This window comes from Triturus cristatus, chromosome 7, assembly GCF_964204655.1.
Source record: "Triturus cristatus chromosome 7, aTriCri1.1, whole genome shotgun sequence".
In the NCBI taxonomy this organism is placed as follows: domain Eukaryota; kingdom Metazoa; phylum Chordata; class Amphibia; order Caudata; family Salamandridae; genus Triturus; species Triturus cristatus.
Genome location: NC_140590.1, coordinates 650837400 through 650909488, shown reverse-complemented (window position 1 = coordinate 650909488; position 72089 = coordinate 650837400).

Sequence of the window (72089 nt, the reverse complement as noted above, 5' to 3'; positions counted from 1 at the left end):
GAGGTGGCAGCAAGGGATCAGGGTCATTAATTATGACAAGCACTAGGTCATTAATTATGACAAGCAAAACTAGCATTGTATTTATAGCAATCTTCTTCCATACAATAGAAATTGATTTAAATCTTTGCTTTGCCTGATCCATTGCTTTTGATAGCAATGGAGAGACGGTCCCCACAAACAATGGTGATCCCCTTTGTGTTATGATCTCTCTCTGCCTTAAAAGGGTATGACCTGTCGGAAACACGACATTTAAAACACAATTATCAGAATCAATAACAAGCTCACCACGAATAATAGAACGTGTGGATGTGGTCTATCTGTACCATCACATAGATGTTGGGCATATGAGGCATGTAGCCTCGCATTAATCAGGCCCCATACCAATGAGCCTGCAGTTTATCCACATGTACAGGGGGGACATGTCTCCAGTTCAGTAATCCCATCAAGGGTAATGATTGTTATGAAGTATCTATTGAACAGGCCATCAAATTCATTGCCTTGTTCTAGAGAAATGCAACATGCTTCTTAGTTAATGATGTACCAAGTATATACTCAAAAAAGCCCATATGGCAACCCTACTACGACAAAAAGTAAAGTGTTTGATAAAACTGAAGGACACACAAAAGTCCATCTTTTTGGATGTCCCTTTCTTCTAAAACTGCCACAAACATCTCTGAAATATTTTTAATAAGGGCAGTTTGTCAGAATGGTCATCCCGAGGACCCGAACAGGTTCAATCAGGTTGTGAGCAGACATTGCATCACTTTGTGCCTGATCCATTGAGCCTGTATCACTGTGATATCCTTGGATGATGTTTGCAGGCATGTGACTGCGGAAGCAGGTGGGAAGAGTTATTACCATCACAGTTAAGGTTTCTAAACCTGAGAATGGAGATGAAGGAGACCACACAAGAAGGGCAAGGGTCCAATGCCCCTTTGTAGCAGGACACACTGGCATTCAAAGAGTTGAAAACAGCGCTATCATTGAGATAAGGTATACATCCATGCATGACTAATTGTGCGTTACACCATGGTCTGGAGATAGAATCCCTCAAGAAGAATGGTGCTGCCCACGGCATGCCCGATGGCAGGATAAAAGTGGTCATGCATTAATGAAAAAGACACTCAACTGACAGCATTAGTTACCACCCCTCCATCCCACTTACTAGTTTCTCCCACTATATCCTCTCATTCTGCGGAACTCTCTTTTTTGACTCATTTGACGCCTGCATTGTTGAAATATATGCTTGTGACTGTCAGTACACCTTGATCACAATTTGACCCTTTCTGTCCCCCAAATCGCAAAGCATCTATCTTTCACCTCCAGAGTTCTCTCTTCCTTGCCCATCCCCCCTTCACTTTCGTCTTCAGTCTGTAGCCTCTCCCTGTAAATGTATCTATGAATTGATGCCTTTTCATGCTACTGTCAGTTTGTTTCATTGTTTCACAGAGCACTGGTTGAGTTTGCTGCATAAAGGACAACACGTACATATATAAATGAATAAAGAAGCAAAGACGTACACGAATACGTAAACAAAATACAATGAAAGGGCGAGTAGAATTAATAATGAAATGGAGAGGTTTACACCAAATGAAAAGATTAAACTGCTTGCAACTGAAAGGACAAGATTTAGAAAACAAGTAGTCACTTACAATTTCCATGATATTGATCAACAACATAAACCAAAAGGTTTCCTTTGTTGAACACATTCATTTATTCTGAAAAGACCAATAAGTTACAAATAGACTTCCCTTGTGGATATACCAAGTGAGAGCCAATGGACCAGACGAGGCAGCAAAGAAAGCCTGAGCGAAACCCTGGAATTTCATTAAAAGCCAGAAATCAGGAAGGGGAAATTACTCAGGAGGGAAAGTGACCTTGAGTATCCAAAAATAGAGACAAACAAGGCAACCTTTAACAGCTGCCACAAAGAACACCCTGTAAGAGAAAGGACTAGAGGATTATTGGACAGGGCCAAGGAGCATCCTGGGATTCAAGGCATGGAAGCTTGCAAGGACTAGAGGATTCTTGGACAGGGCCAAGGAGCATCCTGGGATTCAAGGCATGGAAGCTTGCAAGGACTAGAGGATTCTTGGACAGGGCCAAGGAGCATCCTGGGATTCAAGGCATGGAAGCTTGCCGGACAAGAGAAGAAACATTAGGACTCAATTCATTACAGGCGCACTACCAATTTGCCAGAATCCACCACCAATAATAAACCATTGGCTTTGCTGAAAGAGAAAGTAGATCCAGACATAGTATGGGCGCAGGACTTGAAAATAGGAAGGGTGTGGCGATAAACAATAGAAGTCCACAAGCACTTCCTTCCACACTAAATAAAAGTGAACAAGCATTGACAAAGCCAATCGGCCCCAGCTCTGAAAGGCCAAGTTCTTGGTTTTGCCTATGCATGTTTCCATTTGCATGTGTGCACATGGCCGGCCCCCTTGCAATGGAATTTAGAATGAAAATCATTCCAAAATGGTTGTTGATCCGCCTGCATGCATCAAGATGCATGCAAAAATACTAATCAGGATGGCTGAGTATTGTGTTAAATGTTCTGCTCTTATTATTAATATTTCTTTGAAGGGGCATTTTCTGAGAATTTGGTTCAGGAATAAAGCAGAGAGCCAAACAAATAACTACTCCTGTTGAGAGGCAATTTATAGACGTTCCATGGAGGGATGTGCTTCTCTACTAGATTATTCAGTTCTATCAGACATTTGAGCACTTGGCTATAATATTTGATGCAAATAGACGTAGATTACGTCAGCATAGAGGATAACTGAACAGTGCATGGCGGACACTTGACATGACCCACCTCCATGGTGGGAAGTTCTCTTGTGATGCAGCGAGGTTTATGAGAATCTATTTTTAGAGTTGTGCTACTTATAGACCATGCACAAATGTACACGATTAGTATCTGCGCCATCTCGCGTTGGCACACTGATATATACGGAGTGCCTGTTTGATACAGTTAGTAATAGTATCTTTGAACTTTTGTGACTAGATTATTTCTCGTGAGATAAGATCATTTTTTTAGACACATGATTGCAAAATTGGAAGAAGAAGGGAAGGGGATTGTGAGGAGGAGTAAACATGGAGACAAAAGTGACAATGGTCCCTCTTGTGCAGTACAAAGCAAAGGCCGACTTCAGCAGTGGAAATTGACGTCATCCATTCAGAACACTATGAGGTCAAAATGCTCCTGTGCAGGTCAAACACAAGAATAGGGAGGAAAGCCATTGAATAAGTAGAAGGGAAAAGAGATGGACAACAAAGCCACACAGTCATGAGCAAGGGGCTGACCCAAAGCCCACTCTAAGTATATGTAATGTATTGGAACTAATGTTTATTTATTTATTTGTTTGTAAATTTTAAACTACGCAGACTAGACACAGGCAGGGTATCAGAGTGGTTTACAATTGGTTAGGCAAGAAGAAAACATGACAACCAAGAAACACAAATGCTGTCAATAACCGTTGCAAATCAGGAGGAGGTCAGTGAGTTAATCACCCAGACGTCGACAGCGAGTGAGAGCCCAGGTGACACACTGTGTCAGCAAATTGTCCACATGCTGAGCCAGAAGTTCTAGGGCAGAGTTTTGTTCATTAAAAATAGTTTGACTTCTTTTTGGAATGAAGTGGTGGATGGGCTCCTACCCACAGGTACCTGAAGGTATCTGTAGCTGAAACCTAAAAAGTGAATGTACTATGTATTGTTTGGTGCTCACAAAACCTGTTGGCATCCCACTAGGCAAATGCATTATCCATGAACACTTTGGTTAAAAATATATATATAAATGTACACCCTTAGGTTTCTCACCAAAGACTGCAAACGGGTCAGAATGCTGCAGCTAAACTCTCTCTAAATCTGAGCATCAGAATCCCCATCACACCTCACCTCAGGGAGCTAACCTGGCTTCCAATAAACAAGCGTGCACAGTTCATGTTTCTCATCCACAGATACAAAGCACATACAAAGCACTACACAAAATGGCCCCAGCATACCTGAACAGCTGCCTACACTTCCACCAACAATTCAGGCACCTCTGCACAACCACTTCTACTGGCACACACCCCACGCATTCACAGAAGCAGAACTGGAGATGGAGCCTTCTCTTACATCACCCAAAAGCATGGAATGACCTGGCACCTCACAATAGAAACTACTCCTCTTTTCTTGAATTCTGCAAGAAATTAAAGATGTGGCTCTGGGAATGATTCCTCTCCTCGCCTCGAGGATAGCCTCGCACACCTGCAACAGCACCAGGATACCACCATGGATGACAGTGCAATTTACAAATATACCTAGCATAACAACACCTACATTTGGGTATAGATTTATGAATTTTAAGAATTCTCAAAATGCTTACTAAAAGTGCATTTGCTAACATTTTTCTTCATGAGAAAAATGTTTTTCCCATAGAGAAACCTTCTTCCTATACTCTTAGCAATTTCGCATTGTTCCCTGACCATTGCCTTACTGCTGGCATATCTACTCCTTCTCCGGACAATCATAAGCAGTTACACATGTGCAGTTCTGCGTAATTTAGAATATGCATTTAAAAAGGCTTTCCAAAAGTCCATTTGCATTTAGTTTTTTCTCCACAGGAAAAATGTTTTTGCCCATGAAAAATCCCCTTCCCTATTCTCACCCTTGCCCTCAACCAAATGTTGCCACTGCTCCCTTCCAATTCCCACTTTGAGCCAAGAGATGTTTGTGAAATGTTTGTGCTGTGCCCCATGCCATAGCTGTCTTTTTTCTCACCACTAAGACCCAGCATTTGTCCAAGACGAGAGCATCCTGGCGACACATTATTTTGTTAACTGCTTCCCATATTACCTTAGTTCTTTTCACTGTCTGAAACCCTGCCCCTTAGCCGCCCCCTGCCCAGAATGTTGAACTGCATAGCTCGCTCTTCATAACCACCTGTAACAAGGAGTTACAGGTGGTTCTGCCACACACACACTGCATGAAGTTGTTGATAGCCAATGATTAACTCAACTACATTCCGTTCAAGCTATTGAATTGCTTGCTCTTACCTGAGGTTGTGTTCATGCTATTTGGAAGGCTGTTACCATATTTGATGACTCAAAGTACGTCTTCAAAGAAGTCTATGATTTTGGAGGCCAAAGCAGTGGCAGCTCCTCCACTATGGCAGAGGAGTGTTGCCTCAACACTTTTTGCAGTGTTGAAAAAGGAAAAATAAAATTATAACAACTCAATGTTATTATGATTTTATTTTTTCCTACTGCTGGCAGCTATGCGAGGCGGGCAGGGCTGCTCTGCTCACAGAGCAGCAGGAGGAGTAGTGGGCACACTCTGTAAGTGTGCATGAATATTTGGCCAGCCGTCTTTGGCCGGCCAAACAGTCATGCACACTTTCATGTTTTGTACCCAGGCTGCATTACAGCGTGGGTGGAGAACATGCCCAGGCTCCCATTCCCTGGCTGATGTCCAAACCATGGCGCTCAGACCAATCACATTGCAGCATTGTGATTGGCTTAGGGGAGCCTGGGTGCTTTCTGTTTCTGGCCCGACGCAAGAGACAACAGAGGAGAGACACGACAATATGGTAAGTTGATTTTTTGTTTTACACTCCCTCCCACCCCGCCAGCCCTGCCACCCCCGATCCGTGCCAGCTGCCACTGCTCCACTGAATGCTACAGAAGTTCCTCATATCAGCTGGACCCCATTTAAAATGTTACCTATGTTATTGGTTTGAAGCTCCTTTGCAAACTCTTGCAATTGTAAAAATAAGCTGCACATCAGTCCTCTCAAGATATCTAGTGGGCACACTTTTGCTGATCAATCTGCCAAAAAGGCTTTTTGTCTCCAACCTCTAAAGTCAGTCTTCATGTTTCTCAGACTCTTGATTCAATTGTGCCGATCCTGAAAGATGAATCTGATGTGGAGGATTGTCTGATATGCAGGATTGTGTCCTTAAGATAGAGAAACAGACTTAGATAAAACAGAACCATAAAAGGTCCATCGATGGAGTACAGAGGGATAGCACCATGGAAGTGGCTGCCCTGATATTAATTCTTCCCTAACTTGCCGACTGTACCACGTTATCATTCACATATATACCGCAAATTGTATTGTATTGTATTGTAAGTGCATTTATATAGCACTTACTACCCCCGACGAGGTGTTGCAGCGCTTTTTCGGCAAGTAGCACGCTTCTCCGGAACCGATAAAAGATGAGTGGTGAATACCCGCTAGTTTGTTCTATTTTTCTCTTCTGTTGTCACTGCTGTGGCATCCTTGAAGCCCACAATATTGGGATAGGAACCAAAACTACCATGGTACACCTTTGTGCACATCCAGATGGATTTCATACAAATACCTTAATGTTGTTATTATTTCTACGTCTTGGTTGTAGTCTGTATGTTTATGGACAGATTAAAGCCTATCCTTGCTCCCATGCTGATGCTGAAGAAGGGTGACATACCCTGAAACCGGTCCCAGGATGCTTGTTTCCGGTCCAGGGAGGACCTGGTCTGGACTATTCCCATGGGGCACAGGCTCAAGACTGATTTGCATATGGCTTGGTCCAAACTGGGGTGGCGTAGTGGGCAAAAGAACAATGGATTTAACCCAGATCTTTTGACTGGGGGAGAATGTTTGCATTGCCAGCATTCTGTTCATCATTTGTTAGCTGTAACACTTTTCATCCTAAGTGGGATGGGTATGCCCAGACGTGGGTCCCTTGCTCACTGTGCCACTAGATTCAAGCTAGCCTGGCTGAAGAAGGGTGACATACCCTGAAACCGGTCCCAGGATGCTTGTTTCTGGTCCAGAGAGGACCTGGCCTGGCAGTTCGGTCTGGACTGATCCCATGGGGCACAGGGTCAAGACTGATTTGCATATGGCTGGGTCCAAACTGGGGCGGCGTAGTGGGCAAAAGAACGATTGATTTAACTCAGATCTTTTGACTGGGGGAGAATGTTTGCATTGTCAGCATTCCGTCCATCATTTGTTTGCTGTAACACTTTTCGTCCTAAGTGGGATGGGTATGCCCAGACGTGGGTCCCTTGCGCACTGTGCCACTAAATTCAAGCTAGCCTGGCTGAAGAAGGGTGACATACCCTGAAACCGGTCCCAGGATGCTTGTTTCCGGTCCAGGGAGGACCTGGCCTGGCAATTTGGTCTAGACTGTTCCCATGGGGCACAGGGTCAAGACTGATTTGCATATGGCTGGGTCCAAACTGGGGTGGCGTAGTGGGCAAAGAACGATGGATTTAACCCAGATCTTTTGACTGGGGGAGAATGTTTGCATTGTCAGCATTCTGTTCATCATTTGTTAGCTGTAACACTTTTCATCCTAAGTGGGATGGGTATGCCCAGACGTGGGTCCCTTGCTCACTGTGCCAGTAAATTCAAGCTAGCCTGGCTGAAGAAGGGTGACATACCCTGAATCCGGTCCCAGGATGCTTGTTTCCGGTCCAGGGAGGACCTGGCCTGGCAATTCGGTCTAGACTGTTCCCATGGGGCACAGGGTCAAGACTGATTTGCATATGGCTGGGTCCAAACTGGGGTGGCGTAGTGGGCAAAAGAACGATGGATTTAACCCAGATCTTTTAACTAGGGGAGAATGTTCGCATTGTCAGCATTCCGTCCATCATTTGTTTGCTGTAACACTTATTGAAAAAGCAGTCACAGGCATGGTGGTCTAGTGACCTCAGCAGGCCACCATCCCTGAGAGTGCAAGCCATTCCCAATGGGGTTGAAAATTGCGACAGCCTTATGAATATTAATGAGGCATGCAATTTGCGACTTCATTGGGAATCTTCAAACAGTGTCTGAGACACTGTTGTACATTCATTTTTGCAAGTCGCAAATTGCAAGTCATAATTTGACGCAATTCGCGACTTGCAAAATTGAATGGTCGTACATCTGGCCCTATGTTTTATTTTATAAGAAAGGTTAGGGACTGACCACCAGGGCAAACATTCTGTTGATGATGTTCTCAGGAAGTCATTAATAATACAGCAATTTTTAAAATGATTGCTGGGTGGATGATAAAGGTGACAAATCTACCACCTTCATCTATTCCATTTTTACTCTTTTGCCCAGTATACCATATTCCATCTGTGAATCTGGGAAATTCTCTTGAAACAAGAATTATAAAGTGTGTTGGTGCTATTGATGTGTAAAATGTACCTTCTGTCTGACTGCCCTTTAATAACTTCGTGAAGTTACAGTGCTTATGGATTTTACAATGCTTCACCTGACAGCAAGATTCCTACAAAAGGAAAATATTTTGTGGGAGACTGTTCCTAAAAAACAATTCTTTGCTGCAGATATTTTGTCCGGCAAAAATCTGCTTTAATGCTTATTTTCACTTCTTTTAAAGTTACCAATTTAATGACCTTCCCAAATTTGGAACTTTACAAAATGTTTATAGGTCAAGAAACGACAACTATGTCCAACACAGCTGTAAGGAAAACTTTAAAATAAAAATCAGTTTGAAAACTTGAAAAATTAGATAACAGAATGGCTAGTTGTAAGACATTAACTCTGCAGATTTTTCTGCTTTAACAAAGTCTCGTGGATTTGTTCTTACCTGATAGGTTCAATGCTCTCTGCTATGTGTCCGAGAAGGCCAACATGTGATGATGTTCAAGGGCGTAGTGAACCATCTGTTATACTAGCCTAAATGGAGGTGCAGCCGAAGCAGATTAAATTGTTCTATGGCCCTTCTTAACATCTTAACGTTACACTTTGGCTCGCAGGTCAACAGCAAGTCAGAAATTAAAACTATTAAATTCTGCAAGAATAAACTATGATAACACAGTTGTGGAGTGGGGACCAAAAGAAAACCTAAAAGCAGTCTAAAACGGTGACAGAGAAAACAAGCATTTGCAATGCAATAGGTCTCACATTTACGCGAGTTTAAGCTATTGGCATTGTAAATGACAATGCCTTTTATTTATCTGTTTTAAAAACCAAAACATAAATAAAAGGCATTGTCATTTACAATGCCAATAGCTCAAACTCAAGTAAATGAGAGACCTATTGTATTGCACTCGACCCAAACTTATCAGCCCGCTTTACATAAGCACCAATTGCATTACAGAAGCATTTTTCAGCACCGGGACATGTGATTGATTTGTCTACAATCACAGAATGTTCAAACCCCAGCCACACTCAAACCTGGTTGTTAGCTTCAAAGACGGCCATCATTGCAAATGCAACCTCGGCTCTACATATAATAAAAAATACTTGCGGAATGCGGCGGCGCCCATGTTACAAATATGAAAGGGAGGAATAGAACCAAATGAAAAGACGCAAACTCGACCCGAACGTATCAGCCCGCTTTACATAAGCACCAATTGCATTACACAAGCATTTTTCAGCACCGGGACTTGTGATTGATTTGTCTACAATCACAGAATGTTCGAACCCCAGCCACACTCACACCTGGTTCCCAGCTTCAATATATATAATCTTTATTGCTTGATTAATTAAAATCATTGCAATCACAACATCTTACAACTCCAAGAAAAACACATTTACATTACAAACAAAACATCTTCTCATCACGTAATGATAAAAAACTGTCTCATAAATACAATTTAAAAACTTATCAATAAACCAAAATCTAACCACCTTACATCCTTAATTACAGGATATTATTGCACATTTTACTTTTTAAAGTGACGGCGTACATTGCATACTATTTCCATGCATATAAGTGAAAAATATTCTGACAAATAACCATTAGTTTCCACTATGAAACACTACACATGTTATATTTCAAAGTGCTAATGGTAAAGTGCAGAAGTGACTAAAGCGAAGAAGTTTCCATTATACATATCTTGCCCCCATTACCTTTCAAAGTGTTAATGTGCAATAATTGCAACAACCATCATATCAAAACAATAAAAGTGCATCAATTTACTATGATGGTAACCCAGCTATTGTTACATTTCAAATTAATACCCTCGCAACAAAAGTTATTAAGTAATCAAATTTATGAGCCGGTTAAAACTGTTAGTCACCAAAGCCATAAAAATAGAGGGGATCTGCCCTATTATATTAGCCATTTTTCAACTGCCATTAAAATTTTTACCAGTTGACATAGTAATGGAACCGATTCACCAGACAATGACATGATTAATGCCTGTCAAGCAGATCTCACGCCACTCATCAAAAAGTAAGGTCTCAAAACTAAACGTCTAAGATTAATCAGCTTGGGGCATACACATACTATATATACAAGAGTTTCCTGTGGCCATCCACAAAATCTACAGTTGTAATCCGGCCACTGCTTGATCCAAGATTGAGTGCCCTCCTTTGTTGGGTTTATTTCCATACGTACCCTTAAAAATGTTTTTTAAAACTTGGCAGAAAAGAAAACATTCAGATACGGCTGAACAAGCAGGGATTGGTATGAATTAATCACATACCATGCATAATTTTTCTCAGCTAATGCATTTTTATCCAATTTGAATGATTCAGCTTTGATATGCTTTTTTAAAATGAACTTATAATTGGGCATTTTCAAATCTCGCAGTGCACTTTGCAGGCTGATATCTCATAGGGAAGTTAAAATATAAAATCCCCATTTAGCCGCATTGACAGACTTGTCTATTTCTTGCCACAAATATTCCCTAAAGATGCAGGAGCTGATGTTGACAATGCGACCATACATTTTTAAAAAGCTCCTTTTGATACCAGGCACTGTCTTTGGAGACCGAATTCCACTCTTATTGCTGCTTGATACACTGACCTGGCAATCCCAAAAGTTGCTTTGAAGACCTTGACAATCAATAGGTCAAGCACCTTCACATCTTTCCCTCTAGTAATGTGGGAACCATAAATGAGGGTTGGTTGTAACTTGGCTTTGATTACTTTAAGAATAAACTCATATGATTGACAGTTCAGTGATTTTTTTAAACATTTAAAAGCATGGATCAAGGTCACAGCCTTGGCCCTTAAATCCTTAAGATGAAATTTAAAAGACACGTGATTGTCAAACATCACCCCTAAATTCCCAGCTTCAAAGACGGACGCCCAATGTAAATGCAACCTCGGCTCTACATATAATAAAAAATACTTGTGAATGCGGTGGCGCCCATGTTACAAATATGAAAGGGAGGAATAGAACAAAATTAAAAGAAGCAAACTCGACCCGAACGTATGAGCCCGCTTTACATAAGCACCAATTGCATTACAGAAGCATTTTTCAGCACCGGGACATGTGATTAATTTGTCTACAATAACAGAATGTTCGAACCCCAGCCACACTCAAACCTGGCGCCCAGCTTCAAAGACGGCCGCCATTGTAAATGCAACCTCGGCTCTACATATAATAAAAAATACTTGCAGAATGCGGCGTCGCCCATCTTACAAATATGAAAGGGAGGAATGGAACAAAATTAAAAGATGCACAAACTCGACTCGAATGTATCAGCCTGCTTTACATAAGCACCAATTGCATTACAGAAGCATTTTTCAGCACCGGGACATGTGATTTGTCTACAATCACAGAATGTTGGAACCCCAGCCACACTAAAACCTGGTTCCCAGCTTCAAAGACGGCCACCATTGTAAATGCAACCTCGGTTCTACATATAAAACATGCTTGCAGAATGCTGCGGCGCCCATGTTACAAATATGAAAGGGACGTCATTTTAAAAGTAAACATCTGAGCTGGAGTCAAGTGTTGTCAAGAGCCACAGAGCGCATGCGTATAATATAAGGTAGCGCGAGCATGTTAATGTGCACTATTTTATAAAATAACAATTACGCTGTGTAAGCGTAATGAGACTGTAGTCAGGCGTTGCTGCTTCTGGTAGAAACGGAAGTTACGTATGGGATGGAGATCCAATAAGAAGCCCACTAACAAAAAAAATACCAAAGTCCACAAATGGCAAGCGGCGAGAAATTACCCTGCGATAGGCGGAGCTTCACCACCCAGATTACTAGATGTCTCGGAGAGACAACGCATGCGCACTGCCTAGGCGAGACCTAAAAAGGCAAACTATAAAAATGATATAGAAAAAAAAGAGGTAAATGGAGTGAGACAGCACAAAGGAAAGCGAGTGAAAAGGCAAATAATGAGGGAAGGAAAAGGGTACCAATGAACACAGCAAATAAGTAAAATAATGTAAGAAAAGGAAGGAATAAAATAAAGAATGAAGGGTGACAAGAAGAAAAGGAAAGATCAAAGACATAAAAAAGAAAACAATGACAGGAGAGAGAGAAGACCAAGAAGAAAAGCAAACAAATTTAATGAAATAAAAATGAATTGTGAGATGAAAGAAAGGGTGGCTGAAGGAAAGAAGAGAAAGAAAGAATTAATGAATGTAAGAAATACAAAAAGAAAATATAAAAAGGTGTGAAAGATTGCCAGGAGCAACATAATAATAAACTGAAAGATGGATAGAAAGGTAGAAAAAGAGGACTGATGAATGAGGAAAGATTAGACAGAAGGAAAGAAAGAATGAAACATAAAAACAAAAGAAAGATGATAGAAAGAAGGAAAAAAAGAAGCATGACAAAAAAGAAAGGAAATGGAAATGAAGAATGAGAGACATAGGTCTAAACTGGTAAATGTGTAGCTTTTGGTCAACTCTCTTTAAAAACATACTATTATAGCCATCATTTTGCACCATTTTCTGCAAATTGTTCCCATGGGTACAATTCCCATGACACTTCATAGGAAGGGTTGAGATCGCTCACTTAGCTCGCACATTTATTGCTATGTGTTAGGTCAAAGTGGGGACCTTATATTTTTCCAGCTACTCCCTTGATGATGTTGAACCTCAAAGTTAAGGTATCCTTCTCTAGGATTGCCCAGTGTGGTCTTATTCCTTTCTGATGAAGAAGTCTTCCTCCTTGAAAAAGAAAATTATGTTATATTTTATTATGACAACTGTGTTGCACTTTCATGCCCTTGTTGAGACCCCAAAGCACTTCAAGTTTCAAACAAATGCTACGACGTGTGTGGTGCATGATAGGTAGAGTGTGAAAAGCTTTGAGTGCCATGCATGAGGATTAGAGGTGTGCTACAATCATTCTGGAAGTTCTTGGCGCTGTCCTGAAGCAGAGGGCAGCTGAGAGATGTAAGATACAGTGTACGATACAGTGATAGTCTAACCTTCCACTGTCCTGATTCTTTCTTCCTCATCACACTTTGCAGGCCCTTCATTTCCAGCAGTGGTTCCTCCTAGGGAGTGGAGGAGCATCGCCCCCTCTCTCCCCCCCCCCCGCACCCACACTGCTGCGCAGAAATTATGAAAAATGAAATGGTAATAAAATTATTTTATTACAATTTCATTTTTTGCTATCTGCCAGCAAATGGAGTTTGAGGGCGGACTCAGTCCATCACTGCTGCCAATGATTGGTTTGGCTGGCTACGCTTTTTTTGCCAAACCGACATGCGCAATTCAAACCTCTCCAATCGGTCTGTCTTGGGCACATTGGGTTGGAGAGAAGCCACAGACCTACAGTGCCTTTAGGAGTGTAGAGCATGCCTGCTCCAGCCAATCAAGATGCTTCTCTCATGCTGCTTAACAGCATGAAACAGCGTCTGGATTGGAGGAGATAGTTGGCTGTGGGCTTTGCGCTCCGATGATGTGCTGCAGAACACCGAGAACGTGCCGAGAAACATCAAGCTGCAGTATAAGCCAAGTGATTTTTTATGTGTATATTTATAATATTGTGTATATTATTATGTGTATTGTTATGCGTTTTGCGCCCCTCCGATGTGATTTGCCACCAACCCCTACTGTTCGTTTCCCGATTTTTAGATGCCCAGTATCAACGAAAGAGCTTTCCATTCCGCGCTGTGGCCCCTGCAGATAAGAGCGGTGGGGCAGGGTGGGGGGGATTTCGACAGACGGCGACAAGGGAAAATTTTTTCCCTCTTGGTCGTTTGTCGAATCCCCCCTCAACCCGGCCCCACCGCTCTTACCTGCACAGGCCGCGGCTGTCCATTCCTCAGATCTCTTTATTTATGAGAATAAAGTAAAATTACGTATTTATGTTTCCTTCATGTTGACAATTTCACTGTAAAGCACTTGGTAGAAGAGAGACAACATTTTTCACTTTTTTCCACATAGCAGGCCATAAAACACTATTTGAGATTATCAGTTCAAGGTGTGACCTGCAGCATGTAGGATGGGTGTAGCAGCAGCTAGCAGTGACGGGCTGCCTGCTGAAGATGGCTGGATCAGGTACTTGAGCAAGCAGCATATAAAGCTTAGGAAGGCAGGCCGGAAGCAAGGGAGACACTGCAGTGTGAGAATAGGCCACTCAAGGCCCAGGAAGGAGGAGTTACTCTGTGGCCTAAGGAGGCAGAGGCAACAATCTGCCCATACACTCTGTAGCATTTTTGTTGTGCAGAATCTGCACACGAAAGTAAATTATTTCCAACTATAAGGGCTTCCTGTTGTGTTATAAATCATTGACTTTAAATCCTATAAAAAGGAAAAAATTACAGTACACATGACATAAAATAATTATGCAAAACGTACTAATTACTCAAATATGCTGTGTTAAGGCTGAGTTCCTTCCTACCAATTTACTGTAGAACTCTTAGTTACCTGCTGAGAAGTGTAGTGGGGAGAAATAACTAATCAAAGCAGACTAAAACTTTTTAAGAACCATGACTCTAAAGAATCACAGACTCCGGATTCCAAGTTAGTGGGTTTTTTACAAAGCCAAAAACAACTGGATGTGCAAACACCTCATAACGAGGTTGTAGAAGTACATGGGAACTGATACAAATGCAAACCTGCGCGCTAGTTTTATGCATTGAATCATAAACAGAATAACAATTTCCAGAAGCAGAACGCAGGCAATGATTGCCCCCTCGTCAAGATCAGACTTCATCTGTGGCTCATGAATAGAAAGCATTAGTCTGTCCCTACACTACCACTACTGTGATATCCCTACTTAGCATTCCCCAGGTAAGATCAGGAAAAGGTGTCAGCACATGAAGACTTCCTAAGAAGTACACTCACGTTGTATTGGTCAAGTAGCCAAAGCTCTGGAGCTCGTTCTAAGAGCCTCCTTCTCTCTCAGTCGATCTCCTCACCTCCTCTCCTGACTCCACCCCAGGGCACTGTTCCTAATACAAAATACAAAAACGTAGAACACGCCCACAAATCACCTCATTGCGCTGGACACTTGTCATAGGTATTTTCCATTTGGGTCGACTTCCAGCTCCTGGCTCAATGGCCTTGATTCCCAGGCCTCCCTCAGTGAGAAAGAACACTGTCTCCCAATTATCAGCGTTCCTTACATATAGTATCATCTCCTTCCGGAGCCTTGCTCCTAAAACAAAAGGCGTTATTCTAACTACAACAGAAACATGAGAACAGAACAAATTCAACATGCACATGAATTTCACTATCAAGCTTTGCCTGAGAGCTTCCAGGGAAAATACATTTCAGGCCTACAGAAATCGGCCAACATAAGAGTGAAGCACATAGGCCCCCTCAAATACACCCACAAGTGAACATTTCATTTGGGTCTTTCTACACCACATTACATAAATACATCAAATTAATTTCAATTGCAAGCACTTATGAAATACTACACGTTAAACACAATTAGTCACTCTACGGGCAACTGTAATATGGTGCACATTTAAACCAAATGTGTTCTTACATATAAGCAACTTGGTTAAGCAAATGACATCAAATACTATGAGTTGCAATATTAAAACACGAAGGCCACGTTGTTTCTTCGCATGGCACGATACCGTTCTAGCATTACACTTCCACATGTTATTACTGAATATGATCTAATAATCAATTGTTATCACGACAAATGAATATATATGTGGATGCGGACTAGCCGTCATTATAATGCACCCCTACAAACGAAAGAGCACCATCGCGCTCCATCAGTCGCTAACAATAAAACTTGACAATATTATTTGCATGAAAATGATCACGTTTGCCATTGTCATATAGAGGAATTTAATTTGGATGGTGGGTTTATGGTTTAGTCGTGATTTCTCAAGAATGAAAAATTGTGCAATAAAAAGAAAGCATTACATAACTAAGCATTCAATGAAACCTCCACAGTTGCCATAAGACAAGGAGACAAACGTGCCATTGCTTTCCCTCCTAACCCAAGTCCTGTCTGTTACATGTTTCAGAATGAAATAAAACAAAGTGTTCCTGACAAAAGCAAGCAAGAGTGTAAATCAATTCGCTGCGCTTTTGCTTGGTTTCAGTGCGCACAATAGTCTGATGTGTGGAGGCGGCAGGCCTGAAATGACACATGGCCGGCTGCCACATGTCACCAGCGGATACAATACCATGATGATCCATGCCGCATAGACAACAGCAAGCACCTTTACCCAGGCGCTCTAATGCAATAACACTCGCTCCTACCAAATTCTTTGCATACATATCATTCTGCAGGGCAATGGCCATGCCTTTTCTCCTACACGATGCACAAGCGAGTGTGTACAGCACCCTGGTGTCACCCATAAAACACCAAGAACATTCACCCACAATTCAATCCGTTTAGAATTTCACAAACAATCCCAGAAATAATGAGAAACAATGCTTGTTCCCTTAAAAGAAGGTCGGTGCATGTTCAACATCCCTCTTTTGAACCTTCAGACAACATATATGGAATACAACAAAAAGCTTCGTGTTTCTTATTTCTCCCTGCCTTATCCCTGCTCTCCTCTCGCTCCCATGCATATCTGTATCCATCTCGCGCCACAAAGAAGAGGCGCCGTTTTCCAAGGATTTTCTCTTGTTCTATTTTTCACTAAGAGCCTTATCCGATGCTGACCCTTCTACGCAGACACGCTGTATGCTGCTACACAGCCACTACCAATGCCCGTGCGACTCCATGCACCTCATTCTCAAGCTCACGATGACTTTTACCAAAAGCGTCGCAGATACTTCCATTTGTAAAGCATGTCTGTTGTAGGAACACTTTTAATACCGCGCCCCTACAAAGCCGCCAGATCCGAGCTGCATGTTCCATTTGCTGTCTATAAGTAAGAACATTTATTGGTCAGCACTTCCGGGTTTGTCAAACTCAGCGCCTGGCTAAGGCTGTCTGGGGTCTATTAAATTAATTTTTGGTTGGGGAGGGAGGCAGGGGGTGCGTAAACAGTTTGTAGACAGAGACAGATTCCATTAAACGAGAGAGAAATATAGGCTGTCTCTATGGCTACTGGAGGGTTCAAAGCAGACAGGCCTGTTTTTGAGCCTGACGGGGTACATAAAGGAGAAACCAGCATGTCTTGGGTTACCACAGTCATTCCCAGAGTTCAGAGGTCAAGCTGTCAGGAGAACCCTTCCAAGCAATAAAGATCTGATGGACTGTGCGCCTCTTCCTGGGGTACCAATCACGTTGTCTCCATCTGCCATGATGCAGGGATCATTAGACTGCCTCCAAAATGGCCTTTTAGTGATGCTTTGATCTTAGCACCCATCTGTGAGCACTAAGACAAAATAACGCCGCCATCTTGGCAAACTCTATCGCTGCATCCAAACTGCGCCCAAGAACAAAACTGTGCGTTGTTACTTACTAATTCATCTATGTGTTTTATATGGCGCTGGCACGTGCGAGTGGTGCCCGAACACTATTTAACCAAAAAAGTCACAATTATACCAAGTAAAGATAAATGCTTTAGGAATGATTTATATAATAAGTCCGTTTGTTGGGAGGGAGGGCGTTTCTGGCGTATTGAATATTTTCATGGCAGGTGTGAGTAGTTCAGCAAGCAAGCTTCAGGTGGACAGGCGAAACGGATGCTAGACATGGAGGTCAGTACGCGGCAGGTTTACATCAGGTACGAATCGAAGTTAGATAGGAGTAAACAACCATCTGTTAACGTATGAGCAGCCAGAGGGCTTGTGTAAAGGTTGTTTTAAGTGAAACAGAGGGGAATATCGGGTGTCATTAAAGTTACAAGATCGGATAGATTACAGTTTGGGGGAGGATTGGGTTTATATTGTAAAATGCATACTGCAGGTTTAAGTCGCATGAATGATTTGCTTGAAGACACATGATTATAGGGTGGTTTCATTTAGTTTTAATACGTATTTTTGTCATGATGTTGGGGTAGAATTAGTATGAGCAGGGGATATGTGTGGTTTGTCACTCGAATTTGAAGTGGGCATACTCCTTAAAGAATTTGTGAATTACACTGAGTGTTAATTTAAAGTGACTGATATATGTATATTTTCACATCACAGATACCCCTGACGAAGGTTGTTACCGAAATGCATTGGGTGTGATGGAATTCTTGCATAATTTGGAGGACTCGAAATTCAAATAATGCTTATGTTTAGGCCTAGATGGGCAATCATGAAGTAATTACATGCACAAGTTTTAAATGATTTTTGGAGGTTTGGCGTGACAATGAGATTTGGATAAAACATGGAAATAAAATGAAAAAAACTTGGAATAACTTTGGTGAAAGTGATTATTTGGAATACTAAAGTTCATACAGCTGTGCAACTCGTGATGACCTGCAAGGTGCGGGCCATCACTCTTTATGAAGTTGTGAGTAGTTCATACGTCTGTGATATTTTGTTTACATACTGGGCCTCTGCATGCAGGAATACCAGACAAGAATGCACAAATAACACAGAACTGGACAAGCTACTCACATCTAACATAGCCTGGGCTGCGAAAATCTATGCCTTTGTTGTCCATTCACTGACTGTGAAACCCCTCTTATGTCAAAGAAAACAAGCATTGGTAAATGCAATAGATTTCGCCTGTTCTTATTAATAATTTTTGTTGTTGCAAGTTTTAGCTTGGTGAGCAGGTGTAAAACTGATATGATATGCTAATATTTGAAATGGGGTACCTGAATGCCAGAAGGTACAAGTGTGACAAGCAAAAGGTGTGTATGCTCACCGATAGGTGTAATGAAAATAATAATACTTACTCTCTATGGGACACTGTAGGAATAAGCAATTAGTGCCGGGACAATAAAGAGAATGCAGAGGCGAGGAGGGGGGAGGGGTGGAAAGTGAGTGTGTGTTAGGAGGAAGGACCGGGCAGAGGGAGAGAAAGGTAGGACAGAGATAAAAAAAATGGTAAAAATAGTAAAACTGTGTGTGTGGTACAAAAGAAGACACTATGTTACGAGGAGAGAGAAAGGGATAAATAATGATAAAATCAAAAATATTCTCTAAGGCCTCAAACAGGCGCTGTGCACCATTAAAAAAAGCATTAAAGATTTCCAGCAAATCTGCATTCCCCACTGTTGTACAATGAAAACCTGCAGCCGCACTTATGCACTTTGTAAAGACTTCAGTTGTTCTTGCTGTACAACGTTCTTGCATGACACAACAATACGGCCATACCCTACCCATGGATTCTTGAGTAGGTCTTACAAATACATATGCAGTAAAAAGAAAGCAATTCAGGTGTCTTTAACTGATGACGTTTACATGCGTGGTGCCGAAGATTTGATATTTTCCACTTTGAAGTAATTGCATCGCGCCCATTAAGGCGCATTCGTAAAAGCGAAAAATAAAGTACGATCACCATGGTTGGGCTAGGGGGAGCCTCTGTTCACAGTGTGCTCCAGAGCGTGCGATCCTGAGGGAGTAGCACACAGAAGGAACTGGTCAGAATATTTTGCTGACATTAGCAAAGGCATTTAATAATCGAGTAGAATCATATAAAAGAATGAAGCCACTGAAGGCAAGCACTGCCCCCATGGATAGCTCAGAGGCGCTGTTCTCATTTTTATCCAAAATGCCCAGTGTTACCTGTGGCTCCTGAGTCCCCGACTCTGCCACGGGTGCTGTCATGCCCCCCTGAAGTGATTTAGTTTGTGTATACTACTATAAAAATCAGAAGCAATAGAAAAGTCATAAAAGACAGCTCGTGCTCACTCACTAAGAAGCATTGTTATTCAACAGTTTGTAACCGAGATGGATCGTGTCTGATGGCGCCTTATTGTTATTACTCTGCTCAGCCTCCTGCGCAACCTTTATTTATTGACTGGTGAGTGCCTAAGTATGTAAGGCATGGGCGTGGGCATGCACGTGTGTACTCCTTAACAGCACGCTGATGTGCTCGTGACACGCACTGTGCACAGCATCGATATATATATATATAACGCTATTCAGCAAAACACAAAAATTACCAGTGCACACACAAGGATACCCAGCAGGTGCATTCTGGGGCCTGCAGTCAGAAGCACGGACTACGGGCACGTGACCACTTGGATTATATTAAGCACTCACCTGTGATCAAGGCAGTCATGCTGAAACGCGTAAGGATTTGGAGTGCAATGTATACTGCAGCGCAGACGGCAAATTAAAGTCAGCTCCTGCCATTAAACGAAGTTGAGCTCTTTATTTGTTTGGTGGTGAGTCTTCACATTCACAGGATTTCCATTCCTGTCGAGAGCTCGCCCTGCAGGGTCGGGGCCCCCGGTAAAATGGAACTGTTTGGTGATATATATATATATATATATATATATATATATATATATATATGAATGTAAATTCGTCTCTAATGCTGCTGCCTTGGTTAGGAAGACGAAAGAACGGACCCAAAACTTCGGTGCCAATCACTGAGATTTTATTTCATATTTCTCTGTACCAGTCCGCCATGACGCGTTTCAGCCCCCACTCGGGCCTTGATCACATGACACGTTGTAGTGGGGAATAGCAGTTTTTAAAGGGGAAACAACACCGGAAATGACCTTATCATGGACATTAAAGAGTTACTACATATCCATAGTTTCAATCTTATTGTATAAAATACAGGAATAATTGTGCGCAAATGTGGATGATTCACAATTCATACTCGTATTTACAAATAAATAGTTATATAAATATACTATGTACATATATACAACATAGAAAAATATTTATATACAATTTCATATCAAAAATAAATTCATGACATATATAATATATATATAAAAAAGTTTTCCTCTAATACATCCACTGCTACTGTTTAAATGTCCTAGTTGCATAAAATGAATCTTTACTTCCAACAAGATTTAATTAAACGATTCATTGCGCACTGCGATAGTTCGTAATCTCTTAACCCGATTGCGCCCCAGTGGGCCAACTAGTCTTAGATTTCATTTCTATCTTGGTGACATCCTCTCAGTTGGTCCCCTAATATCTCGCTAGCAAATCAAACGGATGTTAATGTATAAATACTTGCACTCCCATTTTATCAATAAAAGACAGGTAATTTCTACCCTATCCAATCATTGGCCCCCCACTTTACACATTTGCAGAGACTGTCAGTCAATTCCTTAACATTCAAGATTGGGATTTTTTTGTTGCATAGTTTTACAATTTTTTCTCCATGTTTATATTTTCACGCCTAGTTAAAAAGATATATCTCTAATTATTTTCTATATTCACTTAATACTGATTTCATTGATTTCTCCTTTTCCCCCTGTTGGGATTATACCTCTATCTACTGTTTTCTATCTCCACATGGGAATGGAAAAGCAAAGGGAAAGGCGAAAAAATAACAAAAAAACTCCTATTAAAAACATGTTGCTGCATGCTCCCTACGGGAACACACTATGAGCCCATACTGTGTCCCATCATAGAGTACAGGATGGGAGAGATATAAAGTGGAAAATGGATATTGAAGAGGCTGTAGGTGGTAATAGATACATTCATTGGCCTTATGGAAACTAGAGGCATGTGAAAAAATTCTCACTAGAGTTAAGACCATTCGGGTTCTTCGTATCTAACTCTATAATGTATCTAGTTTCAAGTAGCCTAAGCTTGGCCTCCCGGTTGCCACCACGTTTCAGTGGTAAGACTGTGTCAATGACATAATATTGGAGGAGGCCAGAATTGCTATTGTGCTTCCCTTCAAAATGCCTCACCACGGGAAAGGTCTGATCTTTATTGGAAATCGCCCTGATATGCTGTAAAATCCTTTTGTGGACTGGTAGCTTGGTGCTACCAACATATTTAAGTCCACAGGGACATTCCAGAATATAGATTGCAAATTCTGTTTTGCATGAAAGTCTTTTGCCAATTTCCATGGGCATGGTCTTGAACGGACTTACAAAATGTGTTTTGCTGCATCCGAATTTGCACGCTTTACAGTTTGAACATTTCTTAAAACCTTTCACCTGTGACAACCACGTATTTGCTGGGGCCGATTCTGGACTGCTACTTACCAAGCCATCCTTTAAGGAAAATGCTTTCCTAAAAGTTATGGCCGGTTTGGGATTGATGGTGCTACCAATAACTGGGTCGCCCTGTATCAAATTCCAATTACGGCTAAAGATTCTCCTCAATTCCTGATGTTGTCTACTGTAAGTAAGGATAATTCTCGACTGAAATATGGGTGATTTCTCCAATGATTTCTCACTTCTCGATTTCGGTAGCAGCGCATTTAATCTAGGTATGGCTCGTGTTTTCTGGATGGCATCCTTAATTAGTTTGAGGGGGTAGCCTCTGGCTAGGAACCTCTGTTTACTAGCCTCCTGAGCACTTTCACAATCAGAGTCGGAGCTGCATATACGCCTAATGCGAAGCATCTCCCCATAGGGGATGCTCCGAATGAGGTGTGAGGGGTGGTGGCTTGAGGCATGCAGAATGGTGTTGCCTGCGGTCAGTTTTCTAAACAGTTTAGTGGAAAGTGTATTGTTGTTGTTACTGATTTCCACATCCAAAAAGCAAACTGTCTTATCACTGATTGATGATGTGAATTCAAGATTGAGACAATTAGCATTTAGTGTCTCCACAAAATCCTTTGCGCTTTGCTCAGTTCCCCTCCAAACAAAAAATAAGTCATCAATATACCTTAGATATAGTACAACATGCTCCTTTGTGATGGCCATGTGTTCACCATAGAGGACCTGCTCCTCCCATAAGCCCATATGCAAACATGCATAGCTGGGAGAGAAGCAGGCCCCCATTGCGACACCCCTGATCTGTTGATATATTTGGTTATCAAACAAAAAGAAATTTTGCTCCAAACATACAGAAATCATCATCTTGAGCATTTTGTTGTGCGCTGCAAATGTCATAGGCCTCAAGTTCAAATAATGCTCTATTGCCTTAAGACCATCACAATGCTTTATCGAGGTGTATAAGGACTTCACATCCATAGTCATCAATAACATATCCTCACCCCAAGATACAGTCTCAATTTTGCGTAGAAAGTCTGAGGTGTCCTGTACATATGATGGCAGATTGCGGACCCACTCCTGTAGAAAAAAATCTATGTACTTGGAGGTGTTTTCCATTAGGCTGTTGATTGCGGAAATTATCGGTCTCCCTGGTGGAGTCGTTGTACTTTTGTGCACCTTTGGGATTAAATAAAAAGTTGGAATAACTGGAAATTCCTTCTTCATAAACCGATATTCTGCCTCAGTAATTAAACCCCCACTCTTCCATGCCAACAGTTTTAGATAGTGCTCTTGCCAGGATGCTTTCACCACGTTGATATTGCTTTTACGGTAACACGCTATATCATCCAATTGAGATTTTGCCTCCTCCATGTATAGTTGGCGTGGCCATAGGACTATATTCCCACCCTTGTCTGCCTGCCTCACAATGACATTCTTGTCAGCTCCCAATTTATTAATGAGATTCCCGTAGACAAGGTTCTGTTTATTCCTATTGCGGAATGTCCTATTAGTTATAGTGTATAGCTTTTTTAAGTCTTGGGTTACCAATTCGTGGTATACATCCAGATTATCATGTAAGAAAATTGGCAGGAAGTTCGATTTCGGTTTAAATGGAGTTTCACAAGTCCCTCTGTCATCAAAGAGAGCTGGCTCACCCGTTGTATTACCCTCTGCTTGTTCTACAATGAGGGACCACGCATCCTGAAATAGGGATGCATCCCCCGCTGTGAGTAGGGGAGGTTTAGTTGATTCCGAGATGTTCGGGATTGTGGCTTTCTTAGGTTGCAGGAGGTGAAATTTATGTAGTTTCAGTTTCCTAACGAAGCGGTAAGTGTCCAATCTGGTATCTACAAAGTTGAAATCACAGGGTGGGCAAAATGACAAGCCCAACCCCAGAATCTTCTCTTCAGTTGGGGACAATTGCACATCAGTCAAATTAATTACCGCATTCGGATAGGTACTGTCACTCAGTTCTTGTTCTGAAAGCGGTTCCATCTTCCCCTCGGAGCTTTCCTGCCTGCGTTTTTGTTTTTGTTTTCTTTTAACGCATTTCCTTCTCTGGTTTCGCTTGAAGTTGCGTCTTTGTTCTTTGCTGCTTGGGGTCCACGGGGGCGTAGAGTTTCCCGTCTGTCCTGGCAGAGGCAGTCTACCTTTGGTGATATTTAAATGAGGGGGATGACCCGCTCTCCGCTATTCCAGCTATCAAGGATTTCCGCTGCCATTTGGAACTGTGGGGGATAAAGGGAGAGGAGGAATGCTTTTCTCCTACAACTTCGTGGCAAACAGCACAGAAACATTTAAAAGCGCTGCAGTATTTTTGGCATTTTGCATAAAGAATTTCAAGTCTGCATCACTTGGGAACCTGAACTCTGTGACATTGGGAGAATAACGCTATTCAGCAAAACACAAAAATTACCAGTGCACACACAAGGATACCCAGCAGGTGCATTCTGGGGCCTGCAGTCAGAAGCACGGACTACGGGCACGTGACCACTTGGATTATATTAAGCACTCACCTGTGATCAAGGCAGTCATGCTGAAACGCGTAAGGATTTGGAGTGCAATGTATACTGCAGCGCAGACGGCAAATTAAAGTCAGCTCCTGCCATTAAACGAAGTTGAGCTCTTTGTTTGGTGGTGAGTCTTCACATTCACAGGATTTCCATTCCTGTCGAGAGCTCGCCCTGCAGGGTCGGGGCCCCCGGTAAAATGGAACTGTTTGGTGATATATATATATATATATATATATATATATATATATATATATATATATACATATATATATATATATATATATATATATATATATATATATATATATATATATATATATATATATATATATATATATATTCACTGAAAAAACCATAGGTTTCAGGGGTGTTATAGTTAGCTGGACTTTTCACTTGTACAAAACCATTGAAATTCCCCCGTTATAGTTAGTTCAGCTAACTATAACTCGCGCGCCCGCAATGCACTGCTGATGACGTCACATATTACATCACTCATAACATGGTCAGTGACATCACTCATGACATCACTGATGACATCTCAAATGACATCACTGATGACATCACTGATGACATCATCCAGTGAATGTGTGTTATTCTGAAAATTAAATATGTTTTATATATGTATATCTCAAGGTCGATGGAAGAATAAATGGGTATATAAGTGTCTAAATGGATGATTTGTTTTTGAAAAATTGATTGTGTAACTGACTGATTAAGTGTATCATAGTGAATACATGGCTTAGTGAGTAATGTTTAAATATGTAAATATCTGTATCAGTCTCTCACTTTGTGTATAAGTGGCTGCATGGGTTGGTGAGTAGCTACATGGGTGTCTATATAGGTTATTAGTTGGTTTTTTGAGTATCAGTCTGAGTGTCTGCATGGTTCGGTGGGGGTATTACGTAGTGCATAGGTGCATGAATGAGTGACTCACTGTTTGTATGTGTTGAACACAGTATGTGTGCAGGACTGTATGGGTGGATGAGTGTGTGTATGGGTGTGTTAGTGAGTGAATGACTGTCTCAATAGTGTCTTTATGAGTAACTACATATGTTTTAAACTAGTATATGTGACTATTGGTGTATATATGTGAGTATATGTGAGAGTGAGAGATTGAAAGAGTTCCTGTATGAATAAGTATGTGTTTCTATAAGTGATTGTTTAAAAGACTAAGTATGTGTAAGTTTCCGTAGAAGTAAGTGTGGTGGTGTGTGTATAACTGTATATGCAAGTAAATGTATGTTTGATTCTTTATTAGCATGAGTGACTATGTGCGTGAGTAACTCTATGGATGAGTGGCATAGTGTAACAGGATGTATAGGTGTATGAGTACATATGATGAGTGAGTACATGTATGAGTGACTGTATTGGACTGTTGGTGAATGAGTGGATGTGTATGTGGATCTTAGAATTACTGAAGAGGTTGTTGTAACTGGTATTGGTATGTCCATTGTTTTGAAAATTTTAGTCTCTATTTTTGAATGTGTGTATCAAAGGTTATATTAGGGTGAGAGGAGGTCTGCCACTCTATCACAAGGATGATGTCATCAGTGATGTCATCAGTGATGTCATTTGAGATGTCATCAGTGATGTCATGAGTGATGTCACTGACCATGTCATGAGTGATGTAATATGTGACGTCATCAGCAGTGCATTGCGGGCACGCGAGTTATAGTTAGCTGAACTAACTATAACGGGGGAATTTCAATGGTTTTGTACAAGTGAAAAGTCCAGCTAACTATAACACCCCTGAAACCTATGGTTTTTTCAGTGAATTTCTGAGGTTTTTTAAATGCTAATTCCTAACTATAACGTGCCTGAAACCTATGGTTTTTTTCTGTTAATTTCAAAGGTTTTTTAAATGCTAATTTCTAACTATGCCTACAGAGATAGGACATGTGAAGAAAGAAGAAAAAATGCACAGAAAGAAACAAAAGAAGTGCAGAAAGAAGCAACAGAAGTCCTCAAATACGAAGATAAGTGCAGGAAGAAGGATAACGTGCAGAAAGAACAAAAAGAAGAGCAGAAAGAAGCCTTGTTGCAAAATCATCCTGTACCCTCAACTTTTTCAGACGGATACTGGTGGTAACTGAGTCTGACTAACCAGTCCTAGAGCCAGTGCTATGTTAAAAGACACTTAGAATACAGTGAAAACACCTACATACACTAGGGAACATTATGCGTTGGGGTCCCCCTGTGATTAGCCTCACCTCCTCTATAAGCCCCTAGTATATAATAGGGCATGGGGATTAAAACTACCTCTTAAAACAGGCCACAGGGCGTTTTTGCACACGTTAACTCAGGCCCCGTCCCCTCCTTTCACCATTGTGTAAACACGCCCTGTGTCCGTTTTTAGTTGGGAGATTAAGTTCATTTGAGTCCTGAGGGTCCCTAGGGTCCAACTAGCCCACTAGGTACCTCCAGTAAGTGCCACAGAGCTGCGTTGCAGAGAGGTGTAAAAAGTGGCACGGCCTGGACCACCTCTCTGCAATGCAGCTCAGTGGCGCTTACTGGAAGCACTTGGTGGGCTAGTTAGCCCCCAGGGGCCCTCAGTATTGAAGGGAAATTATATCCCCAATTTAAAACGTGCCATGGTGCGTGTTTGCACACGTCACCTCAGGCCCCGTCCCCTCCCTTCACCACTGTGTAAACGCGCCCTGTGGCTGTTCTAAGTTGAGAGATTAAGTCCCCTTGAATCCTAAGGGTCCCTAGGGTCACACTAGACCCCTAGGTACCTCCAGTAAGCGCCACAGAGCTGCGTTGCAGAGAGGTGTAAAAAGGGGCTTGGCCTCAGAACACCTGTCTGCAGCGCAGCTCCCTGGCGCATACTGGAGATGCCTGTTGGGGGCGCGTTTGCAGAGTGCTGCATGGAGAGGGCATAGTCTCCGGCACGATGCCAGTCTTTTTTTTATTTTATTTTTTTAAGAAGGGGGGCTGTGTGGTTCCCCTTCTTATTCTAATTTATTGGCCCTGATGACCCCATCCCCCAGGGCCTGTCTCCTAATTATATTTTTTGGACCCCAATCCCCAGGGCCGGCCACTGTTTTTTATTATTTTTAAAAAATATATATTTATAGACACACCTAGGACATGCTGGACAAACCGTACGTACCTATCACCATGACGATTTGCGTGATATTCATTAAAAGGCGACTATGCATGCAATTAATCCACGTGGAATGTATTTACACCACTAGTGAAGCTCTGACATGTCTGATGCTCTACCGTGCCTAATCCCGGTAGACACCCTTGTCGTTTATTTATACAAACATGGGTAGCTATTGACGGGCACATTTAATACACATGCACACCAAGCCATTCAAAGGGGATTCGACAAAAATTCGACCAAAACTATGCAAGAAACCCCCCTCACAGTTAATAAAACACACATCCACTGCCGGATGTGTAATACTTTTTATTTTACTCTCTGGAAAGGGGACGAACATCACTTGCGAGTCACAGCGCGCTCCTGACAGAGCCCAATGCTGTGTTACACCCACCATTGCCTGCCGAGTGCCACACACCTCTGTATTGTATTCCACTAGCTAGTGCATATGCTATGACACTCTCTAGCCCATGTGCACTGTAACACCACCCCGTGAAAATGTCATGCCACACTTGTCTTCGCACGGGTTATATTGCCCCATCTAACGTGCCTTCCTCGATGCCTATGTTATAACGCACAGTGCTATGCCATACATATTACAATTTGGGATCCATATCTTTGTCACAGTGCATATGCAACGTTACACTCCCCAGCACATATTTTATATTACAACTTTAGAGACTAGTTAGGTTACACAACACTGCCCTGTGCATATTACACTCCAAGGCGCATATCGCATAGCACGCGCTAGTGCCTGTGCTATCTCGCGCTCTCCAATGAATCTGTCATTGCGCACAATGTATTGCATATTATATTTCACGCCTGGTTCATCTTATATCACACTTTTTGGTGCATAGTTTATACCATACACTATATCTAGTTTTCATTTTCAATCGTGCTCTCAGGACTATGTTCTATATAACACTGTGTTCACCTACCCTTTTCACGGGCATTACATTTTGCGATAGGGGGTGGAGGGTCAGGGGGTGTTTTTGCCAAGTGAGCCCGGAGTCACAGTCACTAACGTCTTCTTCTTCCTGAATAAAAGTGAGATTATGCTGCATACTTGTTCATATTTTAAGTAGTTTGCACAGACAAAATGTTTTAAAAACAATAAAGTTTCTAATACCCGCCTTCTCTGAACAGTTAGCTTGCTGCCCCATCCCCCTCCTCCCTATCCTCTGTTGTGTGAATCCATGGACTAGCCTCCTCCCTCCTGCCATGCATGGTCTGATGTGCTGCCACTGCCCTCAATTTAGTATGATGTACCAGTCCACTCCTCCTGCCCTCCATTGCCCAATTCTATGCCCCATCATTGACCTCCTGCTTAAACTCTGTGCTTAGCTTGCTGCCCCTATTCTCCTTCCCCCTGCCCTCCGATGTCTTTGTGCATGCCCCTGCTCCATCCTTTTTGCCCACCATGTCCCATGGACCTGCCACTCCTATCTACTCTGAGTGTTCTGTTGAGCTGCCACTCCCCTCCCACCTGCCTAGCATTGTCAGATGACTGTAACCTGTCCCTGCCACCTCCACCCTGCCTGTCCACATGCCATGCCTCTATCCTCTTCCTCCTGTCCTACATGGTCCATTGTACTGCCACACCCTTCTGCCCTCCCTGGTCTGTTGTGCTGCAACTGCTCCTCCTGCCTGCCCCGTGTGGTCTGTTGTGAGGCCCCTTCCCCTGAACTTTCTTGTCTGTGCACAGGTCCTGACCCTCCCTTCTATCCTCCATCGTCCTTTGTGCATGCCCCTGCACCCTCCTTCTTGCCCATCATAGCCATTGTGCTGCCACTAACCCTCCCACTTGCGATGCATGGTCTTCTGTGCTGCCATGGCCCCTCCCACCTTCCCTGTGTGGTCAGTTAGCTGCCCCTGACCCCCTCCCACCTTCCCTCCATGGTCTGTGTGTATGCCATCACAGTCTCACTGTTGCTCTTCATGTTGTGTCTTGCTTCTAGTGCCCATCCTGCCTGACCTCCATGGCTATCTTGCTGCTCCTGCCCTGCCCCCTTGCCCCCAGCCCTCTGTTTACATGTGCAGACCCCTACTCCCTCCCTCCTGGCTTGTCTGTTCCATTGTAATGCCCCTGATCCGTCCCTCCTGCCCTTTATGGTCTGTTATGCTGCAGCCTTCTCTCCTGTCTGTCCATTATGGTCAGCTAGCTACCATTGCCTCTTGCCCCTCTGTTCTCTGTTGTCCATGTGCATGGTCCTGTCCCCTCCCTCTTGCTTTCTATGGATTGTTGTGCTGCACTCCCGTCCTGCATGCCCTGTGTGGTGTATTGTGCTGCTGCAAACCCTGATGCCTGCCCTGCAGGGTCAGTTTGGTGCACCTCTCCATGTCTCTCCTGTCCTCTGTTATCCTAGTCCATGTCCCTATCCCATTTCCTTCCATGATCCAATGTACCATACTTGCGAACATTTTGAACTTGGTAAGAGGGAGATTTTGAAAAAAAACTGGGGTATTGATTTTCCCCTTTGAGTTACATTGAAAAAGAGGATATTGTAGACAGGAGACAGATCAAATAAAGCCCATTTGAGCTTAAAAACATTGGACGTTTCCTGGCTGAATCGGGTCTGTTGGCATGTATGGTTGTACTACCATTGCCTCTTCCTTCTGCCCACAATGGTCTATTACATTGCCACAGCCTTGAAGGAGGGTAGATTTTGTATCACAGGGGACCCCTGGCCCGTTCTGTCCACACCTGAAGTATGAGACCCTTGTCCTTGCCCTGCCAGCCGCATTTGTAGGCCGTATTAAATTGACCAGCGGGTCCTGTGTTGCTATATAATTATCCTGAGACATCCTTACCACTCAGCCAGCATAAAACCCCTGTGTAGGCCCTTCTGTTCAATATGTAGGCCTCTTTGTTAAATTGACCATAGCTCTGCAATTTTAGTGTATAGCAGTCTGAAGGCAGGTCTGCGAGGCCTTCTGCTCCAAACTAGTAGCCCCCACCCTACCCGAGTGCTCCGTGCTCGGTATCAAAGTTCAACATCCCCCTGAAGCTGTCGACATACAGTAGGCTGCATCCTGGACTGGTACTTGCTTCCTGGGCAGGTTTCCCGCTTTTAAGGAAGTGGCAACTGCAGAGCGTCAAGTTAGGAGAACTGAGGAGATTTTATACATGAATATATTGAATTCCTGTACAATACCCATTATTTTCTGCTTGCTCTATGGAACTTACGATAAGCGATTGGCCTGAGAGACTGACCTTTTCACCCAGTCCATTGTCAGCATTAAGTGGGTAAATGATGAAATGTCTGGTAAAATCTGCAGACGAAGCTTTTGGGTAGCATACGTAGGTAGATGTAGCGTGCAAAGGAGCCCACAAAATGATATAAAAAGGGAGCACCCACAGATATCGACGGACAACCTCGCCGTCTGTATGTAGGTTGACAGGCTGTGCAGGTTTTCCCCAAGAACTGGGAGCTCTTGTCTTCCTTTGCTTAAAATGTCTTGCTCTGCTTTGCTTGAAGTATCTTATTCTATTTTACCTATATGAAATGTCATGTTATGTTTAACCATTGTTCTCTTTCCTTTTGCATTTAAAAGATGTTGTATTGTAATTGCAGGAATGCTTGCTCTAAGAGTAAATGTGAGTGTCCCTAGGTAACATTTTCCTTGGTGTAACTTGTTTCTCATGATGCATTTATAGATGTGTTTTCTCTCTCTCTCTGTCAGTCCATTAATTGAGATACAGAGAATATCATGACAGCTGTATGATTATCTGGATTCTGTATTTTGTACTTTATGTCTCTATTCTGCGGTTTCTTTGAAGTTGCATCTTCTCATTAAACTGCCATTGTATTCTGCCTCCAATTCCATGTCTCATATGTCTGTTTTCTTCATTTTTGGAGCAAGCGTTCCTAGGCACCCCGGCTCAAATTAAGGTGCCCCTTTTGTCCCTGACTCACTCTCCTGCTCAGTTCTGTGGTGGCTCCCGGGGCTCTGGGGACCGCCCCTAGCTTCCTTGACCCGTAATAGATCTTCCCTCCAACAGCCTCTCTTGCAAGTCCTGTATTGTTGGTTTGTTGCCCCTGCCCCCCTTTCCACTGCCCTCCATAGTCTGTTGTGCTTCCACGGCCCTTCCTGCCTGCTCAGTGTGGTTAAATTGTTGCCTTTGCACCCTCCTACCTGCCTTCAATTTTCAGAGTCCGTGCCCCTGGCCTCTGCCTCTCAACAGTATCCTAATGAACAACTAGATTGCTAACATTCTATATTTATTACAAAAGTGTGGAACGCCTGACATCATCTTGATGTAATCAAAACTGTAATACCTAGAGCATTCCTTTAGAAATTGCATATATGAGAGGGTCTTATTGGCATCAAAATTATGGTTAGTGCTCTAAAAGACTAAAATAAGGACATATTTTCTGAGTTTTCAAATAGCGACAAAGCACTTTTAAATTATTTGTTATCTTTATGTTTTTTTATCTAGTTGACAACTTGATTAAATGTTGCACTTAGGGGAGAGGATGTGGTGTTACTTCCAGAACTGCAGACTTTGCAACTGGGGAACCAGGTTGAAGTTTCTGCTTCAGCTCGACATTCTGTGATTCTGGTCAAATAACTTAGTCTCCCCATGTCTACAACCAAAATGAATTTGTTCTTGTGTGATGTAACCAATGCTCATGTAAAGCACTCCAATACCTGACAAGTCTGCACTATATAACACTGCAAAAACACAAAATAATAAGTGTTTTGCACACTTCTGTCATTGGGCTATATTTGGGCTATATCTGGGTGATTTTGGGCTACATTTGGGCTCTTTTGTCTCCGGTGGCCATCTTGGGAGATTTATTTGTTATGAAGTTTCCTAATTTCCTCATGTACTGCAGTCTCCTCAGTCGGAAATGCTTTCAATTTTTTACTTTGATTCAATCATGAAGGTATTCAGATATGTCACACATTTGCCATGAATTCTGAATGTTAGCACTCTAGTTGCTCATTAGATCGCTGTAGTAAAACTACTGTTGACCATGGAAGTCTGCTCCTGGTATTAAAAGTGCATGTTTCAGTCTGCATGTCAGAATTTTTTAATGAAATAGAAGAGGATTTGAGAAGTCACTCAAAATGTGCCCTCATTTTCTTTCTTCAGCATTAATCATAATTTCTATGGCAAAATGAACCCCCTCATTGTGTTCCTTTTTAAATTAAATGTTTTAAGTGTTACCAGTTTATTCCAATCAAGATGGCTTCAGGTGTGCCATACTTTTGTCATAATGAAGACAGTAAGTGCTCTAGTTGTTTTTAAGAACATTCTTGGACATTCTGTCATTGGGCTATACTTGGGCTACATCTGGGTGATATTTGGGCTACATTTGGGCTCTTTTGTCTCTGGTGGCCATCTTGGGAGACTTATTTGTTATGAAGTTTCCTAATTTCCTCATTTACTGCAGTCTCCTCAGTAGGAAATACTTTCAGTTTTTTACTTTGATTCCATCAAGAAGGCATTCAAATGTGTCACACATTTGCCATAAAATCAGAATGTTAGCACTCTTTTTGCTCATTAGATCACTGTAGTAAAGCTACTGCTCACCAGGGAAAACTGCTGCTGGTATTGAAAGTGCATGTTTCAGTCTGCATGTCAGGATTTGAGAAGTCACTCAAAATGTGCCCTAATTTTTCTTTCTGCAGCACTAATCATACTTTTTATGGAAAAATGAACCCCCTCATTTTGTTCCTTTTTAAATTAAATGTTTTAAGAGTTACCACTTTAATCCAAGCAAGATGGCTTCAGGTGTGCCATACATTTATCATAGGTAGGACGGTTAGCGCTCTAGTAGTTCTTTGGAACACTCTGGAAAGCTGCAGTAGAACACAAAGGAATCAACTGACAGTCTCTGCCCTTGTTGGATGTACATGTTTTACTGAGAATGTCAGACTTCATTCTCACATGACTGAGAAAGATAATGTGAATTTACAGAAAATAAGCTCTCAGTTTAGCTTATAGATCACCTTCCAAACCTCTGTGGTAAAAGCATGAGAAAATATTTTTCTCTCAATCATGATATCCCAGCAGAAGGCTTTTTCACATGGTGAAATCACCTTAGAACATACCACAATTCCTAAAATGAGTATGGTACCATCAACAAATGATTTATAATGTAACTAAAGTCTTAAAATCTTCTATTAACTGCAATGCTTTTTAATGAGGTGCTATCATGTATATTGGTCCCAAGATGGCTGCCAACACTTCTTGGATGAAGTGCTGACAGCCAATCAGATCTCAGGATGAGATGTGTGGTTAGGCTCCGCCCACATATATATATTGATTTAAATGCTATTTTCTCAGGAACTACTGAACAGATTTACACCAGACCTACAAAAGGCACTTCCTTGACCTGAGGACTACCTCTCTGCCAAATTTCAAGTAACTCTGTTCAGCCGTTCGGGCTGTAGCTGTGTCTAAAGGTCCTATGAAAAAATGCATGGGAAAAACGCGTTTTGGGACCCCCCTTTTTTCTCAGCCCCCGCTTGACGAATCCCCCCGAGACTTTCAGGGTAGGAGCGGAGCGTAGCGCCCCACCTATTTTGAAAATTTCGCGAGGATTCATCGACCGGCGCCAAAGTTATTCCAAATAGAATGTTGCGGATTTCCTATGGAAACAGGGTCCTAACTATAACTATCTACTGGCGACCGCCAGTAGATAATATATATATTACCTACTGGCGGTCGCCAGTAGGTAGTTATAGTTAGGACCACGTTTTCATAGGAAATCCGCAACATTCTATTTTGAATAACTTTGGCGCCGGTTGACGAATCCTCGCGAATTTTTCAAAATAGGTGGGGCGCTACGCTCCGCTCCTACCCTGAAAGTCTCGGGGGGATTCGTCAAGCGGGGGCTGAGATAAAAGGGGGGTCCCAAAACGCGTTTTTCCCATGCATTTTTCCATAGGACCTTTAGACACAGCTACAGCCCGAACGGCTGAACAGAATTACTTGAAATTTGGCAGAGAGGTAGTCCTCAGGTCAAGGAAGTGCCTTTTGTAGGTTTGGTGTAAATATGTTCAGTAGATCCTGAGAAAATAGCATTTAAAAGCATATATATATGTGGGCGGAGCATAACCACACATCTCATCCTGAGATCTGATTGGCTGTCAGCACTTCATCCAAGAAGTGTTGGCAGCCATCTTGGGACCAATATACATGATAGCACCTCATTAAAAAGCATTGCAGTTAATAGAAGGTTTTAAGACTTTAGTTACATTATAAATCATTTGTTGATGGTACCATACTCATTTTAGGAATTGTGGTATGTTCTAAGGTGATTTCACCATGTGAAAAAGCCTTCTGCTGGGATATCATGATTGAGAGAAAAATATTTTCTCATGCTTTTTCCACAGAGGTTTGGAAGGTGATCTATAGGCTAAACTGAGAGCTTATTTTCTGTAAATTCACATTATCTTTCTCAGTCATGTGAGAATGAAGTCTGACATTCTCAGTAAAACATGTACATCCAACAAGGGCAGAGACTGTCAGTTGATTCCTTTGTGTTCTACTGCAGCTTCCCAGAGTGTTCCAAAGAACTACTAGAGCGCTAACAGTCCTACTTATGATAAACGTATGGCACACCTGAAGCCATCTTGCTTGGATTAAAGTGGTAACTCTTAAAACATTTAATTTAAAAATGAACAAAATGAGGGGGTTCATTTTTCAATAAAAAGTATGATTAGTGCTGCAGAAAGAAAAATTAGGGCACATTTTGAGTGACTTCTCAAATCCTCTTCTATTTCATTAAAAAATTCTGACATGCAGACTGAAACATGCACTTTCAATACCAGCAGCAGTTTTCCCTGGTGAGCAGTAGCTTTACTACAGTGATCTAATGAGCAAAAAGAGTGCTAACATTCTGAATTTATGGCAAATGTGTGACACATCTGAATGCCTTCTTGATGGAATCAAAGTAAAAAACTGAAAGTATTTCCTACTGAGGAGACTGCAGTAAATGAGGAAATTAGGAAACTTCATAACAAATAAGTCTCCCAAGATGGCCACCAGAGACAAAAGAGCCCAAATGTAGCCCAAATATCACCCAGATGTAGCCCAAGTATAGCCCAATGACAGAATGTCCCAGAATGTTCTTAAAAACAACTAGAGCGCTTACTGTCTTCATTATGACAAAAGTATGGCACACCTGAAGCCATCTTGATTGGAATAAACTGGTAACACTTAAAACATTTAATTTAAAAAGGAACACAATGAGGAGGTTCATTTTGCCATAGAAATTATGATTAATGCTGAAGAAAGAAAATGAGGGCACATTTTGAGTGACTTCTCAAATCCTCTTCTATTTCATTAAAAAAATTCTGACATGCAGACTGAAACATGCACTTTTAATACCAGGAGCAGACTTCCATGGTGCAGTAGTTTTACTACAATGATCTAATGAGCAACTAGAGTGCTAACATTCAGAATTTATGGCAAATGTGTGACATATCTGAATACCTTCATGATGGAATCAAAGTAAAAAACTGAAAGCATTTCCTACTGAGGAGACTGCAGTACATGAGGAAATTAGGAAACTTCATAACAAATAAATCTCCCAAGATGGCCACCGGAGACAAAAGAGCCCAAATGTAGCCCAAAATCACCCAGATGTAGCCCAAATATAGCCCAATGACAGAAGTGTGCAAAACACTTATTATTTTGTGTTTTTGCAGTGTTATATAGTGCAGACTTGTCAGGTATTGGAGTGCTTTACATGAGCATTGGTTACATCACTCAAGAACACATTCATTTTGGTTGTAGACATGGGGAGACTAAGTGATTTGACCAGAATCACAGAATGTCGAGCTGAAGCAGAAACTTCAACCTGGTTCCCCAGTTGCAAAGTCTGCAGTTCTGGAAGTAACACCACATCATCTCCCCCAAGTGCCACATTTAATCAAGTGGTCAACTGGATAAAAAAACATAAAGATAACAAATAATTTAAAAGTGCTTTGTCGCTATTTGAAAACTCAGAAACTATGTCCTTATTTTAGCCTTTTAGAGCACTAACCATAATTTTGATGCCAATAAGACCCTCTCATATATGTAATTTCTAAAGGAAATGCTCTAGGTATTACAGTTTTGATTACATCAAGATGATGTCAGGCGTTCCACACTTTTGTAATAAATATAGAATGTTAGCAATCTAGTTGTTCATTAGGATACTGTTGAGAGGCAGAGGCCAGGGGCACGGACTCTGAAAATTGAAGGCAGGTAGGAGGGTGCAAAGGCAACAATTTAACCACACTGAGCAGGCAGGAAGGGCCGTGGAAGCACAACAGACTATGGAGGGCAGTGGAAAGGGGGGCAGGGGCAACAAACCAACAATACAGGACTTGCAAGAGAGGCTGTTGAAGGCAAGATCTATTACGGGTCAAGGAAGCTAGGGGCGGTCCCCAGATCCCCGGGAGCCACCACAGAACTGAGCAGGAGAGTGAGTCAGGGACAAAAGGGGCACCTTAATTTGAGCCGGGGTGCCTAGGAACGCTTGCTCCAAAAATGAAGAAAACAGACATATGAGACATGGAATTGGAGGCAGAATACAATGGCAGTTTAATGAGAAGATGCAACTTCAAAGAAACCGCAGAATAGAGACATAAAGTACAAAATACAGAATCCAGATAATCATACAGCTGTCATGATATTCTCGGTATCTCAATTAATGTACTGACAGAGAGAGAGAGAGAAAACACATCTATAAATGCATCATGAGAAACAAGTTACACCAAGGAAAATGTTACCTAGGAACACTCACGTTTACTCTTAGAGCAAGCATTCCTGCAATTACAATACAAAATCTTTTAAATGCAAAAGTAAAGAGAACAATGGTTAAACATAACATGACATTTCATATAGGTAAAATAGAATAAGATACTTCAAGCAAAGCAGAGCAAGACATTTTAAGCAAAGGAAGACAAGAGCTCCCAGCTCTTGGGGAAAACCTGCACTGCCTGTTAACCTACATACAGACAGCGAGGTAGTCCGTCGATATCTGTGGGTGCACCCTTTTTATATCATTTTGTGGGCTCCTTTGCACGCTACATCTACCTACGTATGCTACCCAAAAGCTTCGTCTGCAGATTTTACCAGACATTTCGTCATTTACCCACTTAATGCTGACAATGGACTGGGTGAAAAGGTCAGTCTCTCAGGCCAATCGCTTATCGTAAGTTCCATAGAGCAAGCAGAAAATAATGGGTATTGTACGGGAATTCAATATATTCATGTATAAAATCTCCTCAGTTCTCCTAACTTGACGCTCTGCGGTTGCCACTTCCTTAAAAGCGGGAAACCTGCCCAGGAAGCAAGTACCAGTCCAGGATGCAGCCTACTGTATGTCGACAGCTTCAGGGGGATGTTGAACTTTGATACCGAGCACGGAGCACTCGGGTAGGGTGGGGGCTACTGGTTTGGAGCAGAAGGCCTCGCAGACCTGCCTTCAGACTGCTATACACTAAAATTGCAGAGCTATGGTCAATTTAACAAAGAGGCCTACATATTGAACAGAAGGGCCTACACAGGGGTTTTATACTGGCTGAGTGGTAAGGATGTCTCAGGATAATTATATAGCAACACAGGACCCGCTGGTCAATTTAATACGGCCTACAAATGCAGCTGGCAGGGCAAGGACAAGGGTCTCATACTTCAGGTGTGGATAGAACGGGCCAGGGGCCCCCTGTGATACAAAATCTACCCTCCTTCAAGCCTGTGGCAATGTAATAGACCATTGTGGGCAGAAGGAAGAGGCAATGGTAGTACAACCATACATGCCAACAGACCCGATTCAGCCAGGAAACGTCCAATGTTTTTAAGCTCAAATGGGCTTTATTTGATCTGTCTCCTGTCTACAATATCCTCTTTTTCAATGTAACTCAAAGGGGAAAATCAATACCCCAGTTTTTTTTCAAAATCTCCCTCTTACCAAGTTCAAAATGTTCGCAAGTATGGTACATTGGATCATGGAAGGAAATGGGATAGGGACATGGACTTGGATAACAGAGGACAGGAGGGACATGGAGAGGTGCACCAAACTGACCCTGCAGGGCAGGCATCAGGGTTTGCAGCAGCACAATACACCACACGGGAGTGCAGCACAACAATCCATAGAAAGCAAGAGGGAGGGGACAGGACCATGCACATGGACAACAGAGAACAGAGGGGCAAGAGGCAATGGTAGCTAGCTGACCATAGTGGACAGACAGGAGAGAAAGCTGCAGCATAACAGACCATAAAGGGCAGGAGGGACGGATCGGGGGCATTACAATGGAACAGACAAGCCAGGAGGGAGGGAGTAGGGCTGGGGGCAAGGGGGCAGGGCAGGAGCAGCAAGATAGCCATGGAGGTCAGGCAGGATGGGCACTAGAAGCAAGACACACCATGAAGAGCAACAGTGAGACTGTGATGGCATACACACAGACCATGGAGGGAAGGTGGGAGGGGGTCAGGGGCAGCTAACTGACCACACAGTGCAGGTGGGAGGGGCCATGGCAGCACAGAAGACCATGCATGGCAAGTGGGAGGGTTAGTGGCAGCACAATGGCTATGATGGGCAAGAAGGAGGGTGGAGGGGCATGCACAAAGGACGATGGAGGATAGAAGGGAGGGTCAGGACCTGTGCACAGACAAGAAAGTTCAGGGGAAGGGACCTCACAACAGACCACACGGGGCAGGCAGGAGGAGCAGCTGCAGCACAACAGACCAGGGAGGGCAGAAGGGTGTGGCAGTACAATGGACCATGTAGGACAGGAGGAAGAGGATAGGGGCATGGCATGTGGACAGGCAGGGTGGAGGTGACAGGGACAGGTTACAGTCATCTGACAATGCTAGGCAGGTGGGAGGGGAGTGGCAGCTCAACAGAACACTCAGAGTAGATAGGAGTGGCAGGTCCATGGGACATGGTGGGCAAAAAGGATGGAGCAGGGGCATGCACAAAGACATCGGAGGGCAGGGGGAAGGAGAATAGGGGCAGCAAGCTAAGCACAGAGTTTAAGCAGGAGGTCAATGATGGGGCATAGAATTGGGCAATGGAGGGCAGGAGGAGTGGACTGGTACATCATACTGAGGGCAGTGGCAGCACATCAGACCATGCATGGCAGGAGGGAGGAGGCTAGTCCATGGATTCACACAACAGAGGATAGGGAGGAAGGGGATGGGGCAGCAAGCTAACTGTTCAGAGAAGGCGGGTATTAGGAACTTTATTGTTTTTAAAACATTGTGTCTGTGCGAACTACTTAAAATATGAACAAGTATGCAGCATAATCTCACTTTTATTCAGGAAGAAGAGGACGTTTGTGACTGTGACTCCGGGCTCACTTGGCAGAAGCACCCCCTGACCCTCCACCCCCTATCGCAAAATGTAATGCCCGTGAAAAGGGTAGGTGAACACAGTGTTATATAGAACATAGTCCTGAGAGCACGATTGAAAATGAAAACTAGATATAGTGTATGGTATAAACTATGCACCAAAAAGTGTGATATAAGATGAACCGGGCGTGAAATATAATATGCAATACATTGTGCGCAATGACAGATTCATTGGAGAGCGCGAGATAGCACAGGCACTAGCGCGTGCTATGCGATATGCGCCTTGGAGTGTAATATGCACAGGGCAGTGTTGTGTAACCTAACTAGTCTCTAAAGTTGTAATATAAAATATGTGCTGGGGAGTGTAAGGTTGCATATGCACTGTGACAAAGATATGGATCCCAGATTGTAATATGTATGGCATAGCACTGTGCGTTATAACATAGGCATCGAGAAAGGCACGTTAGATGGGGCAATATAACCCGTGCGAAGACAAGTGTGGCATGACATATTCACGGGGTGGTGTTACAGTGCACATGGGCTAGAGAGTGTCATAGCATATGCACTAGCTACTGGAATACAACACAGAGGTGTGAGGCACACGGCAGGCAATGGTGGGTGTAACACAGCATTGGGCTCTGTCAGGAGCGCGCTGTGACTCTCAAGTGATGTTCGTCCCCTTTCCAGAGAGTAAAATAAAAAGTATTACACATCCGGCAGTGGATGTGTGTTTTATTAACCGTGAGGGGGGTTTCTTGCATAGTTTTGGTCGAATTTTTGTCGAATCCCCTTTGAATGGCTTGGTGTGCATGTGTATTAAATGTGCCCGTCAATAGCTACCCAAGTTTGTATAAATAAACGACAAGGGTGTCTACCGGGATTAGGCACGGTAGGGCATCAGACATGTCAGAGCTTCACTAGTGGTGTAAATACATTCCACGTGGATTCATTGCATGCATAGTCGCCTTTTAATGAATATCACGCAAATCGTCATGGTGATAGGTACGTACGGTTTGTCCAGCATGTCCTAGGTGTGTCTATAAATATATATTTTTTAAAAATAATAAAAAACAGTGGCCGGCCCTGGGGATTGGGGTCAAAAAAATATAATTAGGAGACTGGCCCTGGGGGATGGGGTCATCAGGGCCAATAAATTAGAATAAGAAGGGGAACCAAACAGCCCCCCTTCTTAAAAAACTAAAATAAATAAAAGACTGGCATCGTGCCGGAGGCCATGCCCCCTCCGTGCAGCACTCTGCAAACGCGCCCCCAACAGGTATCTCCAGTATGCGCCAGGGAGCTGCGCTGCAGCCAGGTGTTCTGAGGCCAAGCCCCTTTTTACACCTCTCTGCAACGCAGCTCTGTGGCGCTTACTGGAGGTACCTAGTGGTCTAGTTTGACCCTAGGGACCCTTAGGATTCAAGGGGACTTAATCTCTCAACTTAGAACAGCCACAGGGCGCGTTTACACAGTGGTGAAGGGAGGGGACGGGGCCTGAGGTGACGTGTGCAAACACGCACTATGGCACGTTTTAAATTGGGGATATAATTTCCCTTCAATACTGAGGGCCCCTGGGGGCTAACTAGCCCACCAAGTGCTTCCAGTAAGCGCCACTGAGCTGCATTGCAGAGAGGTGGTCCAGGCCGTGCCACTTTTTACACCTTTCTGCAACGCAGCTCTGTGGCACTTACTGGAGGTACCTAGTGGGCTAGTTGGACCCCAGGGACCCTCAGGATTCAAATGAACTTAATCTCCCAACTAAAAATGGACACAGGGCGTGTTTACACAGTGGTGAAGGGAGGGGACGGGGCCTGAGTTAACGTGTGCAAAAACGCCCTGTGGCCTGTTTTAAGAGGTAGTTTTAATCCCCATGCCCTCTTATATACTAGGGGCTTACAGAGGAGGTCATGCTAATCACAGGGGGACCCCAACGCATAATGTTCCCTAGTGTATGTAGGTGTTTTCACTGTATTCTAAGTGTCTTTTAACATAGCACTGGCTCTAGGACTGGTTAGTCAGGCTCAGTTACCACCAGTATCCGTCTGAAAAAGTTGAGGGTACAGGATGATTTTGCAACAAGGCTTCTTTCTGCTCTTCTTTTTGTTCTTTCTGCACGTTATCCTTCTTCCTGCACTTATCTTCGTATTTGAGGACTTCTGTTGCTTCTTTCTGCACTTCTTTTGTTTCTTTCTGTGCATTTTTTCTTCTTTCTTCACATGTCCTATCTCTGTAGGCATAGTTAGAAATTAGCATTTAAAAAACCTTTGAAATTCACAGAAAAAAACATAGGTTTCAGGCACGTTATAGTTAGGAATTAGCATTTAAAAAACCTCAGAAATTCACTGAAAAAACCATAGGTTTCAGGGGTGTTATAGTTAGCTAGACTTTTCACTTGTACAAAACCATTGAAATTCCCCCGTTATAGTTAGTTCAGCTAACTATAACTCGGGCGCCCGCAATGCACTGCTGATGACGTCACATATTACATCACTCATGACATGGTCAGTGACATCACTCATGACATCACTGATGACATCTCAAATGACATCACTGATGACATCACTGATGACATCATCCTTGTGATAGAGTGGCAGACCTCCTCTCACCCTAATATAACCTTTGATACACACATTCAAAAATAGAGACTAAAATTTTCAAAACAATGGACATACCAATACCAGTTACAACAACCTCTTCAGTAATTCTAAGATCCACATACACATCCACTCATTCACCAACAGTCCTATACAGTCACTCATACATGTACTCACTCATCATATGTACTCATACACCTATACATCCTGTTACACAATGCCACTCATCCATAGAGTTACTCACACACATAGTCACTCATGCTAATAAAGAATCAAACATACATTTACTTGCATATACAGTTATACACACACCACCATACTTACTTCTACGGAAACTTACACATACTTAGTCTTTTAAACAATCACTTATAGAAACACATACTTATTCATACAGGAACTCTTTCAATCTCTCACTCTCACATATACTCACATATATACACCAATAGTCACATATACTAGTTTAAAACATATGTAGTTACTCATAAAGACACTATTGAGACAGTCATTCACTCACTAACACACCCATACACACACTCATCCACCCATACAGTCCTGCACACATGCTGTGTTCAACACATACAAACAGTGAGTCACTCATTCATGCACCTATGCACTACGTAATACCCCCCACCGAACCATGCAGACACTCAGACTGATACTCAAAAAACCAACTAATAACCTATATAGACACCCATGTAGCTACTCACCAACCCATGCAGCCACTTATACACAAAGTGAGAGACTGATACAGATATTTACATATTTAAACATTACTCACTAAGCCATGTATTCACTATGATACACTTAATCAGTCAGTTACACAATCAATTTTTCAAAAACAAATCATCCATTTAGACACTTATATACCCATTTATTCTTCCATCGACCTTGAGATATACATATATAAAACATATTTAATTTTCAGAAAAACAGACATTCACTGGATGATGTCATCAGTGATGTCATGAGTGATGTCACTGACCATGTCATGAGTGATGTAATATGTGACGTCATCAGCAGTGCATTGCGGGCGCCCGAGTTATAGTTAGCTGAACTAACTATAACGGGGGAATTTCAATGGTTTTGTACAAGTGAAAAGTCCAGCTAACTATAACACCCCTGAAACCTATGGTTTTTTCAGTGAATATATATATATATATATATTATCTACTGGCGGTCGCCAGTAGATAGTTATAGTTAGGACCGTGTTTCCATAGGAAATCCGCAACATTCTATTTGGAATAACTTTGGCGCCGGTTGACGAATCCTTGCGAATTTTTCAAAACTAATGGGGCGCTACGCTCCGCTCCTACCCTGAAAGTCTCGGGGGGATTCGTCAAGCAGGGGCTGAGAAAAAAGGGGGGTCCCAAAACGCGTTTTCCCCATGCATTTTCCCATAGGACCTTTAGTCCGAGCTACAGCCCGAACGGCTGAACAGAATTACTTGAAATTGGGCAGAGAGGTAGTCCTCAGGTCAGGGATGTGCCTTTTGCAGGTCTGGTGTAAATCTGTTCAGTAGGTCCTGAGAAAATAGCATTTAAATCAATATATATATCTGTAAGCGCGCTCCGTGCGCTTACGGTAAGCTTACCGTACGCGTACGGTGCCGTGCGCGAGCTCAATTCTGATTGGTGGTTACATGACTCTAAACATTCGAATCGGTCGAAATCAGAAAGTATCGGCCGCCATTTTCTGTCTCTCGCACTGAAAAACAAAGGTTGATAACATGAAAAGGGGGCAACGAAGAGAGTTGCAGACCCCCTAGCGTTCGTCAGGGGGTTCACGAAGGACCAAAAAGTATGAAAAATAAATTTAATAATTTTTTTAAAAAATCGCGGAGTGCGCGTACGGTAAGCTTACCGTACGCGTACGGTAAAAAAAAATAAAAAAATAAAAAGAATTAACAATCACATTGAATATAAAAATCTAAGGACCCCCAAGGGAGAAAAAAACAATTGATATTTTGTAAAAAATGGCGAGGCGTGCACGGTACGAAATGCGCGCGCAAAAATTAAAAATAAATACATAACTTAGCATTTAAAAAACCGTACAAATTCACTGAAAAAAACCATAGGTTTCACACACGTTATAGTTAGGAATTAGCATTTAAAAAACCTTGCAAATTCACTTAAAAAACCATAGGTTTCACACAAGTTATAGTTAGCTGTACATTTCACTCGTAAAAAACCAATGAAATTCCACGTTATAGTTAGTTCAGCTAACTATAACTCGCGCCCCCGCAATGCACAATGTGTCATTTCAGATGTCATCATTGATGTCATGAGTGATGTCACTGACCATGTCATAAGTGATGTAATATGTGACGTCATCAGCAGTTTATTGTGGGCGCGCAAGTTATAGTTACCTGATCTAACTATAACGTGGAATTTCATTGGTTTTTTACGAGTGAAATGTACAGCTAACTATAACTTGTGTGAAACCTATGGTTTTTTAAGTGAATATATATATATATATATATATATATCAAAGAAATACCCTTTCAGGCATAGAGTGACGAATAAATTATGCAAAAAAGAAGCAGAGAACTCTGGGTAGTTCTCAAGTTTAGGTGGAAAGCAGCTCCTGTATGGAGCACTCTCAACACCAGCGACACTCCAGATCTGCTCACCTCAAATGTCTGTTTTTCTATCAAAATCTTTAAGCATAGGATTAGCACAGTGCCATCCACGCCGAGATAGAAAAGGACAAAGTCTTTTGCCATTTGTACAGCAAAGTCTTTAAGCATAGGACTAGCACAGTGCTGTCCTTGCCGAGCTGTAAAATGACAAAAGCCAATTACCACTCCAGGCACAGTATTACAGCTTTGAGTTGGTAAAATACCAATCAAGCCAACCTGAAATGAGTAAAAGCAACCCCTGACACAGTGTTTCGCTCTAATTAGAGCTCTTCAGAGAGGTATAGCTTTGTCCAGACACAAGGGAGCACCCAGTATAAGTCAAAGAAATACCCTTTCAGGCATAGAGTGACGAATAAATTATGCAAAAAAGAAGCAGAGAACTCTGGGTAGTTCTCAAGTTTAGGTGGAAAGCAGCTCCTGTATGGAGCACTCTCAACACCAGCGACACTCCAGATCTGCTCACCTCAAATGTCTGTTTTTCTATCAAAATCTTTAAGCATAGGATTAGCACAGTGCCATCCACGCCGAGATAGAAAAGGACAAAGTCTTTTGCCATTTGTACAGCAAAGTCTTTAAGCATAGGACTAGCACAGTGCTGTCCTTGCCGAGCTGTAAAATGACAAAAGCCAATTACCACTCCAGGCACAGTATTACAGCTTTGAGTTGGTAAAATACCAATCAAGCCAACCTGAAATGAGTAAAAGCAACCCCTGACACAGTGTTTCGCTCTAATTAGAGCTCTTCAGAGAGGTATAGCTTTGTCTAGACACAAGGGAGCACCCAGTATAAGTCAAAGAAATACCCTTTCAGGCATAGAGTGACGAATAAATTATGCAAAAAAGAAGCAGAGAACTCTGGGTAGTTCTCAAGTTTAGGTGGAAAGCAGCTCCTGTATGGAGCACTCTCAACACCAGCGACACTCCAGATCTGCTCACCTCAAATGTCTGTTTTTCTATCAAAATCTTTAAGCATAGGATTAGCACAGTGCCATCCACGCCGAGATAGAAAAGGACAAAGTCTTTTGCCATTTGTACAGCAAAGTCTTTAAGCATAGGACTAGCACAGTGCTGTCCTTGCCGAGCTGTAAAATGACAAAAGCCAATTACCACTCCAGGCACAGTATTACAGCTTTGAGTTGGTAAAATACCAATCAAGCCAACCTGAAATGAGTAAAAGCAACCCCTGACACAGTGTTTCGCTCTAATTAGAGCTCTTCAGAGAGGTATAGCTTTGTCCAGACACAAGGGAGCACCCAGTATAAGTCAAAGAAATACCCTTTCAGGCATAGAGTGACGAATAAATTATGCAAAAAAGAAGCAGAGAACTCTGGGTAGTTCTCAAGTTTAGGTGGAAAGCAGCTCCTGTATGGAGCACTCTCAACACCAGCGACACTCCAGATCTGCTCACCTCAAATGTCTGTTTTTCTATCAAAATCTTTAAGCATAGGATTAGCACAGTGCCATCCACGCCGAGATAGAAAAGGACAAAGTCTTTTGCCATTTGTACAGCAAAGTCTTTAAGCATAGGACTAGCACAGTGCTGTCCTTGCCGAGCTGTAAAATGACAAAAGCCAATTACCACTCCAGGCACAGTATTACAGCTTTGAGTTGGTAAAATACCAATCAAGCCAACCTGAAATGAGTAAAAGCAACCCCTGACACAGTGTTTCGCTCTAATTAGAGCTCTTCAGAGAGGTATAGCTTTGTCCAGACACAAGGGAGCACCCAGTATAAGTCAAAGAAATACCCTTTCAGGCATAGAGTGACGAATAAATTATGCAAAAAAGAAGCAGAGAACTCTGGGTAGTTCTCAAGTTTAGGTGGAAAGCAGCTCCTGTATGGAGCACTCTCAACACCAGCGACACTCCAGATCTGCTCACCTCAAATGTCTGTTTTTCTATCAAAATCTTTAAGCATAGGATTAGCACAGTGCCATCCACGCCGAGATAGAAAAGGACAAAGTCTTTTGCCATTTGTACAGCAAAGTCTTTAAGCATAGGACTAGCACAGTGCTGTCCTTGCCGAGCTGTAAAATGACAAAAGCCAATTACCACTCCAGGCACAGTATTACAGCTTTGAGTTGGTAAAATACCAATCAAGCCAACCTGAAATGAGTAAAAGCAACCCCTGACACAGTGTTTCGCTCTAATTAGAGCTCTTCAGAGAGGTATAGCTTTGTCCAGACACAAGGGAGCACCCAGTATAAGTCAAAGAAATACCCTTTCAGGCATAGAGTGACGAATAAATTATGCAAAAAAGAAGCATATATATATATATATAACCTACTGGCAGTCGCCAGTAGGTAGTTATAGTTAGGAACTATTTACCATAGGAAAAGCGTTTTTTGTTTTTCCAATAACTTTAGCGCCGGTTGACAAATCTTCACGAAATTTTCAAAACTTGTGAGCAGCTCAGGTCAACTCCTGTCTTGAAAGTTTCGGGGTGATTCGCCAAGCGGGGGCTGAGAAAAAAGGAGGGTCTCAAAACGTGTTTTCCCCTATGTTATTTTCCATAGGAAACTCTAGACACGGCTACAGCCCGAACTGCTGAACGGAATTACACCAAATTTGGCAAAAGGTAGCCCTTGGTTCAGAAAGAGTCCTTTTTGTTAAATGGTGTAAATCCGTTCAGTAGTTCCTGAGAAATACAAAAAATAAAAGGTGGATAATCAATTTTCCATAGGGAACTTTAGCCAAGGCTACAGCCCGAACTGCTGAACGGAATTACACCAAATTTGGCAAAGAAGTAGTGCTTGGTTCAGAAAGCGACCTTTTTTTTAAATGGTGTAAATCCGCTCAGCAGTTGCTGAGCAGTTAAAAAAAAAACCAAAGTTTCGAAATCTAGGGACGCGGTGGATTTGCGAACCTTCCCAACCTCAAGCTTCACGGTGATTGGCTGCCAACACTCCAAAACAGGAAGTGTTGGCAGTCATCTTGTGACTCGGTAGAACCAAGTCACAAGAAAACAGTGAAACAAAGGTGAAAAGGGGGCAGGGTACAAACACCCTGACCCCCTAGGCCTGCTCAGCGATCCCAAAAGGACCCCCAGGGCCCAACAAAGCATTTTTTTAAAACAATTCGGTAGAAATCGCATTGGGGTCGCGAATCCCGCCGAAATTATTTTTTTTAAAACGAAGCCCGGGCTCCTGCACTTTGTTTTCTATAAGCACCTGGGTGGGCCAGGTCCCGGGTCATTGCCCAATTCTTAATTTGCAATTGCAGGGGCCCGCGGGGCCCCCACAACCTCCCCAAGGCTATGTAATGATATGCGGGAGGGCATGCGGCTCTCCCACAGCCCCAGGCACCGCCATCCCCGGGGCTTGTTCTTTAATTTGTGGTGGGCCTCCAAGGCCCCTCCAAGCCCCGGGGACAGCCACCCCCCGGGGCTTTTCTCAAATATTCATGGGGGGCACACGGCTTGTTTTATTTAATAAAAATAAACCTGTGGGGGGGCTCGAGCCCCCCACACGCCCCAGGGACTGCCACCCCCCTGGGGCACTAATCATGCAAATGCAGGGGTAACGGATCCTCGAGCCCCGGGGACCACCACCTCCCTGGGACTGTGCTCACGTTGGGAGGGGGGCCATGCCGCCCCCCTCCTGGAGCCCTTGATGGCCCTGGGGCCCACCACCCCCCAGGGCCGGCTCCTACAGTGTCCCACCCCTGGGACACTGCTGTTTGCAATGACAGGGCGGGAGCCGTGCAGCTCCCGCCCTGTTGTTGCAAACACTGCTTTGGATTTTGGAAGCGAGAGCAGGTTGCCTGCTCTCGCTTTCAAAATCCAAAGCAGATTGCTTTTCCACACGGGGAGCTGCATGTCTGCAGCTCCCTGTGTGGGAAAGCAAAGCCGGCTCCCGCTGGAGGCGAGAAGCCAGCAGGACCGTGGGGGCATTTGGGCTCCCCCCACGGTCCCCAACGGAGTGGCCAGGCCCCGGGGATGGGGTACCCGGGGCTAGAAGTGGCCCGGGAGTGAGGCCAGGAGGCCCCCACCCCAAAAAACAAAGTAAAGGCCGGCCCCGGGGGATGGGGTCCCCGGGGCCAATAGAGGCCTCAGGAGGAGGCCACGCAGCCCCCCTCCTTAAAAATAAATAAATAAATAAAAATCTGTGGCCATGCCCCGAGGGATGGGGCCCCGGGGTGGAAATTAGCCACGGGAGGGGGGCCCACGCGACCGCCTTCTCGTTTAGATTTTTTTTTTTTAAACAGGTGTCGGGCCCTGGGGGATTGAGTCCCCAGGGCCACAAAAATGGAAAAAGAAGGGGGGCCACACAGCCCCCCTTCTAAAAAAAAATGACCGGCATCGCGCCGGATGCCCTGCCCTCTCCCACCAACACTCTGCAAACGCGCTCTGTGGTGCCTTTTAGGTTGAAGAATTAATTCCCCTTCAATCCTGAGGGTCCCTTGGGGGCCAACTAGCCCACCAGGTGCCTCCAGTAAGCGCCACAGGGCTGCCTTGCAGAAAGTTGGTCCGAGGCCATGCCCCTTTTTACACCTCTCTGCAACGCAGCTCTGTGGCGCTTAGTGGAGGTAGCTGGTGGGCTAGTTGGACCCCATGGACCCTCAGGACTCAATGGGATTTAATCCCCCAATTAACAACGCACCAGGGGGCGCGTTTGCACAGTGGTGCAGGGAGGGGCGTGGCCTGATTTGACAAGTGTGCAAACACGCCCTGTGGTGTGTTTTAAGTTGGGGGATTAAGTCCCCTTCAATCCTAAGGGTCCCTGGGGGACAACTAGCCCACCAGGTACCTCCAGTAAGTGCCAGGGAGCTGCTTTGCAGATTGGTGGTCCAAGGTCACGCCTCCTTTTTACACCACTCTGCAACGGAGCTCTGTGGTGCGATTAATTACCCTTCAATCCTGAGGGTCCCTGGGGGCCAACTAGTCCACCAGGTACCTCCTGTAAACGCCATAGGGCTGCGTTGCAGAGAGGTGCTCCGAGGCCATGCCCCTTTTTACACCACTCTGCAAATGCGGCTTCCGGTGCACTGCTGGTGGGGCGATGAGGTCCTCTTGTGTCCTGAGGACCTCAAGACACAAGTGGACTTCATCCTCTGAGCAGCAATGTGCCAGAAGCCGTGTTTGCAATGTGGTGTAAAAAGGGGCGTTGCCTCAGAACACCTCTCTGCAACGCAGCTCTGTGGCACTTACTGGATGTACCTGGTGGGCTACTTGGCCACCAGGGACCTTCTGGATTCAAGGGGGCTTAATAGGGATGTTATAGGTAGAAATTAGCATTTAAAAAAACATTGAAATTCGCTGAAAAAAACATAGGTTTCAGGTACGTTATAGTTAGAAATTAGCATTTAAAAAACCTTAGAAATGCACTGAAAAAACATAGGTTTCATGGACGTTATAGTTAGCGGGACATTTCCCTCCTACAAAACCATAGAAATTCCACTGTTATAGTTAGTTCAGCTAACAATAACTCGCGCACCCGCAATGCACTCCTCATGACGTCTCATATTACATCATTCATGACATGGTCAGTGACATCACTGATGACATCACTGATGACATCTCAAATGACATCACTGATGACATCACTGATGACATCATCCACATGAAAATCTGATGCACCTGCTCACACTCTAATATAACCTTTGATACCCCCACTGTAAAATACAGACTACCATTTTCTAAAACATCGACACACCAATAGCAGTTACTACATACGCACTCACTGATTCCTAGGTCTACACACATATCCTCTCATTCACCCACAGAATCACTCATACATGCAGTCACTCATCAATACAACACTATCATATGCACTCATACACCTCTACAGACACTCACACACCGCCACTCATTCATGCAGTTACTCACACACCTAGTCAGTCATGCGAAGAATCAATCAAACTCCCATTTACTCACCTGTACAATTATACACACACCACCTCACATATTCATACAGATACTAACGCATACTTACTCTCTTATAAAATCCCTGATACAAGTGCACACTCATCCATACAGCCAGTATCACAATCACTGACTCTCATGTATAGTCATTTATATACTTCAACTCTCACATACACTGGCTTTTACATATGTAGTTACTAGGACATGTACCACTGAGTCATCCATTCACTCACCAACACACCCATACACACACTCACCCACCCATATAGCTGTTTCCACATGCACTCTTGAACCCATACACCCAGTGAATCAACCACTTACACATCTATGCACAAAGTCACACACCTCCCACCCACACACACACTCAGTCTCCCATACAAATACTCAGACAATCAATCAATAACCTATATAGACACTCATGTAGCTACTGACCAACCCATGCAGCAGCTTACACAACAACAGACAGACTGATACAGACATTCACACAGTTTAGTCACTAACCCCTGCATTCAGTAAGACACATTTATTCACTCATTTATATAGTCAGTCACGCACCTACTAAATCCTCCATCCAGACACTTACACACCCACTCATTATTCAATACACCTTGGAAAATATATAAAACATATTTAAACTTTACAGAAACACACAGTCACTGGATGATGTCACCAGTGATGTCATCAGTGAAGTCATTTGAGATGTCATCAGTGATGTCATCAGTGATGTCAATGACCATGTCATGAATGATATAATATGTGGCATCACGAGGAGTGCATTGCGGGTGCGCGAGTTATAGTTAGCTGAACTAGCTATAACAGTGGAATTTCTATAGTTTTGTAAGACTGAAATGTCCAGCTAACTATAACGTCCCTGAAACCTAAGGTTTTTTCAGTGAATATATATATATATATAGATTCACGCAGACCTGCTCGTGACACACACTCTGCAAGTCATATAAGAAGTCCATAACTAAAGTGCACGGACCAGCGCAGCGAGTGCTTAAATATGTAATGTGCGGGCATGCACGGGTGTACTCAGATTAACAGCACACCGATGTGTTGTGACATGCACTGTGCAAAGCATAGGTATATATATACGCCAACGTGCTTGTGACACACACTCTGCAAGCCATATAAGTAATCCATAAAAAAGTGCACAGACTGGCTTGGACAGAGCTTAAATATGTAAAGCACGTGTATACTCCGGGTAACAGCACACCGATATGCTTGTGACGCGCACTGTGCAAAGCATAAATGTATGTATACACATAGCTGCCAAGTTTCCAGTTTGCATATGTGTGACATTTCCAAGCTTGTTGGGTGTTTGTGTGACATTACAAGCCTTAGGTGTGATACCTTGAGTGACGTCTCATGAGCCAAGCAAGGAAGTTGATCCTTATAAACAGATTATTTTCCGGAATTACACCATTGTGAAATTTAATGGTGTCTAAAAGAGGGTTGAAATAGCCAGGAACAGGTGATGAGTACATTGCCATATCAGATTCTGATCCTATGGCCCTCAGAGTATCACTAAGTCATAACTGGCAAGCTTTCCTGCTGCATCTATGTCTTTCAAGATTCAGACACAGGAGGCAAGACTGAGGCAGGAACGGAGTAGCAGAGCTCAACAGCTTAACGTCTGGCACCAGTGTACAAGCAAACTGCCACACAGAGCACCATTGGCAGAGCCTCCATCCAGTGTTAGAAATGAGAGGGATCCAGCCAGATGCAGCAGCCTTTATTGAACAAGATTGAGGATCTGCCTCAATTAAATATGTTACATTTATCCTAGTGTAAGCTGCCGACACCGGGACACTGTGCGTTTTGCAGCACCTGCACTTTGGCTGCTTTGTGTTCGGAGAAGCAACCTGCAAGATGTGAGGGAAGGTTTCTTATTCTCATCTCATTTCGAGCTGGGCCCAACACAAAGACTATCCTCAAAAGGGACATGAGCCTTCCTTTTGTGTGAGTTTTAGCCTGGCTTGGATCTACCTGCCAAACACCTTGATGTCAATGCCATGGAGAGCTTGTTGTTACTTCTCAAGCACTTAAAAGAAAAATTATGGTTTGGAAGCACATTTTGACTTTGTGGAACAGCTATATTTAACAGATATGGAAGCACTGTAAGGATGTCAGAAGTATCAGTAGGAGTAATTCAACCAATAACTATTTATAAAGCACTCACTACTTTATTTCTTAGTTTGTTTCTTGCTTTTCATACCATCAATGTTAATTACAAGGTGCCGGAGTCACACATCCAAATTTGTAGGTATTATATGCTAAGAGTGCTTGACCTGAAGAACAACAAAGACAGGATTTAAAAAGTAACGCAGTTGCTTAGGGTTGTCTGTACTAATGAAAGAATCTCTATGACAAAAGCAGTGACATTGAGCTATCTATAAAACACAAATTTGTGATCTCCATGTTGCAGGTTGTGCTTTATAGCATGTGTATTAGCAGACTAAACATCCAATGACTTCAGCGAGTGCATTAACAACCAGAAGTGGGGTGTGGAGGGGTCATTCCAAGCAGGAAAAACACATTAGACATTTCTGTCACAGCACAGGGACTGAGAAGCAGGAGACCACAGAAGTGAGCCAGTGTCTGCTTGTAAACTCAACCATCAGGCACGAGGACAAATCCATAGACTGAAAGTGGAAATCCTGATAGTGCTGAGAGCTGTCTGAGCTGAGGGGTGGATTTGCAGACTAGGGATTAAAAACCAGTTTGTCATATTGTATAAAATGGCAAATTTGATTCACTTGGGGAATGTCAAAATATGTATGCTTTGAATCATGTAGAGATTTATGTTGTCACCATCCATTTGTGGAGTGGAAAACGTTCTCCCCAGATTTTCCCATCGTTGAACAATGGATTTTTTTTAATTATAGGTAGAAAGACCCTGTTTAGACTATGTACAGTTGAGCGTCAGCGAAAGGGAGTTTGTGACTGCTTTCTCCACACTTGGATTTTTGGGAACTTTTGTAATTTAGTGTAAAAAAAGTTTAGGGTTTTAAATAATAAGGGTTATCGTTTTTGTAGCATTGTCGGCCCACCTGAGCAGGGGTCAGTGGGAGTGAATGGAGAGAGGTGCTCGGTGCTGAATTACTATTAGACCCAAAAGGCCGTGAGTGGATGTCTGCATCAGAACTGGAAGCACTCAAGCCCTTGAGTATTGATGTCTGCGGGGTTCGAGGGTTTGAGTGGCTCTACTCTGCATACTAGAGGCCGGCCGTAGTTTAGCTTGGGACAAAGTACAGTCCTTATTCAGGTCTGCTGGGAGAAGTACATGTGGGTCTGGAGCTGTTACACTAATAAAGCTGCAAGGATGAAGGGTCAGCTAGCTCACTCAGTAAGGGCAGAATGAGGTTTGGGCTGTGAGCGGTGCGGCTTAACACGAAGCCTGCAGCCTGCCCTCTCCAGCAGAGGATCAACGTCACTGATTGTAAATAAACATAGGAAGAGAAGGCCTTTGTGTGGTAAGGACTGCACGGGCCAGAACAGCACCCTTCTTTCTTTGCTCAGTTGTGTCAGTCCTGCCAAGTGGCACAATGCGCACACCGACGTGCTTGTAACACACACTGTGCAAGCCATATAAGTGGTCCATAAATAAAGTGGACAGACCAGCATGGCAGGTGCTTAAATATGTCATGTGCGGGCATGCATGGGTGTACTCTGGGTAACAGCACACCAATGTGTAGGGACATGCACTGTGCAAAGCATAGGTATATGTATACACGTTGACATGCTTGTACACACTGTGCAAGCTATATAAGTGATCCATAAATAAAGTGCAGCAGGAGGAGTTAGAAGTGAAGAGGCGAAGAGAGTAATAAAAATAAACAAGAGGCCAGGACATGCAATAAAACCCATCATTGTGCATACAGATGGCTGCTTCTACAAACTTGAGTTGATTCACTGTGAAGGGAGCACTACGGTGGGTCCCTGCTTTGGCCCTGGGGGGCTGGTGAGTGCATGTTGCGATCAGAGCGTTGGTTTCCCAGCAGAGGGGCTGACATGCTTAAAAGACGTTCCAGCAAAGAGGATGAAAGGGGTACTTCAGCCACAGGAGACTGATAGGAGAAACACACAAGGAACAACAGGAAACAGTATGCTACAGCCAATAGAAACAGAGAAAAACGAAGTAGCAAGCACAGGAACCAACGAAAAGAAAGGTTGGGATGTAAGCCCCTTTAAAGGTTAATATTAAATACTATAGATTTCGCAAGCACAGTGCAAGTGCTGTGCAGGCGAAACCTAAAAAGGGGTAGATACAAACTGCCCCATAAAGAAATAGGTTCCTGTGATGTTCTGAGAGGCATTTTCACTGATCGTTGCATTTTTTACATTTGTTCATATGAAGAAATGTATCATGCACTGCCAAGTTTTTAGTCACCTTTTTGCTATGTGTGCCACCAGAGGACCAGAGGTGGAAGAGACTGTAGGAATAGAGGTGGTGTGGGAGATTGGTAACAAACCTATACTGATGAATAACTTTTAGTGCGGCTGGGGTTCAGTCGCTACAACTAACCCTACTCTAGCAGTCTCTTCACAGAAGCCAACAGAATGGGTCTAGCCTCTGAATCACCATTGCCTCATTCCCGGAACAGGTCTGATGCACACTGACAGACACCAACAGAACATAGCATTGCTATGGAGGACATTGACATCTTCCACTAGCACAAAATCCATGTCTAAAATTTTTGCCAGCAGCTAGCGGGGATTCAGCTGGCAGTGTGTGCAATTAGAAAAGCACAATCTGTGTTTCATGCCATACAAATAGACTGGGTCAAGCATTGGCAACTGCAAGAAGTTCTATTGGATGCTGACTCCCTGGTGTGTGCTATGAATTATCATTAACTTATTTATTCATGCTGGGAGTTTTCTGCCTATCTCAGATGGACAACTGCTCCTTGCCACAGGGTGGGCCTTCCCAGCCTCGTGGTGTGGGTCTGGGATATCAAATCCCAAAGCCCTTAACCTATAGCTTTGTGAGACCATTCTGAAATGGAAATGGAACTTGTTACACACTCCTCTCTTGTGAATCAGCCACAGTACCCTTAACCCCTTCGGTGCTCATGACGGAACGGTTCCGTCATGAGCCACGGTTGAGCTGTGCTCATGACGGAACCGTTCCGTCATGACCACGCCCGCGCAAGATTCCGTCAGCACAGCGGCGGAATCTGCGCAGCATGGAAGGGGTTAAGCATAGTTCCTTAACATAAGGAAAACATTTCTGTATAGTTGAAACACTTGGTGCACAAAAGACAAATAAATGTGCCACCCGAGAGCAGGTACAGCATGACCATTCGTACTCCTTTGCCAGTTCTTACCCCATACATTTGTGTGTGCCAGGGAAAGAAAGCGATTGGATATTGTAGCGCAAAGTATATGTAAGAGTGCAGTCATCAATGTGTCCTTGTGTAACGTAACTGGTGCTCATGGAAAGCGCTCCAACACCTTCGGGTCGAGTTTGCGCTATATAAATCTAAAAAAAAAGTCAATGGCAGTCCATTTCAACAATTGTTGCCTCTTGCTTGAATATTCCAGGCAGCTGCTCGAATATCCTGGGGTACTCCTAATAAGGCAAATTACCTGTCAGGGTTATGCTTCATAAAGGAAGGCATGCTCTGTGTGAGAGAGGTGCATGTCTCGGATGCTTATTGTTCATGGAGCTACTCATGGCTAGATAATTTTAATAGTCTATCCATACGTCACAGGTCCCATGCAGTTCTGCTAAGTGTCATGCCTTGAAGGATATATTAACAGATGTGGGCCCTCTGCTCACATCACTAATTACCCGATGACAAGTCACGCATTCTATAAACATATATTTTTGTGGATCTGCACCCAGACAATCAGAACTCTTCAATAATGTGTCCTACGATAGTTCATTCTTTGTATTAACAACAAGAGAGATGTGCCTCACAGCCAGCTCTCCTTCATGCTGTGACAAGCTGCAGTCCCCAGTCAAGCTAGAATGGCAGGCGGGCTCAGACACAGCTAGAGATGTGGCATTGTCTCTGGGACTGAACTGTCTTCTTCCACTGTTCTCTTTTTAAGAATATGGCATATTTTCCCATATCTGCCAATATACAAGTGTTTTGCGCCTACGGTCTTAGAGGAACTCAGGGTGAAGGGAAGTTTGGGGAGTTGTAATAGGGGGGTCACAGTAATGTGTTGGCATAGAGGCCAAACATTCCCTTAACATTCACTTATCATGCAAGACATATTAAACCATTCCTGGGTTTTAAGCCAATAGTAGTTTGCAATTTGCAGCTTGCAATTTCTCATTATAGGTGTATAGAGCTCTTAGGTTTCTCATTTCCATGACTGACTAGCTCATCTAGCCCCGATTTTTTGGGGGGATAGACTAGTCTTACTGTTTTCCAAAAACATTTGCAAACTACAGTCAGCTTAATTGTGTCACAGTAAACCCACACATCATATACAGAATTGGTCAGTCTCCCCTATTCATATCATGATAATCCTGCCATTTGCCCTAGACCTTCCCATGCTTTTGTGGCCAGCCGCGGGCTGTGTCGATGGGACTCTCTTGTCGAGTACACCAGTCCACCCCTGCCCGCCATTCAGCCACTGTGATAGGGTTTGTGGATTTCTAGTTCCAAGCAATGGCCCATTTGGCAACCAACCCTGCAACTCCAATGAACGTGCGTTCCAGTCTCGGTCCTCCCAAATCCTCCAGCAAACCCAACAGGACGACCTTAGGGGAAGTTCCAGTGGATGGTCTAGGACTGATGAAAGTTCTTGTTCTATCTTCCAACAGTACACCAGGGCAGGACCGGACCACGTGGAAATAGTCACGCCCACCGTGGAACAACGGATGCAATTAGCTCGGAGAGTCTTACCAGCACAGTGGAGCTGCAGAGGGCTCATATAGGTGAGGTGCAAATAATTTGATTGAGACAGTCTGAGGCGTGTGGAGATAGCCACCCTGCATCGTTCAGCTTGCTGACCCGTTTCTCCCACTTCTGATTTACCAGGGTTTCATGGTTTAAATCTCTTTATTCCGGTTTTATGTATAACACATACTCTCAGCTACATGCAGTGGCTGGTGAGGTAGAACAGGAAGATGAGGGAAAAGGGAGAGGAGGAGTTAAAGGGAAGGGGGAAATTGGGGGATTTGGGGGTGTGGGGGAAGCAGAGGGCAGCAGGATCTCCAACTTGGTAGGGTATGGGGGTCCACATCGTCCACAGTGTGAGTGGATAGGCAACTGGACTCCCAGAGTCTAGTTGGAGGGCCCACCTAGGTGGGTGCTTCTTTGTTCTTTCAGTAGGTTTGTGTCTGTTCACCGACTGTGGGCCTCACCTCCTGTCAATCTAATCACCCAGAGGTATTGGGGCAGGTGAACTCTCAGAAGTCTTGAGCAAGAAATTGTATGCATGGTCCCCGCATTTTGTCAAATTGCGGAAGTGTATGTTCAAGGTAGCTGTGAGCTTCTCCATAACCACTGTGTCTCACAGTTTGTGCAGCCAATCTGTGTGTGTGGGCACGGTGTCTGTGCCCCATTTAGCTAGGATTACTCATCTGGTGGCACAAAGAGCAGGGTCATGGCATTTCCCCTGGCGGAGCCGAGAGGTTAGGTCAGGGGATTCGGCAGTCCTAGTAGAATATAGCTGGGGAAGCAGAGGATGTCCATGGTCAATATTTAACAATGTCTTTAACTACTTCCTCCGACTATATCTTTAGTTTAGGGCATCGCCAGAGTAGGTGGGTGAGAGTGCCTGTTTAGCCACAATTCCACCAGCAGGTGTTCAGGGTGTTATGTTATGTTATGTTAATAGTATTTATAACGCGCACAGCTGCCCCAGCTAAGGGGCGTCCTGGCGCGTGACAAGATATAACACAACAGACACTAACACAGAAGAACAGAGACAGAGGGAACAATTAAAACAAGAAAGTTTTTAATGATTTCCGAAACAACAGAAGATCATCAATTGCGCGGAGCTCAAACGGAAGCGAGTTCCAAAGCGCTGCAGCTTTTATCCGGAAAGAGCGCCCACCAACTCGGCAAAGCTTGAACCTCGGGACTACTGCAAGCGCTTGACCCGAAGATCTTAACGAACGGGTCGGTACATAACCGGACAAGAGATTCGAAAGGATCTGGGGAGCAGATCCTTTCAAAATTTTAAAAGCCAGACATAAAACTTTAAAATGAATTCTCGACTTAATCGGCAGCCAATGTAACGCTCGAAGAGTGCTAGAAACCGAGCATGACCTAGGCAAGCCGACAATGGCTCTAGCAGCGGCATTTTGAACGCGTTGAAGGCGAACAATTTCTGCCTGATTACTCCCTATCAGAAGCGAACTGGCATAGTCCAGGCGAGATAAAACTGTTGCCTGGACCACCATCTGCCTGGTAGGGGGGTCAAAAAACTTAAGGACAGGCCTTAAGCCCCGAAGGACTCCAAAACAGCATGCTGCGGTTTTCTTGGTGTGCCCCACAAAGCTGAGAGTAGAGTCCAATCACACTCCCAGATTTCTCAACTCCATAACCGGAGTTGGAGCCACACCAAGTTCCGGCGGCCACCATCTGTCCCCCCAGAGATCCCTTCCCTTCCCGACGATCATAACCTCGGTCTTCTTAGCGTTAAGCTGGAGACAGTTGGCAGTCATCCAGCTAGCCACCTCCCTCAGCCCGTTCTGGAACTTGGGGGCGTCCACATCGGCATCCCCACTGATAGTAACCGCCAGCTGAGTGTCGTCAGCATATGAGACCATATACATGCCCCATTGTTTGACGACATCAGCCAGCGGTCTAACATAAAGATTAAATAAGGTGGGACTCAGTGAGGATCCCTGCGGCACCCCCAGGTCCAGAGGATGGAATTTGGACTGATATAGAGGTGTAGCAACGCAAAAAGACCGATCGTCGAGAAAGGAACGGAACCACTGTAGGGCCGACCCCGTAACGCCAATCTCCTCCAAACGGTGCAGAAGGATACTGTGCGAGACAGTATCAAAGGCGGCGCTCAGATCTAACAGCACTAGCGCCGCCGTCTGTCCCTGATCCAGCACCGAACGCAGATGTTCAACCATGGCGAGAAGGGCAATCTCCGTGCTATGCCCAGCCCGGAACCCATTCTGGGTATCATCCAGAATGTTAGCTCGGGTGAGATGGTCGGTGAGAGCCTGATTAACATGAGCTTCCATCAGCTTGGCCGGCCAAGGGAGCAACGAGATGGGGCGGTAGTTCTCCGGTCTTAAAGCGTCCAGGCTTGGCTTCTTCAGAATAGGAGAAACCATTTGATTGGGACCGTGCCCGTAGCCAGCGAGATGTTAATCAAGGAGCAAACTGTAGGGCGTCCCACAAAAGACTGGTTCCTAAACAGAGCAGGACAGATCGGATCCAAATGTGAGCCAGATTTAACCTTCTGAGCCAGTATGTCAAAAGCCTCAGGTAGAAGCTGCGGAAGAGAATCCAGCATGGGAAAGGCAGGAACAACCACCAAAGCCTTCTGGTAGGGTCCCGTACCAGGAAAAGCACGATAGATGCCCTGCACTTTCTCCAAAAAGAAAGATGCTAAGGCTTCACAGTGCGAGGTAGAGGCCATAACTGGAGAGGTAGTGCGCTTAGACAGCAGATCCTTAAGAGCTTTGAAAATAGTTTTAGATGGATTTGGGCTGCTACGGAATTCCAGAGAGTAGAACGTCGAACAAGCTCTACATATGGCACGGTGATAGATCTTAATTGAGGCCAGATACAACGCTTTCTTAGCCGTGTCATAAGATCTCCGCCATTCTCTCTCGGCACGCCTACAGTTCCCTTTCAGTGCACGTAGTGCGCTGTCATACCAGGGGTTAGACTTTCTGGGACTAATTTTACTAGTCAGAATGGGAATCAAGGAGTCAAGCGCCCCGGTAATCCAATTACAGAACTGGTCATAGCCCAATTCAACATCATCCAAATGTTCAAGCGGATCAGTAGTCAGAGCAAGATGAAAATCCTCTAACCTAAGCTTACTCCAGTGTCTTCTAGGGATTAATCGGGCTGAGGGAATTGGAATAATTCCAGGTGACAGAACCCGAATATCCACAAGAAAGTGGTCCGTCCATCCAAGGGGTGAAACGGAAAGAATTGAGGCTTCCGTTAAATTTGTAAAAAAAGGGTCCAATATATGCCCTCCTATATGGGTGGGTTGAGAGACTTTTTGGAACAACTGAAGGGCCTCAAGATCTGCAAGAAAATTACATACAGCCGGGGCACTCTGATTATCAAAATGGAGATTCAGATCTCCCAATATAGAAAAGTGTGGGGTTTCTACTTCACCAATCTGGCGGTGTGTAGTACCAGTAGTGGGTGGTTTTCAATAGGGATTCTTTTGCCATCGGCGCTGTCGGTGCAAGCCCTATCTGGGATATCAGACCATTCCTTGGGGTTGAAGGTGTGATCCATATCAGCTTCCCTCCGTCATTGGGCGGGGGATTTGGTGGGGTCAGACTGTGTATTTAGGAACATTTAAACGTCAGAAATTATGTGTTTGGCATCCGCATTGGTGTAGATAATTTTTTTAAATTTCGTCAGCGGCCTGAATGCATGTGGGTGGATTGGAAGCTCAGTGCCCCAGTGCTTGATGGCTGTGTGGTGTCAATGTTCGGAATCAGGCTGATCATAATTGGCTTGGAGTTGTGGGAAACCCAGTGCTCTTGTACTATCAAACAGGTCACCGATTCATTTACAACTGGCCATTTGCCAAGTGAGATACTCTGAGGTTGCTTTGGCTGGGAGAATGCAGAGTCTCCCATGATGGGCGTTAAGGGATTAATGTGGAGTGGCAGACCTTTCTTCACCATATTTCCATCCCATGCTGCCACAGCTGCTCAAGTGATTGGTGAGATGTAAAACCCTATGGTATGGTGCTTCTCGGGAGCCACAGGATGTTCCCAATGTGTACCCATGCGATGGCCTGATCAATAAAACACCAGTGTTTTTCTCTGTTGCGGGGTGACTTGAAACTGTCAAAATTAAAAAAACAACATGGACTCCTCTTGACAATACAAAGACAGCTCTTTGATGACTATCATGACAGGGCGATGGACCTTACACACAGGTAGGCTGCTGGTGTCTCTCAAATCGCTGCTTCACAAGCATTTCTTTTTATACACATCTTTCACAATACTTTATTACTAAAAGTAAATAATAATTGACTTGCAGGTCCCCTTGCGTATCAGGGGTATTTGATGTAAGGAAGTGGTTGAACGATGGGCTTTGTACTTACATACAGTCAAATATTTCAGCATGCCAGGGTAATCCCAGTCTGGGTCTCCCTCAAAATACAGAATGCAATCCTCAGCATTCGCCATATCACGTGGGTCAAAGGACCTTTCTTGTGGTCATGGGCTCATTTGTGAAGCTATTCGCTCAGCCCAATCAACCAAATTATCTACACACGGCACAACATTGTACCAGCTATTCTCACCTTCAGAGACTATCTCACTAGAAGTGAGATCTGCGCTGCGCAAACTTGATTGAACGCTCAATTAGTGTACGGGTCTATATTGTAGTGTCAATCCTCCCATGGCCTCATAAGCTCCCATCCTGGGGTCTAGCTGGCCATGTGTCAATCGCCCGAGCTCTGTCTCTGGATTTCTCTTACCACTAGGAAGCACATCCTGGTCTCTTTCTGTTGTATCAATAGGTTTAGACAAACTACTTGCATTCCTTGTGTGGTCCAAATCAACAATGGCTCTTTCTTGAATATCGACATTATAGGAGGGTGTCTAGCTTTTGGTGTTTGAAGCAGTTCACCCATACTATCCACCTGCTTATGTATCGATTTTATTCTATCTGTTATTCTCCCAACCCCTACCTGAATCAGTCTTGAAAAGTCATTGTGAAATCTCTCTCTTAGTATTTCACGTGCCTCTCTCCTACTCTCACTTTGTGATAGCCGTACATGAGCACTTTCTTTTTCCAAGGTGGTATACTGCCTCCGGTCCTTTTAGGATCCCCATCTCTTCCTTGATATACTGGCCACCATACCATACCTGCAACCCTATCCACATAGTCACTCCATCTTTCATCATCTGCATCCCTTCACTGTGGGGTAGAGGCTTCCTAACTACCCTTCCTGTGGTGTCCCTTCTCTGCAATCAATTCAGTGTTGCTGATGCCACCTATGATGGGTCATCACTATCTCCTGGGCTTTGCTTTTATCCTTCTGGGGAGAGGCTGGATATAAATGCAGCGTAAACTGCACTTCTAGTTGTCCTGAAAACTGGGAGTTGCCTCCCCTCGTTTTTTACCTAGGTGTACTCACATGTTTTATTGCTTTCGTGTTTGTGGGGTGATATTAGAGGTGGCTCTTGGAGATTATAGAGGGGTCTCAATTTTAGGGTTCTCAAATCCTACTGCGGCTTCTTGTAGCTGTACCAGTGGGTAGATACTAGGTACCTTGTGAGAGGTGCCCATGATATCGTGTGGAGGTGGAGGAACAGACTGGTTACCAGAGGCACCATCTTTTGAGGAGTGTTTAGACTTATCGCAGAAAACTTTCCATAACGGTCAAATAGTTTCTCTCTAATGTAGTTTGGTCCCTGCATATTTACTTCTTAGCTGTATAGTAATATGCTGGATTGTTGTGTCATTGTACGTACCCTCTTTTGACCAGGGATACTTATGGTTTAGGGCGGCTTTACAGAACCCCAAGTTATATTGTTGCAATTGTCTCCAATCATGTGGAAAAGTCTTCTGCATATGTGCTAAGGGAGTCTCCATGATGATATGTGTTTCTAGTGCTTTTTACAACCATTTTGTTTATCAATCTGGGTAAATTGTATTGCTCTTTTTAAATGACACACACGTATTTAAAAAAAGAAAGAACAAACAATCAGGGAAATTCTAAATTATGCGATGCACATTTAGAACATCTGGCTTCTTCTTACCAAGTGTGTGATTTTTTTGTTTTTATTTAAATTTTTTATTTTACGGAGTTTTAAATAGCGCAAACTTGACCAGAAGGTATCGGGAATCAGAGCGCTTTACACGAGCACCAGTTGCGTTACATGAGGACACATTCATTTTTTTTAGGCACGGGGAGATTAAGTGATTTACCCAGAATCACAGGATGTTGGGCGTCCTTGACGAGACTCGAACCCGGTACCCCAGATTTGAGGTCTACCGCCCTAGCCGTTAAGCCTACTCGTCTATATGCGATGCATATTAAAGCAACATTTTTGTCTTACTAAGAACATGATGCACATTAAAATCTTGGTTTTGTCTTACCGAGTACGTGATGTACATTAAAACATTAATTTTGCCTTACCAAGTTTGAAATGCACATTAAAACATCAGGTTTTGTCTCACCAAGTACACGAAGTACATTAAAGCATCATTTTTGCCTTACCAAGTATGTGATACACATTAAAACATCCGCTTTTGTTCCACCAAGTACACAATGCACATTAAAACATCAGGTTTTGTCTCAACAAGTATGCGATGCACATTGGTACATCAGATTTTGACTTCCCAAGTACGCAATGTACATTAAAACATCAGTTTCGTCTCACCAAGTACACGAAGTACATTAAAGCATCATTTTTGCCTTACCAAGTATGTGATACACATTAAAACATCCGCTTTTGTTCCACCAAGTACACAATGCACATTAAAACATCAGGTTTTGTCTCAACAAGTATGCGATGCACATTGGTACATCAGATTTTGACTTCCCAAGTACGCAATGTACATTAAAACATCAGTTTCGTCTCACCAAGTATGAGATGCACATTAAAACATAATTATTTACTTACCAAGTATGAGATGCTCATTAAACCATCCAATTATGGCTAAGCAATTATGTGATGCAAATTGAAAACGTCAAATTTTAGTCCTGCCACTTATGGGGTGCACATTGCAATATCCGATTCTGTATTACCAATTTATGCAATGCACATAAAAATGTCTAATTATGTCTTAGCAAATATGCGATGCAAATTTGAATGTCAAGTTTTAGTCTTACTGATTATGCTTTGCACATCACAGTATCCAATTCTGTCTTACCGATTTATGCAATGCACATTAAAATGTCCAATTATGTCTTAGCAATCATGCAATGCAAATTAGAATGTCAACTTTTAGTCCTACCACTTAAGCGGGGCACATCGGAATATACAATTCTGTCTCACCAATTTATGCGATTACATGATATTGCACAACAAACCTCATACTGTGGCCATGTTTCATTCATACACACACGCACTCACCATTGGCATAAACAATATGAGCGCTTCTACTTCTTCTAAACGATAATCAATATTTCCTTTTCTACTCTGTAGTTGAAACTAGCAACCCCTGGCCACTTCCCTCTACACTTCAGAGGGGATTCCTTTCAAACCAGGCATCATTGAGACCATGGAGTGACTTCTGGATATTAGGTCTAGGACAGTAATTTGAGTGTTCAGATCGTACCTGGAGGTAAAGCTTAGTGACACCAGCTTTTCAACTGTCCTTCTGTGTCAAGCAGTGAAACACTTTTTGGTGCCTTCCAATTTCATTTTACCCAAACTGACCACTTCTAACGTTATATTGGAAATAATATGTCAACTAGTTATGTAGGTGCCTTAACTGTTGTACAACACATGTACACAATACACAATCTTGTATGCAGTCCCCTTATGTTTCTTACAGCCTTCTATTTACATTATAGAGAGGTGTGGCTCACTAGTTAGAGGCGGCAGACCCGTAAGCAGAGAATCGGCCAGGGACCAGGGTTCAATTCCCGACGCGGCAGGGTCGTGGACCAGGGTCAAAACGGACTAGATAATTCTCGCCTCGGTACCTACTCTAACCAGGAACACACTCGGCAACTCTGGGCATTAAGCTTGCCTCATCTCTACAACGGCCCCCCACAGACGCCGGGGATGCCTGGTTTCGTCTTGGAGATACCCAGAAAGGGACCATCTCACAGGGATAGCCAGGACGGGTTCCCCAGCGGTCTACAGCGCCGGGACGCCCCGTTGCTGGGGTAGCTGTGCGCTTTACAAGTCTACAACATTTACATTATCTATACATCTGCATTTAGCATTGCCAAGAAAAAAACACATCAATATACAATCAAGGATCGTAAATTGCTCTGTCCTCACCTATAAAAGACGGCAGTCCCGAAATCCTCCCCAACCTCCATGTGCAGGCAAAACTTCAGCGGAACACGGAGTCTGCTTACCTCATCAAAAAGTGTGCAATGATCAATGCAGTTAGGTTAGGCGGTCTTCCGGTACCAGCAGTCAGGTGAGAGCAAAAAGGGATCTCTTAGGCTGGCTTGCCAACTGTTGCAGAGTGACTTGAAACCGTCAAAATGAAACAAGTATTTGCAATGCAATAGGTCTCGCATTTACACGAGTTTAAGTAATTGGCATTATAAATTACAATGCCTTTTATTTATGTCTTAAAAACGAAAACAAAAATAAAAGGCATTGTCATTTGCAATGCCAATAGCTCAAACTCGCGTAAATGCGAGACCTATTGCATTGCAAATGCTTGTTGTAATTCCATTAGATACCCAGTGAGTCACTGAGGGTAAGACGTTTTCTCCAGTAGTATTGTGTGGCCATAGTCCTTCACTTGTCAGGTATCTTGTTGTCACTTTTCGTAGGTGGGTTTTCACACACTGAGAGACCCAGATGCTGTGTCCCCTCCACTGTCTGTTTCACAGAGTTATCCACTTGTAGTTGATGCCCCAATCTTCCCCAGAAGCCTTGACCTCATCACATACACACTTGTAGATGAGTCCACCATGACCCCTCCCTCTTTTATGAGTAATGGGTAGTAAATGCCAGCAGCAATAGATGAATGTCGGTATACGACGTCACTGCCCGAAGAAAAGTGAAAGTCTTATATTCTTAGTGTTCGTGGTATGGGGCTCTGGCATGTTAACAGGACTGTTGTAAAGGGCTGGTGTGTTCGCAAAATTGACATATGGCATCAATGATGTGCAAAGTTTTGTAAGGGCACTATTTTTGGTTGGGACATATGGCTCTGGATTTCAGTGTGGGTAACAGAAGTCTTCATAATAGTGCCTGGAGGGTTGGTGTCCATACTATTGTTTGTGGGTTGATAACTTAATACTGCTGTGTGAGGGCTAATGTATACAGTCTGCTGTCTAAAGGCCGATACATTTACCCTGAGTCTACGCGGAAGGTGGTGCACGTACGTTAATATCCTTGTGAGGGTGTATGCCTTTACACAGGTATCAGCGTAAAGCCTGATGCTATTGAACTGGTCGCAAAAAACGTGCTAATGCCTGTACTGGGAAAACTGCGGAATGGTATTAACTGTCAAAGTTAGTGGCAAAACAGCTGTGAACGTGAACAGTGAATAGGAAGATGGGTGCCTGGTATAGTCACACTGACGGTGAGATGTAGGAAATGTACCTTGTGGTGCTTGCTGTTGGCTGTCTTCGAAGATGATAATCCTGGTATCTACGGCCCCCTTCAGCAGCCGGTGGTCCTCCCCCAGATCCTCCTGAACGCTCTTGGACCCTGGGTGGCCACCTCTAAGTTTCTTCTTCCCTTGCCTCCCGTCCCCCTCTCCTGCCTCGCACCATCCGCTTCTACGCTCTCCTCTGGCCGCCGCAGGTAGGGCAACCTGAAGCGCTAATACGAGCGCCACCCTCCTCTAGCAGCATATAAAGAAGAGACGGGTGGGACCACGGTCAGCGTGACGGCTTCCAGGTTAGGTCCAGCGCAGAATAGCTCAATGCGCTCAACCCCTCCCTTAGCAACTGCGTTAGGCAGGCAGTTACTATGCGGAAGTATTTGCATTTGACGTCATGTTCGGTCCCCGCCCCCTTCCCCAGACCCTATCCTTCATTTCGTTAGTGACGATAATCGCGCCACTGCACTTTTGTTGGTGGTTGACCGTAGTTTTGGAGCTCCATGGGGAAGCTGAAATGTAAACCTTAAAGAACCTATTAGAGTGAAAGCCCCACGGTTCGTTCTCTTCGCGTACAAGACTGCACGATGTGAAACTGAAGGCTGAACATCGACACGCCCTTGGGACAGCGAGTCTACAGCGTGTCTTGCTCACGCTGCCTGCACACGCCAGTAGGCTCTCTGATTGGTTGACACGGTCCACCAATCACGGTGCTTATTTGGTAGTTGCCAACGAATCAGAGAGCCGACTGGCGCGTGCAGCCTGCGTGAGCAAGACACGCCGTAGACTCGCTGTCCCAAGGGCGTGTCAAAAACAATATAGGGCGGTAACAAAAACCCGCTGCACACCAATCACAACAGAAAGTTTTACATAAATATCAACATTGCCCAATTGAAAGCATGGGCGGTAACAGTAGTCCCTCTACACAAAATACTTTACCCCAATAAATCTCGCTACGCGAGCAACGCATGTGCGCTGCAACTCTAGGTGAGACCTAAAAACGACACAGACTCCTCTTGTTCAATGCAAAGACAGTTCTTTACTGACTGTCGCGACAGGGAGAAATACCCTCCTTACACACAGGCAGGCTGCTGGTCTCTCTCAAATTGCTGCTTCACAGCAGCTCTTTTTATACTCATCTTTCACTAAACTTTATTACAAACAGTAAATAATAATTGACTTGTAGGTTATAGATTGAAGATGGGAAAACAATCAAAGACCTGTGATCCCAAAACCCCAAACTCTGATCTAATCCTCTACACATTCTTTATTGCACTTCCAACAATGCTTAACAAATGAAGCCTTTTTCTGCTCGTAAATGCATGTGTATTCCCTGTAAATGTAATTTAAATTGAGAGCGTGCCTTTATCATTGTGAACCTAACACCTTTGTGTTTTACAAGCTGATTTACTTTTCCTGCACCCATTGTCTAATCAGGTTACAAGCTATTTGGAAGCATGGAGTGCGTGCTGGTGATCTTGTGTGCTGAAGCCATAAATATTTTCATGCTTGATAAACTCGAGTTGGCCTTTAACTGAAACCCTTTCAAGTTACTTATTCCATTGTGTCCACAAGCAAAATTTTCAACTTACCCTTGTACGTGCAAGACTTGGGCCTAAACTGATTTTGAATCACGTACAACTGTGTGTTTTCTACTTGTGTCTGTTGCAATGATATGTTCTCGTGTTTTACATTTTCTGCATGATTTATATTTTCTGTGGTGTGTTCATATTTTACATTTCCTGCAACATCTCTGAGTGGTCTATTCCATTTAACTGTATATTGGAACTGAGCAGCTAAGTAATAATGAGTAAGATTGGGAATGCCCTGGTCTCCATCAGACATGGAGAGGTATGTGTGCATTCCAGCCATGCCGGATTTCTTCCCATTCCAAATGTAGGACTCCACTATATGGTGGAGTTTGCACAGCAGGTGTGGTGGCGGGTTTAGAATGAGTGTTTGCCTAATGTAGAGTATCTGAGGTAGTAGCATCATTTTCACTGATGCTATCCTACCCAGCTAGGAAAGGCCTCTGGCCTTCCACTTACTTAAATCTTTTCCTTAAACATGGCACCTCCTGTTAAACATGGCATTTCCTGTTACAATAGTCAATTATTGCGGAGCAATTACACAGCTTCTCAAAGATGGAGGTGTTCCGATGCAGAGGGTACAGTAACTTTTGTGATTAATGCACATACTGCATATGCCTTTGAGATTTTGGACTACTGGGTGGAGTTTGATCGTATAGATGCCAGAACTGGGTATTTCCTTACATACAAAGATGCAGTGGTTCCTTCACAATACAAAGCTACCAATATGGAATTCGGCAACGAGCTCACGGAACACTACAATTCCACAATGACAAAAATTATTGACGATCTAGCCCCACCAAAACTCAAAAGGATACCGGACAAAGACAAAAACCCTTTGTTCAATGGTTCTCTCAACAAAGAAACACGCAAACTCAGACTAACTGAACGGCAATGGAGACAACATCCTTTATCCCCTCACTTAAGACTGCTAAGAAAGTCCAGAAACTCCTACAACAAGAGTATCCTAAAATCTAAAAAAGCCTTCTTCCGATCAGAACTTGACAACGCCAAAAACAGACTGAGCAAACTAATCGAAATACGAAAACAGCAATCAAACAAATTGGCCAAATCCGCACCCTTGACAATCGAAATCTCATTTAAGCAGCAAAGAATTCTCCTCCTTTTTTACTGCTAAAGCCACCTCCCTGGAGAAGGAACTCAAGACTGGGACTGATAACCCCGCTTCCCCTAAAAAATCTCCAATCATTCATCCAACTCAACCTACTCTGTCAGGATCCAAAAATAAAGCCCACTAGTCCTCCTTCAAACTTTATGAACATAGAGACATCACCAAAATCCTATTGTCTATAAAACCGAACAACCACTACAACGACGCCCTCCCGTCGAGTTGCCTGACAGCTATCAACCATACTATCATCCCCATTTGGACCAAAATAATCAATGCATCGCTCTCTCAAGGATCCATCCTGGATTGCCTAAAAACCGGGCAAGTCATCCCCATCCTAAAAAAAACAACCGAGAACCCTTCGGACCCAAGCAATTTCTGACCGACAACCAACACTCCCATGTTAGCCAAAGTAATAGAAAAATGTGTTCAACAACAGCTTAACCAACACATTATAGAATTCAAGCTGCTTGAAACCTGCCAATCAGGCTTCGAGGCACACCACCAAAACAGCAATCCTCAATATTGTGGATGACGCCCTACAAGCATTAGACCGTAATGAAACATGTTTATACTACTTGACCTCTCATCTGCTTTTGACACTGTTAACCATGACAAAATTCTCGAGAGACTTGAGAACAGGATGGATTTATCGGGATCGGTCCTAAAATGGTTTAAATCCTTCTTAGACAACAGAATGCAAAGATTCCTGGTGAATCGAAATCTATCCACACCATCCCCTAACCTACTAGGAGTACCACAAGGCTCAACACTATCCCCATCATTATTTAATCTCTATATCGAACCCTTAACCGTAATAATACAGCAGGCTAACATCTCCTTCCACATGTATGCGGACGACACTCAGCTATATATCAAGAGCACTTCCCTGGAAGAAATTAAGACGATGAGCCAAGCATTAAAAAAGACCGTCCACTGGCAAACAAACAATCACCTTATGCTAAACTCTCAAAAAACCGAATTCCTTCTAATCTCCCCCCCAAAAAAACTCCACAGTTAGGAAGGATTGGACTAAGCTAATCACTGCACTAAACTGTACCCCGACCCTGGTGGACCCCACCAAGTCGCTAGGAATCACTCTAGACAAGAACCATGATATGCAATCACACCCAACCTGATGCTAAAAATGCCCGTTTTCACCTCAGCTACCTTAGAAAAATGAAACCGTACATCGAACCACTAGACCTCAAAACTGCTGTTCAGTCGTTAGTCATCTGCAGGCTTGAATATGGATGTACCACTCTATCAGGACTACCCAAAGTCTCAACAGCCCTGCTTAAAGCCTGTCTTAATGCAGCCGCGAGACTCTTAACTGGGTCTCAAATATTTGACCACATTACCCCTAATCTGAAAGCTCTCAACAGGCTGCCTCATGAAGCAAGAATTCAACTAAAGATGGCCTGCATAACTCATAAGGTAATCTATCACAAAACCCCACTGTGCCTAGAACAGAAAATCTCGACTTCTGGAGGAAGCAGACTCTCACGGAGCACCGGCGCTCTTCTTCTAAAACCGCCACTCTTCCGTAAGGAAAAAACATACGACAGAGCCTTCTCCGGAGCTGCACCAAGAATATGGAACTCGCTCCCATCAGGAATCAGGAAAATCTCTTCTACTTCTACATTCAAAAAAGAAGAAACATCCTTCCTAATGAGCAAATTCCTCTTTTAATCCACAGTAACCCGCTCATTAAATGTCCTAGAAGCCTCATTCAGGCAATCACTCTACCCACCCAAGCCTGCGGAGTATCTCTGTCTGTAAGCTCATCCATTACCAGACTCTAGTTGAAGAGCCTTACTCTCTCACTAGGCGCATCGTGATGGTCTGTACTCGCGCGGTAACTTCTGCTTGATGACTGC